General features: G+C 43.9%; 5 protein-coding genes across 8 annotated transcripts; 4 read left to right on the top strand and 1 right to left on the bottom strand.

The window, feature by feature from the left end:
• The first annotated feature begins 17,737 nt into the window (after positions 1–17,737).
• On the top strand, positions 17,738–19,753 carry LOC136466589 (protein TRI1-like). Its single transcript, XM_066465039.1, has 2 exons — positions 17,738–18,222; positions 19,350–19,753. The coding sequence occupies exons 1-2, from the start codon at positions 17,938–17,940 to the stop codon at positions 19,470–19,472; spliced, it is 408 nt and encodes a 135-aa protein (XP_066321136.1). The 5' UTR covers positions 17,738–17,937; the 3' UTR covers positions 19,473–19,753.
• A 373-nt stretch (positions 19,754–20,126) lies between these two features.
• LOC136466588 (uncharacterized) lies at positions 20,127–23,992 on the bottom strand. 2 transcript variants are annotated; one of them, XM_066465036.1, is made up of 7 exons: positions 23,766–23,992; positions 23,495–23,673; positions 23,328–23,383; positions 21,964–22,078; positions 21,385–21,507; positions 20,688–20,859; positions 20,127–20,574 (listed from the first exon to the last, which is right to left on the bottom strand). In XM_066465036.1, exons 1-7 carry the CDS (start codon positions 23,871–23,873, stop codon positions 20,389–20,391), a joined length of 939 nt encoding a protein of 312 aa, XP_066321133.1. In that variant the 5' UTR covers positions 23,874–23,992; the 3' UTR covers positions 20,127–20,388. The 2 variants fall into 2 exon arrangements, with proteins under 2 accessions (XP_066321133.1, XP_066321135.1); XM_066465038.1 differs by having other exon boundaries at positions 23,495–23,681; positions 23,766–23,894.
• A 1,884-nt stretch (positions 23,993–25,876) lies between these two features.
• Positions 25,877–26,569, top strand: LOC136462660 (protein RESPONSE TO LOW SULFUR 3-like). The gene has a single exon (XM_066461728.1). The coding sequence runs from the start codon at positions 26,046–26,048 to the stop codon at positions 26,364–26,366; it is 321 nt and encodes a 106-aa protein (XP_066317825.1). The 5' UTR covers positions 25,877–26,045; the 3' UTR covers positions 26,367–26,569.
• A 477-nt stretch (positions 26,570–27,046) lies between these two features.
• Positions 27,047–31,618, top strand: LOC136466585 (uncharacterized). 3 transcript variants are annotated; one of them, XM_066465033.1, is made up of 8 exons: positions 27,047–27,160; positions 27,356–27,747; positions 28,250–28,372; positions 29,283–29,462; positions 29,552–29,633; positions 30,673–30,737; positions 30,829–31,064; positions 31,485–31,618. In XM_066465033.1, exons 2-8 carry the CDS (start codon positions 27,451–27,453, stop codon positions 31,582–31,584), a joined length of 1,083 nt encoding a protein of 360 aa, XP_066321130.1. In that variant the 5' UTR covers positions 27,047–27,160; positions 27,356–27,450; the 3' UTR covers positions 31,585–31,618. The 3 variants fall into 3 exon arrangements, with proteins under 3 accessions (XP_066321130.1, XP_066321129.1, XP_066321131.1); XM_066465032.1 differs by lacking the exon at positions 27,047–27,160 and having other exon boundaries at positions 27,174–27,747; XM_066465034.1 differs by lacking the exons at positions 27,047–27,160; positions 31,485–31,618 and having other exon boundaries at positions 27,174–27,747; positions 30,829–31,393.
• LOC136466587 (PRA1 family protein H-like) lies at positions 31,616–36,183 on the top strand. The gene is made up of 4 exons (XM_066465035.1): positions 31,616–32,064; positions 32,156–32,295; positions 35,452–35,523; positions 35,608–36,183. Exons 1-4 carry the CDS (start codon positions 31,616–31,618, stop codon positions 35,700–35,702), a joined length of 756 nt encoding a protein of 251 aa, XP_066321132.1. The 3' UTR covers positions 35,703–36,183.
• Positions 36,184–71,249: the final 35,066 nt, after the last annotated feature.

Below are 71,249 nucleotides of genomic sequence, written 5' to 3'. Positions count from 1 at the left end.
GAGATAACAAGCAATGTTTCATATGGTTCCATCAAATGTTTCAATTGTAAATGATGATTTATGAATGCTTGATGCTCATGCTCAGGTTATGCAAGTCAAGTTATGCAAGGCTAACACCCGAGGTGTTACAGCCCCTCCCCCTTATAAAAATCTCGTCCCGAGATTTACAAGACCTACCATTCTTGGAAAAAGGCGGGATAAACTTCTCGTAGATAATCTTCTCTTTCCCACGTAGCATCTTGTTCACTATGATTGTTCCACACCACCTTATAGAACTTAATAATCTTACTCCTTGTTACTCTCTCCATCTCTTCTAATACTCGAATTGGCTTTTCTTCATAGGTCAAATCCGATTGAAGCTGCACGTTGGTGGGTGCAATAGTTTCTTCCGGTACTCGAAGATATTTCTTTAACTAAGAAACATGGAACACATCAAAGATTGCACTCATCTTTGGTGGAAGTTGTAACTTATATGCAACCTTCCCTTTTCGTTCCAAAATTTTGTATGGCCCTACATATCTTGGTGAAAGCTTCTTTTTCATCCCAAATCTTTTCACACCTTTCATGGGTGATACTCTCAAGTATACATAGTCACCCACTTCAAAAGTTAGTGGTCTTCTTCTTCTGTCGGCATAACTCTTTTGTCTTGATTGAGCTGCCTTCATATGTTGTTGGATGATACGTACTTGCTCTTCGGCTTCATTGATAAAATCAATACCAAAGTATCTCCTTTCACCGGGCTCAATCCAATTCAATGGAGTTCTGCACTTTCTATCATACAAGGCTTCAAATGGAGCCATTTTGATACTCGCTTGATAACTGTTGTTATAGGAGAATTCAGCTAAAGGTAACCATTTCTCCCATGAACCTTTTGAAGATATAACACAAGCTTTAAGTAAATCTTCTAGGATTTGGTTCACTCGCTCTGTCTGTCCTGAAGTTTGCGGATGATAAGCTGAACTTCTGATTAGCTTGGTTCCCAAAGCCTGGTGTAAGTGCTCCCAGAAACAAGCTATGAACTGTGGTCCTCGATCTGAGATTATAGTCCTGGGTACTCCATGCAGTCTCACTATCTGGGAAACATATATCTCAGCGTATTTTCCTACTATATACCATGTGTTCATGGGTATAAAGTGTGCTGACTTGGTGAGACGATCAATAATGACCCAAATTGAATCATGACCTTGTGGCGTCGTTGGAAGGCCTGTGATAAAGTCCATGCTGATTTCCTCCCATTTCCATCCTGGAATCGGCAATGGCTGAAGTAATTCAGCGGTTTTCATATGGACAGCTTTCACTCTACTGCAGTTATCACACCTAGCAACATAGGTTGCGATCTCTTTTTTCATCTTAGTCCACCAAAAATGGGTTCTTAAATCTTGATACATTTTACTACTACCCGGATGGATAGACAATTTGGATGAGTGAGCTTCTTCTAAAATTTGATTCCTTAGCTCACGGTCCTTTGGTACCACTAACCGGTCCTCAAACCATAATACACCTCTTTCGTCCAATCTAAAATGTTTGGTTTCCTGCTCTTGCATTTTTCTCTTGATGTGACTTATTCCTACATCTGTTTGCTATAGCTCTATGATTTTGCTCTCTAGTGAACAACTGATTGTGATATTGTGTAGTATAGCAGGATGTAACAAGTTGAATCCATCTTCCAACAATGCTTCCACAGTGTTGCAATGGGACTTCTGACTAAGTGCATCGGCTACTACATTTGCTTTACCCGGATGGTAATGCACTTCTAAATTATAGTCCTTAATCAATTCTAACCATCTTCGTTGTCTCATGTTCAGTTCTGGCTGGGTAAAGATATACTTGAGACTTTTGTGGTCAGTATAGATATGACATACATTGCCCAACAAGTAATGTCTCCATATCTTTAATGCATGAACAACGGCTGCAAGTTCCAAATCATGTGTAGGGTAGTTGACTTCATGTTTTCTCAATTGCCGAGAGGCATATGCAATTACTCTCCCTTCTTGCATAAGCACACATCCTAAACCTATTCCAGATGCATCACAAAATACATCAAAAGGCTTTTTGATGTCTGGTTCTGCTAGCACAGGTGCGGTAGTCAACAAAGTTCTGAGGGTGTGAAAAGATGTTTCACATTCTGGTGTCCATTTGTACTTCTCATCTTTCTGAAGTAGTCTGGTCATAGGCTTAGCTATCTTTGAGAAATCTGGAATAAACTGACGATAGTACCCTGCTAACCCTAGAAAACTCCAAACTTCATAAACCGAATTTGGGGCTTTCTAATCCATGACCTCTTGTACTTTTGATGGGTCTACTGAGATTCCATCTCTTGATAAAATGTGACCTAAGAAAGGTACTTTGCTCATCCAAAATTCACATTTGCTAAACTTGGCATATAGCTTATGCTCCGTCAGTCTGGATAGGACAATCCTCAGATGCTCTTCATAATCTGACTCATTTTCTGAATAAATCAATATGTCATCGATAAACACGACCACGAACTTGTCAAGTTCGGGCATGAATACCGAGTTCATCAGGTACATGAAATAGGCTGGAGCATTTGTTAGTCCGAAAGACATAACCAAATACTCGTATAAGCCGTACCTAGTAGAGAAAGCAGTTTTAGGTATATCCTCTGGTCTGATCTTTATCTGATGGTAGCCGGATCTCAAGTCAATTTTGGAGAATACCTTTGCCTTCGCTAGCTGATCGAACAAGATGTCGATGCGGGGCAACGGATATTTGTTCTTGATGGTCACAGCATTGAGTGGTCTATAATCTACACACATTCTCAGTGACTTATCCTTCTTTTTCACAAACAAGGCTGGACATCCCCATGGAGATGAGCTAGGTTGGATAAGACCCTTGTCCAATAGATCTTGCAATTGAACCTTAAGTTCTGCTAACTCATTGGGTGGCATTCTATAGGGCCTTCTGGATATGGGTGCGGTACCTGGCACTAATTCAATCTTAAATTCCACGTCTCTATCTGGTGGTAGACCTGGTAATTCTTCTAGGAATACATCCGAAAACTCACAAACCACGGGGATATCACATACTGTGGTGGTTTGGATAGCATATGCTAAATGTTGGGGTTCGAAATCGTGGGAGAGTGGTACTAGAAAAGCATTCCCTCCCGTGGGTTCTCTTAACATGATAGTACGGGTGCTAGTGTCAATAAGAGCACCATGATACTTCATCCAATTCATGCCTAAGATTACACTTATCGACAACCCCGGCAATATTATCAAATCTGTTATGTACTCCCTCCCTTGTATCAAGATGAGTACATTTTTGACTATCTTTTTGGTAGTAACAGTTCCCCCTGCTGAACTTATGTTAAAACCCCCTTTGCTTACTTCAATTATTTCTTGATCATGTCTAGATGCAAATGCTTGACTCATAAATGAATGAGAAGCTCCTGAATCGAATAAAACAACAGCGGGATGCTTGTTGACAAGAAACATACCAGCCGTGACAACTTCTCCGGTGGGCACCTCTTCTATAGCGGTATAATGCACTTGTCCCTGGCATGCCCTGGCATTCACCTGCCTCTGATTGTTCTGATTCTGGTTGCTATTCCTCTTAGGGTGGGGGCATTCCTTGGACCAATGACCCAGTTGGTTGTAGTTGAAACATGGTTGATTACTTCTGAATCCAGTGGAGCTGTCCTGATTGCCATTTCCTTTTGGTAAGGCAATAGTAAACGAGTTACAGAATGATTTTTGTGCCCTGTTATTCTGAGCTTTTGGTGGTGGAGGCCTAAACTTGGGTGCAGGTGGACGGAATTGTGGCCTAGATGTGATAGGCACTTTTGATTGGAAGGATCCGGATGCACCGGCCTCATATGCCCTCTTGCGACCTTTAGCAACTACATGCATGTTGTTGTGGTTTTCTTGGGTCAAGGCATCACTAATAAACTCATTGTACGTAGCACATCGAGAATTTGCCATAGTCTTCATCAGTTTAGTACCCAAACCTCGCTTGAAACTCTCTATCTTTTTCTCCTCGGTATCCACAAAACTGGGAGCATATCTTGACAAGTTGTTGAATGCGTGCATATATTCTATGAGTGACTTTGTTCCTTGAGTGAGCCTCATAAATTCGGCTGCTTTCATGCGCATCAGGCTCGGGGGAATATGGTGTCCCCTAAAAGCCAGCTTGAACTGTTCCCAGGTAACTCACGCATTAGCAGGCAAAGACGATAGGAAATGTGTCCACCAGATCCCTGCTGGTCCTTGCAATTGATGAGAAGCATACTCTGCTTTTAGATGCTCCATGACCCTCAGCAGACGGAATTTCTGCTCAATGGTATTCAGCCACTCATCGGCCTATAGTGGTTCCTCAGCCACCTTGAAGATCGGAGGCTTCATGTCTAGAAACTCCTTGAAGGTACTGTGCTGATTTGGCTCGGCCCCTGGTTGATGTGGGTGGCCATGAGTAGTGTTTTGCGCGATGAGGCGCAAAGCTTCCTCCATTGTCCTTTGGCTCCCCAGGAACTGGGTAAAGAATTCATGAGCAGACGGTGGCGGTGGGGGTGGCAAGTCATCATGGTTGCCATCCTGGCTGCCCCCAGCTCCAGCACAGGTGCGCGTCATCTACGAATTTGCAACAATAAGCGATTATTGGTTGATGTCAAGAGATTGCAGATGAATTAGGTACTCATGCCAAACTGAAATTACTGGAGAAAATTCTCAAAAGCACAATAAAAACAGAGGCATAACAATTCATTCTCACAACATGGCATCACCAATTTGTCCACTTATCGCTCTCATAACACATGCAAATTTAAATCATAATTACCGACAAAGAACTGGAATTGCATTGATGTTCATCCAAACGTGCGATTAACATTACATGATAGTCTAGTTACTAATGCCAACTTCGAACTACAGGTCCATTACATGAATAAAGGTGATACATTAGTCTTTCCACTAAGTGCTAAGTGATCTAATCCTCATCATGATCACTATCGAGGTCAGACGTAGGATCATCTCCTTCCTCAGGTTCTACTTCTTCTTTAGGCTCCACTTCTTCTTCTCCTTCCTCGTACCCTTCTAGATCCATTTCTACGGCTCCAGGTGGGACATAAGGGTGGAGCTGATTATTCAGTAGATGAACCTCTTCATGCAGATTATCGTTGTATTCTTCCGCATTGGCCAGCTGCTGTCCCAGCTCAAACTGTTGAGCTCTCAGGACATCTTCCCTAGACCAGGCTGCATTCCGCTGGTGAGTTAACTGAGTCATTTCTTCAGTGAGCCTTTCAATCTCAGCATCGTGCTCCCTCTGAAGCTGATGTTGGTCTTCGCGGGCATGACCAAGAGCACCAGACACACGTCTGAGGCTACCTTCTACTCCATCTAACACTCTCATCACTGCGAACATGGCGCTCATGGCAGGGTTATCACTATTCTGCCCTTCTACTGCACCAATCTCCAAGGGTCTTCCTCTTGCCTGCTGCCATGAGTCAGTGGAGGGGTTGCCCCTTGGAAAAACTCCAACTAAAGCGGCTGCCAGCTCCTGAGGAAAACGATCCATGATATCCCTCAGGATCCCAAAGGCTGCCCTGCCAGCTGCTTCTTTAGCAGTCCTACCAGTTGACTCATAACACCAACCGGTCCACTCAGAATCGTCACCTCGGGGACGAACAACGGCCTCCACAGTAACTAAGAGACCTTCTCCCAACTGCTCATTCGCCCAGAAGTAGCGGGGTTCCATTCCATCAGGATAGCCTACATAGCTGAGCACTCTCCACAAGAGTGTAGGCATCCCAAACTCTCCAAGGAACGTGTGACGTTGACGGGTACGTGGAGCAAGCTGACGGCTAGGAGCTCTACCTCCGGTGGACTTGCGAGCAGTCTGCTTGGTGCGTGCCATCTGCACCATTAACATGTACTCCTTAGTGAGACAATGCCATAATGGATAAGAGTTACATAACCGAGTAAGAATTTTATAAGGGGAGGAACAATGTAATTATGTGAATGGAAATTTAACATGATGCATGCTCGTGCCGTACGTCCTCACAAACTTAGGAAAAAAAATTTGGTTCTAACGGTAGACACGGTGGCATACATACGTTCTCTCATAATTAGCGTAACTAGTCGAGCTACACGTTTCGTTGTTAGTGTACCTGCATAAAATTTCATTTCAGCCCTAAACCCATAATGAATATGCAGAATGTAATTGTAAATACTTCCATATATGTATACCCATACATATACTTCCGTATCAATCTACCCGACCATAATTTAAACCCACAATTAAATACGTACCATATACACATGCAAGCATGCATACATAGCCGTACCAAAGCTAACTCTTCTCGACCGCACGCTCACATCTTGCGGTCATACACTCATCTTACCTTGGCATAGAGGCATTTGATCCATACATTACCACTCAAGTGAATGGCATCCATACTATAGCACGCTGTATGGACGATGAAGTAAAAACCCCCATGTTAGTACTTAAATAGCCACCTAATAGTCCTTAATTTGGGCATAAGGAAAGTGATCATTGGCACACTTTAGATTTCAAATACCTATTATATCAATATTAGTTGCTAGTGAAGGGTTTTTGGAAAACAAAAACTTTTGTTTTAAATACACTTGTGACAAATAACGTTGAATCTTGCTCTGATACCAGCTGTCGCAGAACCGACCAATTTATAAGAATACAAGTACAATGACAATCCGTAAGCGGTCGCACTGTCATACTTGAACCCATATAAACCTGGTAGTCCATCGAGTACCACGACGGGTCTTGATAAACGATTTACAACAACCAAGATCGTACAGGATTCAACATACATGCCACATATTACATAAAGTTCATAGCTACTTTTCATTATCAGAGTACGAATAAAAGTTATTACAAATCGAGTTTGATAAATAAAGCGGAAGCAAATAAGTTCGAAGATAAAGTTTCCAACATAGTTTGATACAGTGCCAAGCCAGATCATGGTCCACAAAAGCAAAGATAGGAATTAATAAAGAAGCCTACCCAAGGCTTACTCCTCATCCACAGCGGGATAGAAGCAACTCTTGCAATACCCATGATACACAGTGCCATCTGCAACAATGGCAAATAAAACCCTGAGTACGAGAAGGTACTCAGCTAGACTTACCCGTCATGAACTAAAAATAAAATGACTCCAAGGATTATGCAAGGCTGTATAAGTGGACGTAACTTGACAACATTTTTGCGTAAAAGCAATTAAATCATGGTACAGTTACAAATTCTTTACCAAGTTAATTATAACTATTCATTTCTAGGTTAGCAACTATCCTGTGCCAAACATGTGGTATATCGTTTAGAAGCATACAATAGTAACCATAGCAGGTATTGTAATTCCCTTTTTATCCGAACCATCATGTTTCATAACACAGTTGCTATGATGTTGGGACTAGCCAAGTTTCTCACTATCCGGGAGAGACGGCGATTCGAATCGATTTCAACCAGCTGGGAATTTATTCCTAACACAAACCTAGGTCTACCAGCCACGATAGCCTTAGGTCACCTTTGGTACAACTCCGGTACATATTTCATGGGTCCATACTGCGCCGCACAATCTGGAACACCAGATGCCAGGATGCTCAGGCCAAGCCTACCCTTGGGCTCAGTCTGATTGTTCCCTGGAAGGAGCGCACAACAGAACGATTCTCGGCCTGAGTTGAATTACTCGGCTTCGCGGTCGGAACGAGTTATCCGGCCAGCTAAGTGAGAGGCATGCGTTCAATCTTGTCAGAAGCGCCAACAACGGTACGGTCCTTAATCGACACAGACGGGGATAAATCCACACCCAAGACCTCCATGTCTTGTCGCTTCTCTATCGACTTCCCGTCTGGTCTCGATTTACTTTTACCCCATGGTTCTTGTTTCACGATAGCAAATATAGCCAATCGTGCTCCGGTATCCACCTACATCTCGTAGATGATAGGACATCACCCGACTTCTACTGGTCTAAGCATGGCTAAGCATATATTCGATCCTAGACCTATACCGGTTAAAGGTGTAATATCTGGATAAGGAATGTACATGCATCAAGTGGTTTCATTCAACTCTTATAACCTAATGCATCAATCATAAATACGTAAGTAAACATTTGTAAATTACTGGGAGACTTATAATGCTTCGGGGCTTGCCTCGCAGAAAGGAAGTAGGGCGATGGTCAGGGCACTCCGGAAGCTCTTCAGGGTTCTGCTCCACGCCTTCAGGAGCTACGGCTTGCGGATCCTCCTGCTGATTCCCTTCCTCTGCTTCTTCGAATTCCAGCAACGTGATCTCTTCCTCCGATCCTAGATACATGAGTATGGCATAAGTATTACGAATGCATATATGTTAACAAGTGCATCATGTTGATTGAGTAGGTGCATATCTCTTCTCGATTATTACTTAACTACTTCTACAATGCATCGACTATGCCACAAACAGTAGCTACTTGTTTCACTCATAACTGGAGTTCTACTAATCCAAAAACAGTGATCCTGGACTTTCTGGAAAGCTTATCAAATTCTCTACAACTTTGTTATTAACCATTTGTACAGTACACATCAGTTTCAACATGCAACTCATCACACTCTAGAATCAGTCTGGAAACTATTTAATATGCAATATAAAGTAATAATACTTCTACTTCATGTAATCATTCAAAATTTGACAACATAGAATCTACCAACAGTTTAAGCATACCAAATACCTTTAAGGTAATATAATGGTGAAGCCCAAACTATTTATTTAATTACCTTTATTATTTTATTTAGATATCTAGGTTAAATAATAAACATATATCAGATATACTTAATAAATTCTTAAAAATTTACAGTGCCCTACTAATGCTATCAAAGGGCTACTATAAAAATTTCATGTCATTTTATTAAGTAGAACATCCTATACAAAAATGACAAGGAAGCAAGGCTTGAAATAGCATAAATGGAAAATCCTATTGAAAAGTGTCAAGCAATAGATTTCCTATTTTTCTTAACATCCATATGGTACTAGGATTACCTCCAACAAATTTCATGAATTTTGGACTCCTAATTAATTTATGAAAATTCATGCAAGGATTGACTATCCATAAAAGAAAAATCTATAACTATAAATCTACCCATGCACTGGTCCTCAAATTTTTACCAGAGCTCATATATGCTAAGACTAGCTTACCACAAAAATTTCATAATTTTTGGAGCACAGGAACTCTAGATATAAAATAAACAAATTTGAATGCATTCAAAAGCACATTTCAAATCCCTATTTAATTCTCCAAAAATTTCTACTGTACAAGTCAAGAACATATTTATCCTAAATACTACACTTCCTAATGAACACTACAAAATTTATTTCACAAATTTAGGAGCTACCAAACTGAAGATACAAAAATAACAAAACACAAGAAATCAGGATTTAAATCTGTAAAATTTGAACTAGCTCTCTCTCTTCTTGTGTCGCTGACAAGCGGGACCCACTGGTCAGCGAGACACAGCAGAGCACGGCGGTGCTGCTCGACTGACGCGGCTAGAACTCGATGGCGGCGAGTTCGCCGGCGGTGACATCTTCACTACGCGATCACCGTGACCTAGCGAATCTACTGAGCCACTTGGCCGGCCCTATTGACGAAGCTAAGTACGGTGGCGACGTTCATGGCGGCACGGCGGGGCTGGACTACGGCGGTACGCCGATGGGGGCTATGGTGGCTCAAACGAACGCTGCGCCGAGCATCACCGAGCTACGGTGGAGCTATCTAGTGCCCTAACGCGGCCTGGGATGGACGGTGGCGACGTGGCCACGGAGACGGGGCTCACGACGGAACTCTGGCGAGCTCGCATGCGTTGCGGTGGCTTACCAAGCGCTGTCAGCGGGCACGAGAGGAGGCAGTGTGCTACTGGGGTGGTGGTGGAGTGCTGCGGTGGTGATGTAGTGGCTAGACGTGAGCTGGCACACGGTTATGGCGACGGCGGAGCTGCGGGAGCTCGGCTACTGCTACGGCAAGGAAGAGAGGCCGGGAAAAGCAAAAGGAGGGCGCGGGAGGGCTCGGGCAGACGCTGGCGGGGTTAAGGCCGCGCCCAGGCGCATCGTGGCCTGCGTGGTCAGGGCGTTGGCGACGCGCGGCCGTCCCCGCGGACATGCGGCGTTCGCGCTCTAGCGCCGGTCGACCACCGATCGGCTTCGATTCAGTTTGTCAGTCGCGACATGCCGAGCCTGACGACGAGTTTTGACATTCATCTAACTGCTAATCCGTTGCTCCTAGGTAGAAATTGTATGAATACGATTTGTAGAACTATGTACCAGCTATAAAACTTGTTCAAGGCACTTGTTCTAATTCGCAACAGAAATAGAGAAAAATCATGCTCAAGGTTGGCCTGTCAGGCTGTCAGTTGAAAAAGACTTGGTGAAATTTGCTAAGTGTTGAAATCAGTGATTTGATGATTTTTGTGAGACCAATTCAAGCATGTTAGAAGCTAAATCAGTCCATGACCCAAAAATAAAAGTTGTTCCTTATATCAAACACTACAACTTTGCTTGAGTGAACTCCTCCATGCAAGGTCTCTAACACCTAGTTCCAAATTGGTCAAACATGTCACATTTAAAAGATGAAACACATCAAAGCATGGCTTAATGACCTATTTACCCCTAACCATGAATATCAAAGTTGTTTATAATGATACTCTAAACATGTTTAAGCAATTTGCAAGGTCATTTAATCATTTCATGTAGTAGTCACTCATAGAGCTATTTAAAGTAATCACATGAAATATGCCTTAAAGGCTTGATTATGAAAAGTGACTTTCATGAACCATGCACTAATTGCTAACCCAAGTGTGGTTACATGTTTTTGTGACTCACATCTACCAAGTACATGTTTTCATTCATGATTATTTGCATAAGTACAAAGAAACATGCAAAAACAAGCAAACGTTGCATATGTTTCAAGAAACACGAGATAACAAGCAATGTTTCATATGGTTCCATCAAATGTTTCAATTGTAAATGATGATTTATGAATGCTTGATGCTCATGCTCAGGTTATGCAAGTCAAGTTATGCAAGGCTAACACCCGAGGTGTTACATGCGTGAGCTCACTGACCTCCTTCTTGAGGGTCTTATTCTCAACCATTAGTGAGGCATCATATGTGAAACCATCACTACTAGATAAGGTGGAAGTGGAAGTGCTACAAGAAGGGTTAGTGGGAGCAACAATGGTAGGATTATAGAGTGATTCATCAATTAAGTCACAAGTTAAGCCTACATTCCATGTCTCAACATGTTTCTTCTTATTTTGCTCATCAAGTAAAGATGAATGAATTTTTTCAAGCTTCTTGTGAGCCTTGCCAAGCTTCTCATGGGCTTCCTCTAGCCTCACATGAGATGCATTGAGCTCATAAAAGGCTTGCTTAAGGATTTTTAGTTTCTTATGCAAGCTTTTGCATTCCCTTCTCTTAATGTCAAAGTGTTCTTTAACATCATCTAGCATGTCAAGTAGTTCATCCTTAGTTGGTTCATCATCATCACTATCACTATCACTATCACTTTCATTTTCATTATCATGTTCCTCATCACTTCCATCATCACAAGTTTGTACCTTAGTAGCCTTAGCCATGAAGCATGATGGAGTGTCGAAGAGAGAAGACTTCTCATTGATAGCAATGCTTGCAAGTGCCTTCTTCTTGGTGGTCTTGTCATCATCACTATCATCATCATCACTTGAGGAAGCATCACTATCCCAAGTGACCACATATGAACCACCCTTCTTCTTCTTTTTGAAGATCATCTTGTCCTTCTTCTCTTTCTTTTCCTTCTTGTCCTTCTTCTTGTTCTTCTTGTTGTCATCATCATTGTCACTATTGTATGGGCATTGGGCAACAAGATGATCCTTGCTTCCACAATTGAAGCACCTTCTTGACTCTTCCTTGTTCTTTGATGAAGATTTCTTTCTTCTAGCACGGTAGCCCTTCTTCACCATGAACTTGCCAAATCTCTTGATAAACAGAGCCATCTTCTCATCATCATCATCCTATGAACCATCATCTTCACTTGATGTATCTTGCTTTGCCTTACCCTTGGATGATGTGGCCTTGAATGCCACACTCTTCTTCTTCTCATCTTTCTTCTTCTTCTTTTCTTCCTTCTTATCATCATCTCTATATGTATTATCGGTCATTATATCTCCCAACACTTGGTTTGGTGTCATGGTGTCCAAACCACTCCTCACTAGAATAGTGACCGATGTGCTAAATCTTGAGGGTAAGCATCTCAAGAACTTATGGGAGAAGTCATTGTCCTCCACCTTCTCACCAAGTGCTTTGAGATCATTGACAAGCACTTGTAACCTATGGAACATCTCCGGCACACTCTCATCCTCCTTCATCTTGAAACTAGCAAACTTCTCCTTGAGGATATATGCCTTGGCACCCTTCATGGCTTGAGTGCCCTCAAATGATTCCTCCAACTTCTTCCATGCTTTATAAGCCATCTTAATGTTCTTGATTTGCTCAAATGTTCTCTCATCAATAGCATCATGAATGGTCCTAAGAGCAATGCCATTGTTTTGGAGAAGCACTTCTTCGGCGACGGTGGGGTTCTCCAGATCCTCTATCTCAATCTTGGTCTCCACCACCTTCCAAACTTTTCTATTTATTGACTTGATATATGTTATCATCTTAGCCTTTAAATAGGGATAATTTGAGCCATCAAATTGGGGTGGCTTCTTGGTATTGTAGATTTAAGCCATTTTTACACCGAATGTTGTTAAGCCTCAAATCATGGTGACCATGGCTCTGATACCACTTGAAAGATTCTAATGGCTAGAGCGGGGGGGGGGGGTGTGAATAGCCTATTAAAAATTTCTACAACAACACTTAGCAAACCGGTTAGATAAATATGAGGCAAAGCGAGTGTTGCGCTAGCCTACTAAAAATGTAAGCCACCACCACAATTCTAGTTTCTATAGTCTCTATCCACACAATGGCTATGTCACTACACTAAGTTAGAGTGCTCTCAAAGGCTAACTAAAGAGCCACACTAACCAAACTAACAAGCTCTCACGACTAGCTACACTAAAGAGCTTGACAACTAGTTTGCGGTAATATAAAGAGAGAGAGCAAGATTGTTATACCACCGAGTCGAGGAATAAACCAATCAATCACAAGAATGAATACCAATAAAGACCAATCACCTCGGAATCAAATGATGACACAATGATTTTTTAATGAGGTTCACTTGCTTGCTGGCAAGCTAGTCCTCATTATGGCGATTCACTCACTTAGAGGTTCATGCGCTAATTGGCATCACACACCAAACACTCAATAGGATGCCGCACAACCAACACAAGATGAGGATCACACAAGCCACGTGCAATTTACTAGAGTACCTTTTGGCTCTCCGTCGGGGAAAGGTCAAGAACCCCTCACAATCACCATGATTGGAGCAGGAGACAATCACCAACCTCCGCTCGACGATCCTCGCTGCTCTAAGCCATCTAGGTGGCGGCAACCACCAAGAGTAACAAGCTAAACTGACAGCAAAAAACGAACACCAAGTGCCTCTAGATGCAAACACTCAAGCAATGCACTTGGATTCTCTCCCAATCTCACAAAGATAATAAATCGGTGATGGAGATTAGTGGGAGGACTTTGTCTAAGCTCACAAGGTTGCTATATCATTGCAAATGGCCAAAGGTATGAGCTAGAGCTGGCCAAATTGTATTTATAGACACCCCAAACAATAGAGCCGTTGGCTCAATTATTAGGCGGACTGCGGGATGACCGAACGCGTAGATCGTGTGCACTGGACGCGTCCGGTGTGGTGACCAGACGTGTCCGATCGCTGTTTCTGGTCACAACCTAACCGGCACGTGTCCCTTTTAAATTGTTTAGCCATTGGCGCCCAACGGCTATCTCTACGCATAGTAATACTATGTGATCGGACGCGCTGTCAGAAAATGATCGAACCTAGGAGACACAGCATCAGGTCAAGTCCAGAGAGCTCCCAGAGTAGTTCTAGGTCGACCGAATGCGTCCGATCACACGGGATTGGATGCTCCCAGCATCCGATGAATTATTGCGCTAAAAACCTGAGACTTGCTGGTTCACACCGGACGCGTCCGGTGTGGCGGCCGGACGTGTTCGGTCGCTCTCTACAATCTTGCTTCAGGCTATATCACTTTGACTTAACGCTGAACAGTAACTCGTCAGCGTCCGGTCACTCCACTGAGCCAGAGTCTGGTCACTTTCACTTAGTCGCTCACCTCTGATCCAAATATCGGACGCATTCGGTCCTGATTCCAGACGTGTTCGGTCACTCTATGACCAGCATGACTAACCCCTTTTCTACTCTATCTTCTTTACCCTTGCTCAAATGTACCAACCACCAAGTGTATCACCTTGTGCACATGTGTTAGCATATTTTCACAAATGTTTTCAAGGGTGTTAGCACTCCACTAGATCCTAAATGCATATGCAATGAGTTAGAGCATCCAGTGGCATTTTGATAACCGCATTTTGATACGAGTTTCACCCCTCTTAATAGTATGGCTATTGATCCTAAATGTGATCACACTCGCTAAGTGTCTCGATCACTAAACCAAAAAGCTCCTATCAATTTCACCTTTGCCTTGAGCTTTTTGTTTTTCTCTTTCTTCTTTTCCAAGTCCAAGCACTTGATCATCACCATGGCATCACCATCATCATGATCTTCACCGTTGCTTCACCACTTGGAATAATGCTACCTATCTCATGATCACTTAGATGAACTAGGTTAGCACTTATGGTTTCACTAATTCACCAAAACCAAACTAGAGCTTTTAGGGGAGTGGTGCTTGGCGAGCATCGAATCTTTCGTGTTTAGCATCGAATCATTGACGACGCTCCATATCTGCTTTGTAGCGTGAGGACCTATTGTTTTGGATGTGGCCACGGGCATCTGCACTGTGTTAAGGTGATCGCAAAGGTCGTGAGGGGCGGGTTGATTGACCTCCTGGTTGCGGTTGCTGCCCTAACCTCCCTAGGGACGTGGTGGGTGGGCGTCATGGCGTGAATAGGCTTCATAGTTGCCCCTAGATCCTCTATGGAGGTAGGGGCCTCCAGCCTGAGGTCGGGGAGCGTCAGCACCATGATGTTGGCCTCCTCCGTCATGGCGGGAGCGGCGGCTATGAGCCGACATGGTGGAGTAAGATGGCGTGTTGTTCCAGAACTCATTGACCTGGACTTGTGCAGCTATGATGTGCGCACGGACCTTCTCGACCTCTAGAGTGTGAGGGAGTTTGTCGAGCTCGTTGAAAGCGACAGCGAGATTGGCGCTTGGAGTCTGATAGACTGGCTGGTCGCCAACCATGTCAAATGCCTTTTCTAGATTACATTGATGGCAGGGCAGGCCATGGCCATCTTCGCCGGCCTCAGGGGCCGCTTCTGCATCTCGACGACGTTGGTGATCGGCGTTCTTCACTAGACGAGTGTCGTGCTCTTCAGCGGTTTCACCCTCCTTGGTAACACTATCATGACTGATGTGGAAAATCATGCCCCTAAACCCTGGAGGGAAAGTAGGGTAGCTTGATAGGGTCCTGGTCGAGCCCTTGGAAGAATCATTGGGGCTTTTGTCCAAGACGTGGTGAAGAAATTCGATCGGAAGAGGGGAATCCTCCAAAAGCTGACGAATGGCCACCATGTTGACCATGGGTGTGAGCTGACCAGAGTTAGTTGGGTCGATCACGTAGAGGTCGGTGACGTGATTGCGTTCGACGTGGTTAGCGAAGAGGTGGTGGACGGCGTTCTAATACGTAGATCCTGCACCCTCCAGCTCGAAGGGGTAGGGCCTCGGCGGGTTCTCCATCAGGGCGTCATAGTCATCCAAGCGAAGGCCGGTGGCGGGAAGTGGCCGGCGCCACACCGTGCGCCCTTCTGGAGTAGCTGTGATCACCAGATTGGAATTTATCCGCCTTGCGCGGTGTGGCCTAGTGGGTCACTTGGTCATATTGGCTTGGTGATCTTGGAGCGTAGGAAAATCGTGGCTCGCTCTAGATCGATCTACGACCGAATCCACGAGGAGCTGGTATTCTGTTAGGCGATCTGTGACCCGATCGATGGATGCGATCAGGTCATCGTTGCTGATGGATCTCCTGATCCAGCGACGTGGCGCCAGGACTAGAGATATCATTGCTGGTGTCAGCATGATCGGCGCAGGGTGGTCCTGCACCGCCTCCACGATCTCCCCGTTGCCGTCGGGGCCGATGACCTAGGTCATGGATCCGACCGTGAAGATCTGGCCCGGCTCGAGGGGGCCATGGAGCTTGGGAAGGTGACCATCTGGTTCACCATGGGTTCAGCACGTGCACCCCCTACCTGGCGGGCCACTGTCGATGAAATCTGGCCAGCAGTCTACCGAGGGGTATGCCCACGGTAGTAGATGAATCGGTGGAGGTGCGCATGAGGGAACTGGATGGTGACACAGAACGCAAGTGACAACGATTTAGACAGGTTCAGGTCGTCAGCTCGACGTAATACCCTACGTTCTTGTCTTCATGGATTGTATTGCGTATGATTAGATGAAAACGAGGGGTCCCTACCCGCCTTATATAGCTTGGGGGTAGGATTATAGATCGGATATTTCCATTCTGATCGGTTTACAAGATAGAAAGTTACAAATCGTATAATATCTATCATATCCGAATAGATTTTGTAGATCACCGAGGATCTTTACGTTGCCCTGTGAAGCACGTCGTCCTGCGGCGTACTTCGCGTGGCGTTGTCTTGCGAGCTGGGTCTCGACCAGTGGCGAGACCCATGCATAGTCTTGTGGACTGGGCCTCCCCTAGCGGCTCGGCCCATGTGAAGCCTTGCGGGTACCGGGGGTCATGCCCCCATAGTTTCAAAGAATTTTGAAATTCCCCTGGAAGTTTAAGAAATTAGTTCATTTTTACGGAAAAATGGAAACAACCAAAAGGGTGCCTAAATTAGTCCATTTTCACAGGAAATTAGTTCATTTGAAATTAAGAAAAAGATTAACTTGACCAATGAGCCTCAATCTGCAAATAGCTGTAGCTTCAAATTTTTGGAGCTCTTCAAAACAGGCCCGAAGTGAGTACCCACATTTTATGTTTGTGTTGGAAAAGTGGGATATTTGTTCAAACTCGCGTGATAATAAATTCCATAAAAACCTCCTAATTTGCCGCTGCTGAGTGCTTTGCCGTTGCTCGTACCACCACACCAATGACCAATCCACCATTTGGAGTGGAGGGACCCACCTGCAGAAAGAAATTGGTGCTAAATCCAAACAAGCACAAGGTCCTAGATGTAAAAACCTTGGGCCTGTTTGGAACGCAGGAATAAAAAACATAGGAATGAAAAAAAACACAGGAATAGAAAGTGAGTAGAGGTTGAAAACAGAGGATTGAAAAACGTAGGAATTTTATGGGAATGAGTGTTTGGAATGGAGGAACCAAAAGTTTCAGTTAGACCATTAATACCACTTTAACAATATTTTTTTATTATAATAATCAGCACCGTAGGCGTTAGACAAATGATCCATGCATTTGGACAACAGCAGTATCAAGAAATGAGCTAGTGCTCTTTTGTTTATCTCCTCTACGTTATTTTGCCTCGGTCTTATGTGAAACCAGAGCTCAGACTAGATGTATTTTTTCCTACGTTTTGTGAAGGGAACTGAACCTTTCCTTTGGAACTGAAACGAGCGTTCCTGCGTTCCAAACGCCGCCTGACGTCATCCAAAGGAACTGGTTTCCTTAAAAGTTCCTGTGAAAATACTCCAATCCAAACGGGCCCTTAGTTTTCCTTCGTTCCTCTTCCTTGTTCTCCACTCTCCCCAAATACAAAAAGGGTTGGTTAGCCGGGGGAGGCCGCTCTAATCCGTAACCCTAAACCTCCCCAAAACCTTCCTCGCCTCGCTCCCCTCCATCCAATCCTCGAAACGAGCGCGCGTGCGAGGAGAACCCCCACGGAGATGGCGGCGGTAGCTAGGGTTTTCCGCGGGTCTCTCTTCCTGATGTCCCCAGCGGCGGGCGCGGCGGGCACGGCGGCGGGGGCCAAGAAGGCAGGCGCGGCAGCGGCGGCGGCGACCAAGAAGCGGACCAAGGCGGCGTCCACGAAGCCGAGGACGCTGACCGGGATCACGAAGCCGCTGCCCGTCTCCGAAGAGTTCCGCAGGTTCGCCGGCGGCGCGCCCGAGGTTGCACGCTCCGAGGCCGTCAAGCTCGTCTGGGCCCACATCAAGGCCCACGGCCTCCAGGTAGCGCGTCGCTCTCACCATCCTCTCGCCCCTCCTGTCCCTGTCGGTCGGTTCTAGAGCCTCTCGCTTTTGACTGTGTCGTTTAATCTGTCGTTTCGTGATGTGCTAGAAACTAATGTAGTTTCTTTGTATTATATAGTAGGATGGATTGTGATTTTTTTTGGGGGGGGGGGGGGGGGGGGGGGTGAGGAAATCCATTTCGGTGGGGTTAGGTTAGGGTTTCGCCCCAGCTACCGAATCTATTGTCAAGGTTGGGATTTTGAGTTTTGGAAAGGGAAGTCCAGTGCGCCTAGTGATGACGTATTTGACAAAGGTGGTCGCCATCCTGTTCCTGTACCCCGTTTTTGCTTTTTTTATCCTAGTGTGTTGGGGCAACCCTAAAAAGTTCAGGACATCCTTTCTAGTAGTAGGTCAGAAGCGTTGGTGATTTCAGCGAGTCAGTTCTCTGGTTTGTGTTTTTGGTGACTGGTGAATAGTTAATTACAGTTCATGATTCATATGGTGTCCTTTGGTACAATCAGTTCAAACTTCGTTACTATGTCTCATGATTTGTTGAGGCGTAGTATTTGTGTGCGCTTTGACAAATAACAAACCGTGGTGTGCTGCTGTTGATTTTTTGGTGCTGTTCTCTTCCAACTCTTCAGTGGATCTATTACCTGAAAAGTTTTAAGAAACAGAGTCACATTTTTATTAATATCCTGACACTCAAGTTTGAGTGCATTGTGGAGGTGTGTTCTGAGATCAGAATTATCTAATTGCAGCATATCATTACTTGACAGGTATAATGTATTTTGTATGTTCAGATGCGCCTTCTAAAGTAAGCTGTAGATACTTATTTGACTTAATATTGTACTTTGTTGTTGTGATATATGATCTTGAAGGCAAGATTGGACTAATGACCTGTGTTTGTGTATTGATGAAGCACTTTTATAGCAATTCCTCTGTGTTACTTCTACTTGCCACAGAAAAATAAATTAGTATGGCCTGTTAGCCTCCTTGCTTCTTTGTTAGTTTGTGCACTCTGTAACTTGCTTACACTAGCTGCCTTGTTATACCAAGGTACTATAGTTGTCTGCATCAAACACTTTTGTGTCCTGAACTAATGAAAAACTCTTCATGGTTTGCAGGACCCAGCCAAGAAAAGTGAGATCAACTGTGATGCGACACTCAAAAGCTTGTTTGGTGGGAGGGACAGGATCGGGATGATGGAGATCTCGAAGCTACTGGTCCCTCATTTCCTGAAGAACTAGCAAGCAGTCCATGGAGCCAGCGATAGCGCTTTAGTCTACGACTTTATTTGGATGGCCTCTTTTGTGATCCATGTTAAGTCCAGGTCCCACTAGTTAAGCCGAAATCGTGTGATGGCATTAAGACTTCAGACTTTGTTCAGCAGTTGGGTTTGGGGTGCGATGCATGTAAAAAGGATTCCCAGTGTTTCCGTTGCTCTTGCTATTCTGCGAGGGCACCAGCGTGCACATTGATGTGGGAAATGTTTAGTCTGCTAATGGCAAGTCTTCTTAGTCCACGTTCATCCCTATCTTTGATTCGTGATCTAGCGTTATGTTCCCATGCGTGGCATTGCGTTCTTTAGAGTTCTACTCAGTTTGCAGCCTGTTATGTGCTTGTTTACGCCGGTGTGCTCTGTTGTTTCGCTGGCACTTTGTTGTCATCGCTGGATGCCTGGATAAACAAACCAGCTGCAGATGGCTATATTGACTCTGCGAGTTATAGTTCTGTTGCTTACAAAATATTCTTTGATCTTTTGAGAGCTTTTGGTTAACAGAGGAATTGAAGTATCCTCAATACATAGACCGATGCAATACGCACGCTATACATACAATAGGAATGCAATACGCTATACATACAGTAAGAAATTCTAGTTGTCTGATGCGTTGACAAAGGAGTGAAATATACCATGTCCAATTATTCTGGACAAAATGACCTCAGGTTAAAATATCTACAGAAGCTGACAACACAATTGCCCCCAGGTTAAATTGTCTACAGAAGCTGACAACACACAATTGCCCCCTTCAGGATTTACTATGCTATATATCATGCCCCTCAATTTTAGGCCGAGAAAAAGTTCCCCTTTGGTGGGCCTGGTGGCATGCCAGATGTAGGACACATTCCAGTTTCTGTTCTGGCAGCTAGCTCTTGTATGCCATCTCAGGTGAGAAGGTGATGCACCCACTGCTTGAGGATTGCCGGAGAGCCATACCAGGGCCTTTGTTCATCATCAGAGCCTACAGGAGAATGGTACACGCCGTCAAAGCTTACGTTCAGTGCTCCCTCCAGATGCGCTGCCATTTCAGGAACAACGCCGTCACCCCACACATCCGCTCGGCCGCAAACCTAGTTGTGAATTTGATGTCAAATGGTTTTGTTTCGCAATTGATTCGCAAATTATCTTAGCTGAACCATAAAATCCTCCCTCCCCACAGAAATGAAGTGTTTTACAGTTTTACCTGTTTGTACCCTTGCCCGACGAACCGGGCTCTCCACGTGACACTTGACGGAGTAGATTTGTCATTGCTACTCATAATAACAGCCTCACCTCCTTCTGAAGGGGTGTCAACTGCAAGGATCTCATCGGAAGCAGCTGCAGAGTTCCCCAGAAGAGGAGCACCTTGAATGTACCTGCGATACAATAAAGAGATGGTATGACACATGAACGTATGTGGTCATAAGACAAGGACATGCTGGAATATGCACCTATCTCATTTGTTAAAACATCAAAATCAGAAAAATGTATGTTCTATGGGGACTAAACTTAAGGACGAATTGACAAGTTTAGCCAACCAAAAAAATCTGCCAGCTTGACTTTTTAAATCCTCTTTCTTTGATGAAGTTAACACAGATAACACCACTGCACCTATCTCATTTATTCAAACATCAAAATCAGAAAAATGTATATTCTATGGGGACTAAACTTCAGGACGAATTGACAAGTTTAGCCAACCTAAAAATCAGCCAGCTTGACTTAAATTATCTTTCTTTGATGAAGTTAACACTGATAACACCAGCATTCCCGAACATAATACTAGGTTTGCTTCAGCAGTTATGCATCCTCAGGGTAACAATGTAATCCAAACCAAAAAAAGTTTAATAGTGAATCAATGTGGAAGCAGCAAGACCCTGAAATCCTAGCCTGAAGAAAGGTACCTTCCAGCAATGCACACATATCTTAATTCTGGCGTATAAACTGCTGGAGCACAATTCTTCTCGACGTAGTTCAGTAGTCCTCTAGTCTGATCAATTACCCCAGGTACACCTTTTGGAGGAGGCCTAATGATTAGAGAAAATTAAGGCGAAAGAGGTCAAACTCAAATAAAACAAAGGTACGTTCTGCATTTGATTTCGAAACTATGCTTTTCAATATTTCTAACATGATATCGAGTGGCAATTCTAGCCTTGCAGGAGTTACTAACATTCAATAGTTTCATTTACAGCTAGATTGTGTATAGCTGCAGAGGTATAAATGGGAGAAAGATGGTTGGGCGATCTTTAACCTAGCATACTGTCTACCAATGGTACAAACAGGGAGTAGTAAAGTCAACTTTCTTCAGTTTCCTATGCACAAGATAAGAACCACACCCATTGTTTTAGAAGAAACACCAGCATAAACATTAAGCCATTAATCATAGACTAGTTCACTTCAAACATGATTGAGGAAAAGGAAAGGATGACCACCATCAGACTCTAAGTACAAGCACACAACAAGCGTGTGAAAAGAAACCATACAAGTGAGGAGTGCCAAGGGTGAGCAGTAAACTTATGTCGGAAGCATCAAACTCCGCCATGTACACGCGCGCGAGCCAGCCCCCAGCTGAATGCCCTATCAATGATATCTTCCTACCTGCAAGTAGCAAAGGGTATAATCTTCTTAATTTCATGTTGTTCAACAGCTTATCACTTGCATTGTTAGCAAGTAAATTTGAGTAGGTAATGTATGGCCTTCGACTGTTCAACGGCATCTATAACTCTTATAAAGTTAAAACCCATTAGATGATTTCTCTCTTCATGCAAGGTGTCCACATCATTCCCCACTAAGTGACATCACTAAATGTTCTATCTCATCATGCAAGGTGTCCACATCATTCTCCACTTATTAATTAAAAAAAATATCCATGTCATCTCTATCATGTGAAATACTTTAAATCTTTAATCTATTAACATACAAGTCATCTACATACGCTATTTGTTTCATCACCCATTCCTCTATAATGCAATCAAATATTTTATTGGTTTTTCTTCAATTAGCTTGCCGATTTTTTACTAGATCTACAACAACAACAACAACAACAAAGCCTTTAAGTCCCAAACAAGTTAGGATAGGCTAGAGTTGAAACCCAACAGAAGCAATCAAGGTTCAGGCACGTGAATAGCTGTCTTCCAAGCACTCCTATCTAAGGCTAAGTCTTTGGGTATATTCCATCCTTTCAAGTCTCCTTTTATTGCCTCTACCCAAGTCAACTTCGGTCTTCCTCTGCCTCTCTTCACGTTACTATCCTGACTTAGGATTCCACTACGCACCGGTGCATCTGGAGGTCTCCGTTGCACATGTCCAAACCATCTCAACCGGTGTTGGACAAGCTTTTCTTCAATTGGCGCTACCCCTAATCTCTCACGTATATCATCGTTCCGAACTCGATCCCTTCTTATATGACCGCAAATCCAACGCAACATACGCATTTCCGCGACACTTAGCTGTTGAATATGTCGTCTTTTCGTAGGCCAACATTCTGCACCATACAACATAGCAGGTCTAATCGCCGTCCTATAAAACTTGTCTTTTAGCTTCTGTGGTACCCTTTTGTCATACAATAAAATAACATGCAAGTCAAATTCATATAGATGTATACACATTATACAGAATACCTATAGTAATGTTATGTATATAACAGATTTATTTTTAAGAAGATCCCGTGGCAACACGCGGGGTATACTTAGTATCCTATATACCAAAACCTTCATCCAGATAGACATGAACACATCACAAACTAATTTGCTTTGTTGCAATCGCAAGTAATTAATTGCTCATTAACCACCAATGGAACGTTAGCATTTCTAGATTTGTTCTAGGACTGGGGGAGTGCAAGACAAACCTGGTGCGCATAGCTCCCTCGCCTCAGACACCGCGTCATCCACCCTCTTCAGATACCTGCAGCGCAATGCAGGCAAGGTGTTTGGTGAAACGCCGGTCACGACGCTGACTGACCCTGGCGGAGCACCACGGCGCCGGCGAGGAAGGGGGGGAGGGGTCAGCACTCACCAGTCGAGCACGGGGCGCGGGCGGAGGGTGCCCCGCCAGTAGCTGGCGTCGGCGAGGCCCGCGGCGTTGCGGAGCCAGTCGGGGCGGGTGACCCGCGCCACGACTGCCGCGGGGAGGCCATGGTCGTCGCGCAGCGCCGCGGCGAGCCGCGCGTAGTCGCCCGTGTTGTTTCCGAGCCCCTGCGCCACTACGACGACACACGCCGCGCGTCACGCACACGGGCGAGCAAGCAAGAGGAAGAATGGGGGTAAGGGGAGGGAGGGGGCTCAACTGGGAGGATGACGGCCGGCCTGGCGGTGGCGGAGGCAGTGGCGCCTGCGTTGGCGATGGCGCGGAGCCGCGCGGCACCAGGGCGCTGAGGAGAGATGAGCGGGAGCATGTCGCCGCCGTGCCGGTGCCGGTGCGTAGTGGGAGTGGAGTGGCTCGCCGTGGCGCGGCGTGCGCCTCTAGAAGAGGAGCGGACCAGAGCAGCACGGCGATAACGGGGCGGTGCGACGTGCACGTCTCGCTTCCCCGCGCCATTCACCATGGGTCGACCGCGCGCGTTCCTGGCCGTTGGATTTTTAGATCGATGGCTCGGGTAGAACTGGAGTCGAAAAGGAGAATGTGCTCCTGCTGATTTCTTCCTTCTCCCTTTGGAAAAGTTAAATGTAATGGAGTGTGTTAAGCTCATACGTTCGATTTTTGTGGATCCTGTATCAAGTCCGCAATTGGCAATTGTGGATCCCTTCGCGAATACAATTCTCGGAAGTCAAACGATTTAAAGTTTTACTAAGATAAGTATTGGTATTTATGATATAAAATAAGTATAATTAAATCAATCAAAAAATATATTTTCATAGTAAATCTAGTTGAAGATACAAATATTAATACTACTCATCATAAACTTAGTCAAAATTAAACTAGTTCGACTTGTACGAATCTTATAGTTGCATTTTTTTCGGTGGAGCGCGAGAGTACAAAGCCAAAATCTCTAAGAGACATACCAGCACATGACATTACATTTAAGTATGTCTATAGAACACTCCGTTGTTTTGGCTGCTCACGATACTCGATTTTTTCTTCACGTCTTCTTCCTCCTCTCAACGCGCTGCCACCACCCCCCGCCCATCGTCCCGCCGCGTCATGCTAGGATCTCGTCGGAGCTCCACTTCTTATTCACCTCCCCTGCTGCGCGTCATGGCCATGGTCGTCTCCGCCCCAACCTGGCCTGGCTGCCTCCTCCTCTGCCCGCTCTGGCGGCGTCACCGCCACCTCCGCCTCGCCGCCATCTCTCTCGTCCCCACCACCTAGCCTGCCTGGCTCCCCAAAAAAATTCTACTAAGACCGTTGAATTTGGAGAAGATGAGAGGGAGAGGAAGAGAAGAGAGAAGAATTGAGTGTTGGAACACTTGAGTGAGATGTAGAAATTCTATTATGTTTTTATCAACCACAAATGGATGCACAGAAAGAGAAGTATGCATTGACTATTCTCTCTCATCCATGTTTCTAGATATATCGTAAAAATTATAATTACTCACTCTATTCCAAAATAAGTGTCGATTAAATTATAATTACTCACTCTATTTCAAAATAAGTGTCAATTTTAGGTTATGTGCAGGTCAAACTTTTTTAAATTTGACTAGATTTGCAGAAAATAGCAAGAACATTTATATCTTCAAATAAGTTAATTATAAAAAATATTCAACCATTAATGTAATAAATATTTATTTAGTTGTCCTCTAAACTTTAGAGCTAAAGTCTCCGGACAGGTGGTCCAAAGTTAGCTCTTTAGCCCACTCATATTATAGCTTTAGATCTCAAAACTAAACTAAAGTTAGAAAATGTTTGGTTTGCTGACCATAATCTGCCACGTCTAATTTTAGGCACCCGTGGCAAAGCCTAACTGGCCACTCACTATACCACAACGAAGTATGCCACAACTTGCGTAGATACCAGCTTCAATGCTTCATACTTACTATACCTCCATTGCATGTCGCGGCCAAAATTGGAAACCGACAGGGTTGGCGCGAGGTGTCGACCAGCTTGTGGCGTGGGGCCGTGGGCAGAGCATCTTCGAAACCGTTTGCGCGCCGAAGGGGCCGAAGCGGCGACGGAACGCCGGCCTGCTGCCGAATCCACTGCTCAAGCTCAACCACAGGTGGTGCTCGGCTGCTCGCCCGTCGCCACAGCCACCGCTGAGCGGCGACGAGCCATCCTTGGCGGCTGGCTGGCGGTTCGGCCTCGCGAAGCTTCTCACCTCACAGGTCAGCGTCCGCCGATTGGGTCACTGCTGATGCCTCCCGCGTCAGCGCTCCCGTCCTCACACACTCACATCCCCCGGTGCACTGCACCTGGACGCCTTCCCGGCCCTCACCCCACCGATAAATAACCCGTCCCCCTTCGCAGCAAGATACACCAGCACGAGGCCACATCAGCAGAGCAACCAAAAAACCAACCAACGCGCGGGCGCGGCGGCTGCGACCTCCTGTCCCGTCCTCCCGCAAGCCAAGCTCTCTCTCGCTCCTTCAGCCCGATCGGACTCCATCCCATCAAAATCCAATCGTTCTCAATGGCGCCGTCCATCTCCATCGGCACCGCGGCGCCGTCCTCGTCGGCGGGCGTTAACAAGAAGAGCGCCGCCGGCGTGGACGAGGCGGAGCTCCTGCGGCGGAGGAACGCGGAGCTGGAGCGGGAGGTGGCAGCGCTGCGACTGGAGCTGGGCGCGGCGCGGCGGCGCGCCGAGACGGCGGAGGAGGCCGAGGAGCGGCTGTGTGAGCAGCTCGGCGACGCCGAGGTGGAGGCGCTCGAGCTCGCGCGCGCCTACCAGGCCCAGGTCCAGGCGCTCGCCGCGGAGCTCGCCGCCGCGCGCGGGGCCCGCGCGGACAGATAGATCCTTATAGTAGGCTAGTAGCTAGAGCGTGCAGTGCGGCGGGATGGCTCCATTTGGTCGTCGTCGACGGCACGGCATCCCGCGGTGCCATTGCTGCAGGCGTCGTCTTTGCAGTGCAGAGGCATGTAAACTTAGAGTTGACTTTGACTGTTGTGAGGCAAATCAAATCTACAACTGAATGAATCAAGCAGGATTGGATTACTGCATTTGGTCTGATGTTCTTGGTTCTTCTGTAAAAATTGAATTGATCTCTATAAAATTTCCGTGCCATTACTGTGAAAATTCCTTCGTTATTGCTGCCTTCTTGTTCTTGCAGAAGCCAGCAGGAGTTGAGTTGACGCCCCGACTTCTGTGCTGTGATTCGAGCAGTAGCTCAAAAGTCAGAACTTCAGATCCGTTGATTGCACTTCATTTTCTCTCGAAATGCCACATTTTTTGCGGACTGACTGCGACGTGGATCTAGTGCTGTGGATGTTGCATTAAAATTCTCGAGCGGGGTGAGAGAAGAAGAAATGATTGGAGGGAATCACAATCGCCCGAATCATGGATGGAATATCCCTGGCAGGAATGGGCCTGGCGCACTTTCCTTAGGCCTTGTCCAAAGACTGGATACGGCCCAGCCCAATATGCCGACGCATTCCTCACGATCGCTCGCTCGCTTCCTGGCCTAGCTAGGAGCCCGGTAGCCCACTAGCCGCCGGCTGCATCGGTCGCTGCACGCGCCGGCGGCCCGGCAGCGCCACGCCCTCCACGCTGACGCCGGTAGTTGCTGCCGGCGACGGCGAGCCTGTGAGGTGACTTCCTCTCCTCCCTATTATTCTCCCTGCCGATCTCTCCCCCTCTCTTTACGAATTGTTCGCTTACGTTCCAAACATTCGGTCCCCTTTCTAAAATCCCTAGTCTCTGATCTCTCGAGGGGGGAAAACTAGAGCCATCAACCACCATTGCATACGCCCTCATCACATTCACATCTTAGTTGCAATCTGCAGCAACCTTCCTCGGCGGCGCTAGCCGAATCCGCGTTCGCTTGCTCGTCGAAATCCCGAGCTGCTCTCTCCCGCCTGAGGGAGGACCGGTCGTCCCCATGGCGGGGATCCTGGCGTGGGCGGCCGACGTGGTCGGCGGGGCCGGCGGCAGCGACGACGAGGCCGACGACGACGCGCGCGCCGCGGCGTCGGCCGCCATGACCCCGGCCCAGCGGCTCCGCGCCGCCGACCTGGACGCGCGGGCGGCCTCGCTGCGCCGCGCCATCCAGGACCTACGCCTCCGGGTGCCCCCGCCGCACGTCGCGCAGCGCCTGCCCCACCTCCACGCCCACTCCCTCGCGTCCTCCGCCGCGCTCGCGCTCCAGCTCAACGCGCACTCCTCCACCAAGGAGCAGGTGCACAACCCTTTGCTTAAGCTCCTTTTCTTTGTGTTCCTCCTCTTGGACGTTTTGATGCCCTCTAGCACGACAAGTCATCCTGATAATAATCGTTAATGGGAGAATAGCAGTATTGAAACTAAGTTGTAGCAGCCCCATTTGATCTGGCTAAGCTTAGTTTATGGATTTGGATCTAGTTAGGTATGATGTTTGTATATGTCCATCCTTTTGAATGGGAGATGGCAATATTTATTAGGGTGTGAATTCTCTAGGGACACTAGTCGCATATGGACATTGTACTTCTCAACAATCTGCAAAATTGGTAAATTTTCTAAATCAATCAGCTGATATAACAAGTAAACTATTGGTGCATTTACCACAAGGATTGTTGCAGTTCAACTATATTGCGCATTTGATTACTTGAAACTTACAGTTGGTTTCTTTTCGCACTTGGATACTTGGGAGTTGGGTGTTTGTTCCTCTGCAGATTTCTATAACAGATCCTGTAAACTTTCTGTAGACCCAGCAAAGAGAAGTAACTCTCCAAGAAGAAAATGCAGCCTATGAGAAAGCTATATCAGAGTGTAAACAGAAAATTCAGGAAAAGCAGATGGAGGCCAGTCAGCTTCAGAGTAATCTGGAGGTACACCACCATTACCTTTTAACAACCCCGTTTTAACCTTATGTCATTATCCACTATCTAATACTCTTCTAAAGCAGGTGTTACTAAGCACATGATGCATATTACATTTTTTTTCATGTTACTTACTCCCTCCGTCTCAAAATAGATGTCATTCTCACTTCTCGAGAAGTCAAACACTTTTAACTTTGACCAAATATATATATAAAATATTAATATTTGTAATACATAATTAGTATCATTAGGTAGATCGTTGAATATACTTTCATAATAAACTTATTTGAAGATATAAATGTTGCACGCATTTTCTATAACGACTTCTATATTGGGATAGAGGGAGTAACTGTCATCAGTTTTTCCTATTGTGAGGTTAGTACTCTCTAAGCATATGTAAGATACCGTGGACAAGAAGTACACTAAAATATGAAAGAACTAGGTTACTAGATATCTCCTCAATCATGTGGTTTGTTAATGGTGAAAAAGATTTACGTTGAAGGTTGTTGACCGATTCTGATAGGTAAACCATGGTGATATTGTTATTGTTTCTGTTTGCAAAACTGCATCATAATGTTGAAAGAATGATAAATTTGTCTGAACATTGAGGCAGAGGCCATGAATACCCTAAAACAAAATTGTGAGTTTGACTCTGCATCAGTAAGGAATTACTTTAAACTCATTTACGAGGAATCCATGTTGTCCTGTTCTATAATGAGTATCAGGAAGTCACAATCAGCTTGTGTGGAGCTTTCTAATGCTTGAGCCATGTATGTATGATGTTCATTAACTCGTACTCTTCACTTGAATGGTATCCTTTGAAATGCTATTTATGTTTGCCTTTCTGCATATAGTTTTTTCCATGCAAAGCATAGGGCCGCCCCACACATCACTTTAATAGAATATGTTAAATTTTCAGGAAATGGAAGTAACAGAGCATAATTTAAAGACACAGCTTGAAAATGCTCTGAAGGAGCAAGAGGCTGCTCAACATAAAGCATCAACAGCAGCCTCTGGAACAACTGAAGATGCTCTACTGGAAGCTAAATCAGCAATCAATCTTAAATCTAAAGATTTGGAGGACAAGAAAAGGGAGCTGGTATGTTATTCTTTGGACTCTTCTTATGTTCTGTGTTTTGAATGCAACGTTGGAGTCTTTTTTTTTTTATAATTATTCTCACCTCACAGGAACTAGTGGATAACAAGGTGCAAACATTAGAGAAAGAGTGGTCTGTGGTTGAAGAAGAATCTTTAAAGAAACCCACTCCTGGTACTTTATACTTTTCCGCATGTCAATATTTTCATTGATTACATGTTGGATTCCCCTTGCTTATTCTTTTTTTTTTTTGGCAACATGTGATTGTGAAGGGGCCAAAAGTGCCTATGCGAGTAATGCCAGTTATATTTGTGTTTCGTGTGAACGAGAAAAGACGCCAAACCATGAGTAATATAACATAAATAATTCCAATGTTTTGCATCATATGAAATGCTTTTCTAATCACAGATTTAACTTTTTTATGAGTCGGTTTAGCAAATTTTTTTATTGGTCATCTCTTTAATTGCTAAAGCCTTATTTAAAAAAGCCAACTGCTAAGAGATATAGTATATTCTGAATCTTGGAAGAACACAGAATGGTTATATTTGTTTGAGCCTTGCTGCTATGTATACTAGAAGATCATTGCTTACTTACAGCACCCAGCACTCAATTTCTATTGGTTAACTTGGTAGGGAGAAGTTTTCTTTTTAAATTCTCAGTCTTGAAGGCATAGAAGAACTAGGCATTTCTCTTGAAATTACCCTGTTAGAAATCATATTGGTTCAACGTAAACCATATGGGCACATTAATTGGGCATCCAGGATGTTCATGTCCTACATGGCTACACCTCATGTTTCTAAGAGTAATATTACTCCGATTGTTGAATTTGGGTTTTCATGTTTGGAGGGAGTAAGATCTCTCCACCCTAGAATTACGGAATTTTGCCTTCTATGACACTATTTTGCGGTGGCCAACTGTCCTATCTGAATGAGTGGTGGTGGTGGTACCATAAGTGACCAGTTCCTAGTTAAGTGGCAATGAATAGATGGTGTTGTGAATTTGTGATAGCAAATTGTTTCTCATTTTGGAACTTTAACAAAGTTAGTTCTCTCTAATTCATAAAGCTCCTCTAAGAAATTTTGTGATGCTCTGCCAAGGTATAAATAGGGAAAGCAATTATCCTACACCTTAGCACAATTATGCCTGCTGCATATTTGTTTCTTCTGTTATGTGAATCTATGAATTTTAGCGGTCCTTTCTGTTACATATGCAGCACAAAGAGAGAAGGTCCTGGAGAGACAACTACATAGCCTCATCGAGCAGTTGACAGCTAAGCAAGTCCGTTCTATATCCTTGGCCTTTGCGTCTTGTGTGAAGGGTAGCAGCTCCTACCTTCTCAAACTTAATTCTGTCTCTTGCTCTCATGTAGGCTCAAGCTGAAATCCTGGCCACTGAGGTGCATTCCAAAGAAAAGGAGCTGGAACGGCTGAACCATCTGCATAGAAACCTCTACAGCAGTACCAATGAAACTGGCGCACCTCGGAGCCGCCTCAACAGAGGCCTCTTGAGCGGCCCAGAAGATTATTATTATGACCCTAAAGGGGGTCGAAGACCGTACCAGACTGGCGTTAGAACAGAAGGCCAGAACCGGCTGATGATCCTTAGGTCTGCAATTGTACTGTATGTTTTGCTGCTCCATGTCGTCGTTTTCATAAAGATATCAGTTTGAGATTATATAAACAAAAAGATATCAGTTTGAAAGCAGTTGTACTAGCACTTCATAAGTTCATAGGAAAACAGAAACTTGGTTTTGTGTACCAATTATGCAAACGTTTCTGTGTAAATAACTTGTATGTGAGTATGTGACCCCATTGATGGATTTGTAGGAGAATATATGAAATACCCGCTGCCATATTTTTGTACTATTTCTCCTATGTTTTTTTAGAAATTTCATTTGAATAAACTTAAGAAGCCATGGGTATTTTAAACACCCCCTTCGGAATTGTAACTGATTGTTGTGAAATTTCTGTGCAATTCACGTAAAATTTCTGTTTTCTAAAAGGTGCTCTAACTGTGTTTGGCCAGCAACTGCTCACACTCAGCTGGTTTGGCTGCGAACTGGGCCACTGGGGAGTGGGGACTCTCCTGGGCCCACACGCAGAGGGACATGCTAATCCTCTGGTGAGGTATCGTGGCGGCAAATCCATTCCATTCCAATGGCGGCCTCGTCGTCGTTCAAGCCGAACCCGCTGTCGCTGAGCGTGCCGGACCCCGCGCTCGACCGCTGGCTCCGGGACAGCGGCTACCTCGATCTACTCGACTCCACCACCGGAGGGCCCTCGTCATCCTCGGCCCCCTCCACATCTGCCTCCGCCGCCGCCAGTCCCGTCGCTGGCCCGGCCTCCTCCGGCGTCGCGGCCGACGTCCTCGCCTTCGCGCGCACCCTCGCCTCGCTCCTCGCGCTCAACCCCTTCGCGCGCCTCTCCACCGCTGACCTGGCCGCGCCCACCCCGTCCTGGTCGCTCGCCTTCGTCGGGCCCCCCGGCGCCGCGTCCTACTCCTGGCCGCCCACGCCGACCCAGGCCAGGCTCCGCGTCCAGGAGAACGTCCGCCGGTACGCGCGCAACTACGCCGCGCTCACCATCCTCGTCTTCGCGTGCTGCCTGTATGTATTTAGTATTGTATCCCATCTCATTTCTTCACTTTCTTTGATTCTCGAAGCAGCTACCTTGATGAATGATGATTTGTGTGGGCAGTTACCGGATGCCGATGGCGCTGCTGGGGATGCTGGCCAGCCTCGCCGTCTGGGAGGGCGTGCGCTACTGCCGGGACCATTGGGGCCTCACCACCAGAGCTCCGGGGGTTGCCCAGGCTCTGCTGCACTGTGCGCAGATTGGTGAGTATGATGTTCCTGCCTGCCCAACACTTAGCTTGATATTTTTTTCTCTCGTCTGAACTCTGAAGTGACAATTGGGATTCTGGCGCTAGCAACATCAAAATAGATGATTACACGCACTGCATGAGATTGCAATTGGAATGAGTAGAAAGAACACCTTGCAAATTCCAATACCTGAAATATTGCAAATATGGACAAAATTATTAGTAGCTCACTGACACAATGTACGCTGCTACAAAATTTGTTAAGACGGCTAGAAGTGGAGCGAAGGACATGATTGATGCAATTTTAAGATCAGAAGACCTGTAATCTATCATACAAAATGTTGTCCGCTTAGAAAAATGTGCTTAGACCATTTGCTCTCCATTCAGTACAACCAATTCGTTCAACGTAAAGCTCTGAACATAACAAAATTCTGATGAATTTGTGTATTACCTTATGTTCTTCAAGACATTCTTGTTATTCATGAATATTCCAAAGGACATTAACCTTTTCAACTCCCTTGCAGTATATCCTGCTCTAAATTTTTTTTCTTCCTTCCATGGGTCATATCCAGGTCTAAAGCTCCATTTTGATGATCTCTATATAGTAGAATGGTGTAAATGAATAACGGTATATTATGTTTTCTGTACCAACTAGAAAATGTATTTACTAAACTGCAGAGTCTCTTAGTTATGGACTATTATGTGTTGCTTAAAATGTGGAAGTTATCTGCTGAGCTCTCTTAATACATCAGAAGAAAATAATCAATATAAATAAGATGGGAAATACGACAAGGTTTACTTTCACTTATAGTTCTGTTTTGTTTGATTAGGGGAAATCTTCTATTTGCCATCGTGAGGTAGCCTATATTGTATATGCTATAGTGAAAATGACAAAACATGTTCTTTCCATACCATTATTATGAATATAAAGAGGGCAAACAGCCTCACTGCTTGATGAGAAATTATATGAATGCTCCCATCTAAAACTATAACTTTGGCATGTGGGAAACGAGGGTCCACCAAGGTGTTGCAGTATATTGCATTGTAGTCTAATGTTATATCATATATTTAATCAAGAAAAAGGGGCTGATGGTAGAAACTAGAAGCAATGGATAGTGTTCAAATGGGGGCAGCGACCAGAGTGAGGCCTGACATATCTGTGGTCAACTTCTAGGCCTTGGTACTTCTTGTTTTACTTTCTCCCTGCATTTAGTTCCACTGCAATGTAACAGTTTGTCATGAGTTATTTAAAGATCTTAAATATCACCCTATTTAGAAATCTTAGCAGATTGAAGTGGCACCCGATTCTTCTCGCTTCCTTAATAAGCATTAAATGGACTGGTAAACACCTGACTGTCGTGGCAATTTCTTGTAGATGGAATATATTTATATTTATGTGCATGTAACACACCCATTTATGTCTCACCAATATGCCCATGATATCCTCCCTCGGTGTTTTTAAATACAAGCATGGTGTTTAGGACAAGCTAATTAAATAAGCCTATAGGCTTTACTTCTCCTTTTGCTTTCTCCGTGCCTTTAGTTTCACTATACTATCTAGTAGTTCATCATGAGTTATTTAAAGATCTCAAAATATCACACTATTTTTTTTAGAATTATGAATATTGCCATATTTCGAAAATTTAGCATATTGAACTGTACCCGATTCATATCCCTTATTGTGGGGTGGGTGAAAGGGGGCGTTAGTCTGCTAACTCTGCTGGACCTGGGGCAGCTACTCGGCATGATGGCTGCAACCCCTTCAGAGACACACTAGACAGGTGAGACCTGAAACAGGAATCATCCCGCTCACAAATAATCCGGATCATGTGCTCTTAGGAGGAAAAGTACAGTGTGTTAAAAAATTATATCTATACTTTGGTTCCCTTTTATTTTTTGTATTTGTGTTTTAAATTTGTGCACTATTAAGAAAAATTCAAGATTCTCACATGCCCCCTACTAATCTGTTATTCTGTTTCATATAATCCACCCCTTCTTAAATCTTTTTAAACAAAGGACAAAGAGATTGATTCTTGTAAAGTATATCATACATCTAATGAGTTAAGTCCATAAGGGCACTTCAGGAAGATGAAGCTATGCTACTTATTGAAACCCCATGACATCAAACCAAAAAGAAAAAGAAAAAACACCTTTCTATTTTAGAACATCAAATAAAGTTGCCCTTTAGGCCAACCAAGATTCCACTAGAACTGAGCTGGAACGCAACCCAGCTGGTTATCGGTTACGTGTCTTAGTGTTCCTTCCAGCCAATTATATTAATCTTTATAGTCTTCTTTCACAACTTTGCAATTTTGTATTTTCTTAAATAACTTTAACTGTAGCATAAGTAACTTTGTTTGTGCAATGTTACAGAAACTGTTATGGTATGAATATTCTAGTGTTTTTGAATTGAATTGGGTGGAAATCTATAATAGCTTGGCAGGTAGACCTTTTTTCCCACTGCTTTGGGATAGCAACGAACTCACAAGCGCTCTTTTTTTCTCTGAGTGTACCAAGAGTCCACTCACTAGCATCCTGCAGACATCTTCTGGCTGGGTCTTGCCAGTAACCTGTTCCATACCACCAGAAATAACTGGTGGAACCAGGGATAACCTGCTAGTTACTCTGGCTAACCATGCCTTTAGGGGGAAATGATAGGAAATATTGGCCTGACAGGCTTTAGATTCTCATTGCAATATTTCTGTAAGGGAAAATGGTAGCCACTGGTAACCTGGCTGTTACTGGTGTCAGTTTTTTTTGTATATCCTTTTTTTCCTGTATATGTTTTTTTTTACTGCTAGGAAATAGAGCGGAGTATACAAGTTTCTGTACTATATGCTTGTGACCACACATTCCGCTCATGACTTGTAATTGTTCTATGTTAAGGCATGATTTGGGATACTTCAAACTTTTGTTCGACACGGTGCTAGGTCTTCTGTTGGTTTTTCACCCTAATATTGCACTTTTCAGCTTTTAAGGTTTTGTCCCTTTTGAATCAGCTTTATGCCCCATTTGGGACGCTGGAATTTTTCACGTTTCCTACGTTTTTCATGTGAAAATGAACTAATTCCTGTGAAATTCCTGTATGAATCTTATGAAATTCCTGCGTTTCATGAATCACGCCTGTCATATTGTAATGACTAATGACTAGTTGTTTTGTTTCTTATAACAGCTACTGCTATACTACTGTACGTCTGCAACCTACAGTTTGCTCTCGTGTATGCCATCGGATTGAGCTATGCATGTAAGTGACCTCCAGGCTCTGTCCCATTCCTTGTCATTTCCCCTGGTTCTCGGAGCAACACGGTGTGCTATGACTGTACTGCAGTGATGATGTTGCACGCCTCGCTTCGGAAGTTGACTCCTTCAAGTCTACCAGATCCCAGTAATAAGAACAGGAGGGCGCAGCCGAGACGGAGCTAGGTTAACATGCCGGACAGTACAGGGCTACAGGCGATGTTCATGGCTGTCTACAACATGGGATCGAGATGATGCATGGTTGATGGTTCCAAAAACGTCTTCTGGTTATTGGAACAGCTGTACATGTTGAGGAGGCGAACATGGACGAGTGTAGAATACGGCCATCAGGATATATATACTATCATACTGTCATGAAAACTCGAAGAGGCATACACTTATATTTTTTTTTTCAGAAAGATAACCAGATGGTATTTCATTTTATTCTTGCGTGGATGCGTGCAATCCATTCGCTGGTAGACATCTTTGTTCAGTCCTGTCTTTGTTGTATGAACTGGTTCATGGGGGCCATGGCCAGACGACCCACAAATGGCAGAGAGCATCGCATTCATTTCACACTCACCTTTATTCTTGGCCGACCCAAACACTTCACATTTTTTTATTACAAGATGAGAAAGAGAAATCTATGCACCGGAAGTTCCGGGTGATCGGCATTTGTAGCACTCGTATTTTATCTGATTGTTATTATCATGAGCTTGAGCCTACCAAGGTTTTGTTTTGGCCCGGCCAAGAAGTGCACCTACGATTCTCACTTGCCATTTCATCATTTGCATTATTGCATAGCACAAGTAGGGATGAAAACGGATCGGATACGGACGGATATCACTGATATTACATTTGTTTTTATATTTTTGTCCGGATTTGGATTCGAATACGGATAGTGTCAACTATGTCGGATAGGATACAATTGGATATCGACATCATAAATATGCGATTTGAGTATTCGGATACGGATGCGGTATCGGATGTTGGATATCCGGACTCGGATACAGACAGATCTCAACCCTTCTAAACGGATTCGGTTTCGAATACGGTCGGAAAATATCCGTACCGTTTTCATCCCTAAGCACAAGCACATCATCACACGACACGACAATATAGCTGATGAACCTCTGTCAACAAAACACGCTACAAAAAACTTACCAAAGTACCAAGTGAAAGAACAACTCAATACTACTTCCTCTCTCCAGAAATGACAAGCATATTTGATCATATTAAGTAGGTTTGGTCCTTAATTTCTCTTACAGTATAGTAATAGTTTAACTAATTGTTGATCAAAAATTATATTTTCCCTAGTCAAATACGATTATTATTCTGGACGGTGGGAGTAAATCTCCGAGTAAATAAATCTGATTATTTACACGCTTGCTTGATGCACCATAACCGTCATTATTCCGTCAACCAGATTCTACTAGAAACCAGAAACCAGAAACCACTCGTCCGATGAATTTCCAGCTGGATACTGATACGTGTTGACACAGAAGGCACTCGTGCCTACACAACCCTTTCTTTTTCACGTGTCCCTCGAGAGCACGCGAACAAGCATCAACGACCCCGTACCTGTCTTTCCAACGCATTCTTTTCTTTTTTAAAATCCCAAAAAGCCCAAATATACGATGCCATCATTTTCTGATCACACTTTAGGTTCAGGCTTTTGCGTAAAATCATGGATGCAAATTTGGCCCTGCCGGAACATGTACGAGTGAGTGTACACGTCCATCAGGATGCTGTCACGAGTAGGGATGAAAACGGTACGGATATTTTCCGACCGTATTCGAAACCGAATCCGTTTAAAGGGGTTGAGATCTATCCGTATCCGAGTCCGGATATCCAACATCCGATACCGTATCCGAATACTCAAATCGCATATTTATGATGTCGATATCCAATCGTATCCTATCCGACATAGTTGACACTATCCGTATTCGAATCCGAATCCGGACAGAAATATAAAAACAAATGTAATATCGGTGATATCCGTCCGTATCCGATCCGTTTTCATCCCTAGTTACGAGTCAGCAAAGGCATACTTCCTCCGTCTCAAAATAAATACCATTCTCGCTTATCAAGGAATCAAACGTTTTTAACTTTGATAAGTATATGTAATAAATAATAATGTTATATTACATAATTAGTATCATTAGATAGATCATTGAATCTATTTTTATAATAAACTTATTTGGAGATACAAATGTTGCTAATATTTTCTATAAATCCGACTGGCACGAGAACAAAATATCATAGTGACACTTATTTTAGAACGGAGAGAGTACACGTTATATTCTTCTTTATATATGGAATAAATAAATAATAAATAATCTTATTTTATTTTATTTGTTTGTTGCGTCCGGCAACCAATTCAATCGAAATCGTGTCTTTTAGTCACAAGTGACATTGGGTGTAGTGGTTAGGAGAGGACGCACGAGTTCTCAAGTCGTGGGTTCAACCTCATATTAGGGGCAGTGCTTATTTCTAACAACCGACGCATAGAGGCGGATGGATGATAAACACCTCACTGTCACAACACCCGTAAATACCCCGTGCACAAAGGGCGGAGAGCATCACATTCATTTCACACTTATTCCTTGGCCCATGGAGCAATCGTGTTGCGTGTGTCGTGCCCACACAAGGAATTCCTGTGCGTCACTGTCTCCCCATGTGACCAAGATTCTCCCCAAACGCATCACAATTTTTGGGCTCCAGAGGAAACAAATCCATGCAACTTTTGTTGAAAGATATGAGCATCTTGTTGACTATTCTCTGTCGATGATGTATTGTGCTGTGCAATTGTCTTGGGAATTTTAGGTTCTTGTCACTAATGGCATGTCACATGTAATGGTTAAGGGATGTAAAATTTGTCTTGTGATAGTTGGGGGATGGAAGAATGAAAGGATGGTGGAGAAAATGATGCGGAGCTTCTAGAAAGCCGAAGTCTTTTTTTTCTCGTGCTTTTAGTACAAGAACTCCTTTTCAAGTTAGCCAAGTAGATCTTTTCAAGACAAAGAAGGTTAGGCAAGCAAGATGGTATAAGACTTGCACGCTCCTTTTTTTTGTGAATCATACATATAGGAAAATCTATGGACAAAGCACATCGAATAAATTTTAGCAATATATTTGTAAATCCATTTGTAGATATTTCATGATTGATCAAGAAAAAACAAGTAAATTAGTTTTAATGTTTCTTGTTACCTTCATAAGCTAGGTATATCATGGTGAGTTAAAAATGCATGGTTATAATTAGATTTTGTGCTCTTATCACTCCTACCTCACATATTAAAATTTTTTCCTAAAACCTACACAAGAGGACAAACACAGACCATTGGATCCCGTCTATGATTCACATCATCCCCTACTTCGTATAACTTTCATGTAGTAGAATATATAGGCCTATTCCGATCATTAGCTACCTACTCCCTACCAACAAAACATTGCCTTAAATTTTTGCTATGGATGTCCTAAATCTTATTCACTAGCTTTCCCAATGCCACAATCAACCTTGACGGAGCTACATTTGCTATTAATTGTTGATAATGACCCAGTTATCTAGGTCAAGCGCCAAGTAATTAAACTGGCAAAGAAAATACAAATATATACCATGCCATTGCCCTTTTGTCTTGGTCTTGATGTTCCTTTTCATTTAGTACTCCCTTCGATATTCTTTGTTTGAAGCCGATTAGATGTAAATAGAACTAACCATCTTCATACATATAAGAATGGAGGTATTATATAAGAAGGTGAGGATCTTCATACTTTAACTAAAAGATATGAGCACCTTGTTAACTCGTACTCTCCCGTGATGATGTACTACTATGCAAAATCCTTTGAGGATTTTAGGTTTCTGTCACTAATGGCATGTCTCATGTGATATTTAAGGGAGGTTAAAAGCTTTTAATGTGGTAGTTAAGGGGGTGAGACATTGAAAGGATAGTGGAGAAAATGATGTAGAGATTTTAGAAAGCCCTGGGCCATTTTATTTCCCATTCTTCTTCGTACAAGAACTCATCTTCAAGTTAGGCCAAGCAAGTACTCTCAAGAAATAAATAAGTTAGGCAAAGGGGGATGCCATAAGACTTTCACATTCTTTTTAAGCAAAAACCTTTGACGAAGCACAACAAATAATTAAATTGGCAACATATTATTTGTAATAATTGTTGTGTATGATATTTGGGAGAATGTTCTAAAGAAAACTAGTAATTCAGCTTTAATGTTCCTTGTCATCATCTTATGCTAGTTTATAATTAAATTTTGCATTCTTATCACTCCTACCTTAAACTCGTATATATACAAAAAATTCTAAAACCTACACAAGAGGACATCACATCTATGATTCTTATAATCTGACACCTACTTTTTATAATTTTCATGTAGAAGTAGAATAGGTCCATTAGATCATGTGAAAGGTGCTTGTTTGGTTTTAATAATTGAGTGACAACTTTAGGTGGACTAATATGTGTTTGAGTGAGATACACAGGCGATTAGTCCATAAGTACATGTGTGTGAGCAACATATGACACGACGGTGAAGATGGCTTGAAGATGTTGCAAAGCTCACACATGTGATGATGAAGGAGCTCATTGCACATTAGACATGACATTGAGTCATGTGATCAAGGTGAAGATCGAGACATGACTTGGCTCGATAGACCGGTTGTAAGTGTGAAGGGTAAGTTGAGTGATGACTTGGCACCGATGGACCGAAGCAACGGTGAAGAGCATGTGAAGTCAAGATCGATGAACCAATATGGTCACGTGATGATATGGAGTGTGTAAGGAAAATGGACCCTTGGCCCATTTACTTTGGATTTTGGTGTTTGATGATCAACACAACCAAATTGGACTAATGAATTTGCAAGTAATTGTTTTGTAGTTCAATAGGATGCAAGACGTGACTTGGACAAAGGCGACGTGATGATCCGATGATCAACACCTTAAGCAAGACCTTAGAAGCACAAGAGAAGACCCAAGATATCAAGCAAAGTCCAAGCATAAAGATAGAAACCAAGCCGCATGTAAGATCGCGAAGAAACGAGCTCACAGAAGTGACCGAACGCTAGACCGGACGCTGGACGAAAAGCGACCGGACGCTCCAATCAGAGGCTCGGCAACAGCAGCAGCGACCGGACGCTGGACCAGATGCTGGTGGCAAACTGATCGGACACAGGACATCAGCGTCCGATCGAGTACAGAGAGGTTCCAGAGTGGTGAAATGCGACCGGACGCGTCCGGTGGCAAGTGACCGAACGCTGCCAGCGTTCGATCAGTTGTTCGCGGCTCTAACGGTCGGGACGACTGGACACGTCCGATCAGGATGACTCCAGCGTCCGGTCAATAGCAGAAAAGTGGGATTTCGTCCCCAACGGCTACTTTCTCAGTGGGGCTTATAAATACAACCCCCAACCGGCCAAATTAGTGGAGTGGAGCTGAGGAAACATACCAATGGTGTTGATATACCATTTTAGTGATCTCCACTTGCATAGTGCTTAGTGTTTCATTACATGATTAGCATAGGTGCTTGTGAAGTGCTTAGGTTGATTAGACCACCGCTTATATGCTTGCTCTAGGTTTAGGCCTAGTGTTTAGTGAGGTTTGCATACCTCTTACCACTCGGTGCTTATGCGCACCATTGTTGTACATCGGAGGGGCTTGTAGTTTTGCGAGATCACACCAACCGCGTTTGTGGTGTGGCCGCCATCGTGTACCAGAGGGAACAAGGCCTGCGGCGTTTTGGTCGGAAGCTTGATAGTGAAGATGGCGGGGAGCATCCGGGAGAGGCTTGCCGGAAGGCACGTCAGAGACCCACGTACTCGTGGGAAAGGCCCGAGGCTATCCACGGAGTTACCCGACTGGGAGCTTGGCCCTTGCGAGGGATTCCTTGCGAGGGGCTCCAACAAGGACTAGGGGGAAGCTTGCGCGCTTCTCGATACCTCGGTAAAAATACCAAAGTTATCGATGGGAGTTTGCATATATCTACATTGCTCTTTAGCTTCCGCATTTACATTGATTGTATTACTCTTTTTGCGGTAGAGATAGCAACACACTAGCAAAACCGTAGTTGCACACTTAGATAGCTTATCTTTTACATAGGTTTTGCTAGGGTTAGAAAAAGTGGTCATAGTTTAGAGTTAGAATTTTAAGTTGCCTAATTCACCCCCCCTCTTAGGCGTCACGGTCCCCCTTCAATTAGTATCAGAGCCGGTTGGCTCAATTTGGACCTTTGGCTTAACCACCGTTGAGCCGACGCTATTTAGACTGATTGAGATGGATATCTCTAGGCTTCCGCACTTTGATGACACTAACTTTCCCTATTATAGAGCTAGAATGGCTTGCTACCTTGAAGTGGTTGATTTGGGAGTTTGGAGAATCACTCGTGATGGGATGAAACCCATTAAGAATCCCGATAAACCCATGAAGAGTGATGAAAAAGAAATTCATTATAATGCTAGAGCTAAAAATTGCTTGTTTGAATCTTTTAGCTTGGATGTGTTTAACCAAGTATTCACTTTAAATATGGCATATGAAATATGGTTAAAATTCCAAGAGCTCAATGATGGCACAAGTAATGTCTGTGAGCAAAAACATTGTCTAGCTAAACAAAAATATGATTCCTTCAAAATGAATGATGATGAGCTTGTTCGTGATATGTACTCTCGTTTGAATCTAATTATCAATGAGCTCCATTCTATAGGATTAATAAAGCTAGATGATGCGGACATCGTGAGGAAGATCATCTCCGTGCTACCATAAAAGAAATATGCAAGCATCATCACCATCCTTCACAACATGGAGGACTTAAGCACCATGACCCCGACCATAGTCATTGGCAAGATAGTGGCATTTGAAATGTCACGCAAGATGGGTCAAGAAGAAGCCTCTTCATCAAGCAAAGACAAAGCTCTCGCATGTGGTGAGAAAAAGAAGATGAAGGGCAAGCAAGTTGAGACAAGCTCAAGCTCAAGCTCCTCAAGTGAATATGAAGAAGAAGATGAGGATGATGATGAAGATGAAGATTCAAGTGATGATGATCAATCTTCCTCCTTGACCTCCAACCTTGATGAAGAATCAATCAAACTAATCAACAAGGTGGAGAAGATGATCTAAAAGCTCAATGTCAAGGGTGTGCCCATCCAAATTCAAGATCTCATTTTTACCAATCAAAGAAATGAGCAAAAAAGAGAGGATGCTATGGATGCGGTGAGTTAGGGCACTTTGTTGAGGTTTGTCCAAATAAGCCCACACCCAAGACAAAGAAGAAGGCGTGCAAGAACCAAGCCCTCACATCAATAAGATCATGAGATGATTCTTCAAGTGAAGAAGAACATCATCACAAGAGGCAAGGGCGTAAGCACTCATCATCAAGCTCTTCTCGTGTGTGCCTTATGGCACGAGGTAATGAAAGCTCATCCTCTAGTGAGAGTGATAGTGATGATGAAATGCCTTCTTATGAAGAAATTGTGCAATAAAACCTTAATTATGCTAAAGTTTGCACTAGTCAACAAAAGAAGCTTAGAAAAATAAAAGAAAAGCTAGATAGTTCATAAGAAGCATACAAAACTTTGCTTGAACAATATTAGAATTTTGCTAATCTTAATGTTCAACTATCTACTAAAATTGAGCAACTTGAGGCTAGTGCAACAACAAATGCATGCACAATCAATGATGAGCAACTTGTAAAGAAAAATGAAAAATTAAAAGAAAAATTAGCTAGCTCACAAGATGTTTATAAAAGTTTGCTTGCTAAAATAGAAACCATGTGCAAACATTGTGATGAGCTAACTAAAAAGGTTGCTAATCTTGAAGCCGTTAGTACAACTCCCACTAAGACATCTAAAAGGAAAAGTTCTAACGTGTTTAAAAAGGATGCCTCTACTTCTTGTAATGATTTATGTTTACACTCACCTTTGTGCAATCAAGTTTGTGTTGAGAAAGTTGTTGTAGATACATGCACACAAGAGGTTGCAAAGGAAAATGAGCAACTCAAGCAAGAAGTAGCTTGCCTCACCAAGGACTTGACTCAAGTGAAAGGCAAGGCGAAGCAAGTCCAACTTCATCAAGATAACACCGTCAAGGGAGTGAAGAAGCTTGATGAAGGACAAACCATGGTTTGCTACATGTACCACAAGGAAGGTCACAAGTCCTATGAGTGTAAGGTAAAGAATGGGGGAGGAGCAAAGAAGAAAGAGAAGAAGCAAACAAGCAAGCTCTCCAACACCTACACCAACAAGGTGTACAAAAAAGCCTCCACACCATATTTGTTAAAGAATAAGAAAAATGACAAGGTGGTGGCCACCAAGGTGAACAAGCAAGCCAATAATGGGGTCAAACGCTTTTGGGTGCCGAAGGAAATCATTTCCAACATGAAGAGCACCAAGAAGGTTTGGATCCCGAAAGGAAAGTGAAGTCCGATGGACTTCGGGGAATTTGGAGACTTGGCAAAGTTTGGATGCATTTCATGGGGTGCATTATGATGGATAAAATCATTGCCAAGTGGGTTAGTGAATACTATGGACCCAAATTCCCCTTCCCATGTTAGGTAACTAGATTCTATTTGCTTCAATTGTATTAGATTTAAATTTTCCTACAATTGGTATCTTTTAGCATCTAGTTACTAATCATGCCTAGGTTTGTATTTGCATGCTTATATCTTTTGTCATGCATACACTAGGTTTTTCATATGGTAGGCTTGCTCAGTTTCATTCTTATTCCTTGGAGCAATCCTACATGGTTTAAAATTGTTTAGGAGCACGGCACATAGCTTGTCCTTCAATTGTTCATCTAATATGTGCCAAAGTCCAAATTGTAGATAATTTCTCCCAAATATCGCCTTCAAAAATGACTCTCACATTCATGTGATGTCATCTTTCAAGTGGTATTTTTTATTTTAAAATCAATGTGCATGTTTCCAACAAGTATTCCATACTTGTGTGCACAAATTTAGAGGGAGGTTACTCTACAAGTTGACTGCTTTGAGACTAACACCTTTTTCAAGCTTATCATGTGTGTAGTAGTCTCATTGCAAGGAAAATAGAGTCCTCGGAGTTAAGCATCATACTTTAAAGATCCACCACCAGTTGCAAGTGGTAGAAATCAAATTGGTTTCCGCATGTGGTATTTCTAAACCAATATCATCATGTTGATTTTATTTTGATATTTATATGCTTTCTCCATGCATTATATAGATTAAATTCCCATGAGCAAAAATTTGCCAATTATGCATATGCTTTGCACTCTATCATATGTATGCATATATTTAGGGAGAGCTTTGTCTATATAATGTGAGAGTCAAATTTTATGATCTATTTCACTCTACACACAAAGGATCACAAAGTTTGACTCTCCCTTGTGCTACTAATTTCTTCCTTTTTGGTGTTTGATTCCAAAGGGGGAGAATTTAGAGGACCAAAAGCAAGCATTGATTTGTAGTAATGGTTCGAGAAAAGGAGGATAGTGGATTATGGATTAGCCTAAGTAATGGGAAAACTTGTAGGAAGCAAGGCTTAAATCCATAATACCACATGGGGACATTTGCAAGAGCAAGATAAGTTTCTATATAGTCTTACAAGTAGTATCTTTTAGCATCATATAATCTTGCCCCTTGCATTGCATCCTAGCAAGTAGGTAGTTTTTAAATTTCAAAATTCTATTATTTGCTTGCTTTGGTCGTGTTGTCATCAATCACCAAAAAGGGGAAGATTGTACGAAAAATGGACCCTTGGCCCATTTACTTTGGATTTTGGTGTTTGATGATCAACACAACCAAATTGGACTAATGAATTTGCAAGTAATTGTTTTGTAGTTCAATAGGATGCAGGACGTGACTTGGACAAAGGCGACGTGATGATCCAATGATCAACACCTTAAGCAAGACCTTAGAAGCACAAGAGAAGACCCAAGATATCAAGCAAAGTCCAAGCATGAAGATAGGAACCAAGCCGCACGCAAGATCGCGAAGAAACGAACTCACAGAAGTGACCGGACGCTGGACCAGACGCTGGACGAAAAGCGACCGGACGCTCCGATCAGAGGCTCGGCAACAGCAGCAGCAACCAGACGCTGGACTAGACACTGGTGGCAAACCGACCGAACGTAGAACAGTAGTATCCGATCGAGTACAGAGAGGTTTCAGAGCGGCAAAAATGCGACTAGACGCACATAGCTTGTCCTTCAATTGTTCATCTAATATGTGCTAAAGTCCAAATTGTAGATAATTTCTCCCAAATATCGCCTTCGAAAATGACTCTCACATTCATGTGATGTCATCTTTCAAGTGGTATTTTTTATTTTAAAATCAATGTGCATGTTTCCAACAAGTATTCCATACTTGTGTGCACAAATTTAGGGGGAGGTTACTCTACAAGTTGACTGCTTTGAGACTAACACCTTTTTCAAGCTTATCATGTGTGTAGTAGTCTCATTGCAAGGAAAATAGAGTCCCCGGAGTTAAGCATCATACTTTAAAGATCCACCACCAGTTGCAAGTGGTAGAAATCAAATTGGTTTCCGCATGTGGTATTTCTAAACCAATATCATTATGTTGATTTTATTTTGATATTTATATGCTTTCTCCATGCATTATATAGATTAAATTCCTGTGAGCAAAAATTTGCCAATTATGCATATGCTTTGCACTCTATCATATGTATGCATATATTTAGGGAGAGCTTTGTCTATATAATGTGAGAGTCAAATTTTATGATCTATTTCACTCTACACACAAAGGATCACAAAGTTTGACTCTCCCTTGTGCTACTAATTTCTTCCTTTTTGGTGTTTGATTCCAAAGGGGGAGAATTTAGAGGACCAAAAGCAAGCATTGATTTGTAGTATGGTCCGAGAAAAGAAGGATAGTGGATTATGGATTAGCCTAAGTAATGGGAAAACTTGTAGGAAGCAAGGCTTAAATCCATAATACCACATGGGGACATTTGCAAGAGCAAGATAAGTTTCTATATAGTCTTACAAGTAGTATCTTTTAGCATCATATAATCTTGCCCCTTGCATTGCATCCTAGCAAGTAGGTAGTTTTTAAATTTCAAAATTCTATTATTTGCTTGCTTTGGTCATGTTGTCATCAATCACCAAAAAGGGGAAGATTGTACGAAAAATGGACCCTTGGCCCATTTACTTTGGATTTTGGTGTTTGATGATCAACACAACCAAATTGGACTAATGAATTTGCAAGTAATTATTTTGTAGTTCAATAGGATGCAGGACGTGACTTGGACAAAGGCGACGTGATGATCCGATGATCAACACCTTAAGCAAGACCTTAGAAGCACAAGAGAAGACCCAAGATATCAAGCAAAGTCCAAGCATGAAGATAGGAACCAAGCCGCACGCAAGATCGCAAAGAAATGAACTCACAGAAGTGACCGGACGCTAGACCAGACGCTGGACGAAAAGCGACCAGATGCTCCGATCAGAGGCTCGGCAACAGCAGCAGCAACCGAACGCTGGATCGGACACTAGCGGCAAACCAACTGAATGTATGAAAGCTCTAGTTTGGTTTTGGTGAATTGATGAAACCCTAAGTGCTAACCTAGTTCATCAAGTGATCATGAGATAGGTAGCACACTTCAAGTAGAGAAGCAAATGAAGATCATAACGTGACAATGGTGATAGCATGGAGATGATCAAGGGCTTAAACTTGAAGAGAAGAAAGAGAAAAACAAAAAGCTCAAGGCAAAGGTATAACTTATAGGAGCTATTTTGTTTTAGTGATCAAGACACTTAGAGAGTGTGATCACATTTAGGTTTGATAGCTGTACTATTAAGAGGGGTGAAACTCATATCGGAATGCGGTTATCAAAGTGCCACTAGATGCTCTAACTCATTGCATATGCATTTAGGATCTAGTGGAGTGCTAACACCCTTGATAATATTTGTGAAAATATGCTAACACATATGCACAAGGTGGTTGTAGGGTTGAGATGGGTTTGGGTCCCTCGGCGGGATTCGGCGCTTTCGGGAAAATGAAATGCCTATTTTCTATTGCGCCGAATGCAAATTCTTGGTGGTTGGCACATTGGAGCAAGGGTGGAGAAGATAGAAGTGAGAACAGAGCTGATGCCAGCGTCGGTCCAGTGACCGGACGCTGAATCCAGCAGCATCGGACGCTGACTGCCTGTGTCCGATCACGTTGACTGTCGGTACAGTGGCTAGGGTTTACCACCGGATGCTGGTTGTGTCCGGTCGAGGTGGACCGGACGCGTCCGGTCGAGGAAAACCAGGTTTCAACCCTTACTGTACTCGACCGGACGCTGAGGTTCCAGCGTCCGGTCAGTTTTAACCGGACGCGTTCGGTCGAGGTCGGTACCTTACTGACAACGACCGGACGCTGGGGGTTCAGCGTCCGATCAGTTCAAGCTGCTGCGTCCGGTCAGCGTCATAACCGTTGGAATCTGACAAACAGTGTTTGAAGGCGATGACACGTGGCGTCCATCGGGCGACCGGACGCTGAGGGCCAGCGTCCGGTCAGAGCGCGTTTTGCCCAGTGAAGGGGTATAACGGCTCTATTTGATTGGGGCTCTATTTATAGTCCCATGGCCGGCTCAAGGGATTACTCTTGCATATTTTCATTGACATAGCAACCTTGTGAGCCTAGCCAAAGAACTCCCACTCATCTACATCATTGATTCATCATCATAGTGAGATTGGGAGTGATCCAAGTGCATTGCTTGAGTGATTGCATCTAGAGGCACTTAGTGATTGTGTTTCGCTGCGGATTTCACTTGTTACTCTTGGTGGTTGCCGCCACCTAGACGGCTTGGAGCAGCGAGGATCGTCGAGCGGAGGTGGTGATTATCTCCGGCTCCGATCGTGGTGATTGTGAGGGGTTCTTGACCTTTCCCCAGTGGAGCGCCAAAAGGTACTCTAGTGGATTGCTCGTGGCTTGTGTGATCCTCATCTTGTGTTGGTTGTGCGGCACCCTATTGAGGGTTTGGCGTGTGAAGCCAATTAGCGCGTGAACCTCCAAGTGAGTGAATCACCACAACGAGGACTAGCTTGCCGGCAAGCAAGTGAACCTCGGTAAAAAATCATTGTGTTCATCATTGATTTCGAGGTGATTGGTCATCATTGTTATTCATCTTCGTGATTGATTGGTTCATTCATCTACACGGCGGTATAACCCTCTTGATCACTCTCTTTACTTTACCGCAAACTAGTTGACAAGCTCTTTAGTGTAGCTAGTTGTGAGAGCTTGCATGCTTGGTTGGTGTGGCTCTTTAGTTAGCCTTTGAGAGCACACTAACATAGGGTAGTGTCATTGCTCTTGTGTGAATTGACACTATCTAAACTAGAATTGTGGTAGGTGGCTTGCATTTTGAGTAGGCTAGCACAACACTCGCTTCGCCTCATAATTGTCTAACCATTTGGTTAAGTGTTGTTGTAGAAATTTTTATTAGGCTATTCACCCCCCCTCTAGCCATTAGGACCTTTCAACGTAGAACAACAGTATCCGATCGAGTACAGAGAGGTTCCAGAGCGACGAAAATGCGACCAGACGCGTCCGGTGGCAAGTGACCGGACGCTGCCAGCGTCCGATCAGTTGTTCACGGCTCCAACGGTCAGGACGACCGGACGCGTCCGATCAGGACGACTCTAGCATCCGGTCAGTAGCAGAAAAGCAGGATTTCATCCCCAACGGTTACTTTCTCGGTGGGGCTTATAAATACAACCCCCAACCGGCCAAACGAGTGGAGTGGAGCTGAGGAAACATACCAAGGGTGTTGATACACCATTTTAGTGATCTCCACTTGCATAGTGCTTAGTGTTTCATTAGGTGATTAGCATAGATGCTTTGCGAAGTGCTTAGGTTGATTAGACCAGTGTTTATGCGCTTGCTCTAGGTTTAGGCCTACTGTTTAGTGAGGTTTGCATACCTCTTACCACTAGGTGCTTGCACGCACCATTGTTGTACATCGGAGGGGCTTGTAGTCTTGCGAGATCACACCAACCGCATTTATGGTGTGGCCACCACCGTATACCGGAGGGAACAAGGCCCGCGGTGTTTTGGCCAGAAACTTGATAGTGAAGACGGTGGGGAGCATCCGAGAGAGGCTTGCCGAAAGGCACGTCGGAGACCCACTTGCGCGTGGAGATGGCCTGAGGCTATCCATAGAGTTACCCAACTAGGAGCTTGGCCTTTGCGAGGGATTCCTTGCGAGGGGCTCTAACGAGAACTAGGGGGAAGCTTGCATGCTTCTCGATACCTCGGTAAAAATACCAAAGTCATCGATGGGAGTTTGCATATCTCTACCTTGCTCTTTAGCTTCCGCATTTACATTGATTGTATTACTCTTTTTGCGGTAGAGATAGCAACACACTAGCACAACCGTAGTTGCACACTTAGATAGTTTATCTTTTACATAGGTTTTGCTAGGGTTAGAAAAAGATGCCATAGTTTAGAGTTAGAATTTTAAGTTGCCTAATTCACCCCCCCTCTTAGGTGTCACGGTCCCCCTTCAGAGTGGATCATATCATTGTTGATCATGTTGGTGCATGTGTTGCATCAACATCAGAGGAGTTAGAATGCAATGCACAAGGCAAAGGTATAACCTAGGGTATTTCATTTCATCGGTCATTGGTGTGTAGAGAAGTTGATGACCGGGTTTAGGATAGATGGCCCTACTATCAAGAGGGGCAAACTTATTTGCATATCGGTCATCTAGTGCCACTCGAGTGATCTAACTTTGCATCGTTGCTAGGATCGAGTGGCATGGCAAGTTGAGTGCTTAACTCCTTAAAAATGATTGTGAAAATGCTAATACACATACACATGGTGTTGTACACTTGGTGGTGTTGGCACATTTACAAAGAAGAAGTGTTTGGAGTTGAAACGAATCAACTCGGTGAAGAAACAGAGGCAAAATAGGTCACTCGAGGTGACCGGACACAGGCCTCACTTGGACCTGCGCCTCTGGTCATGTGTTCAGTGAGTGGTGCTAAAAGTGATCGGACTTGCAGGAGGCAAGTCCAGTCGCTACTGACGTATGGTGACATCGTGGCGTGAGGAGCAACAGTGACGCATGGCAGGCGGAGAAGGACCGGACATTGGTGCTGAGTCTAGTCGGGTTGGACCTGATGCGTCCGGTCATCATTTGGTCCTCTCTGGACCTCTCTGGAAATGATCGGACGCTGGCCAACGGTGCGTCCGGTCATTGATTCGGTGGCGAGCGCGTGTATGGGACCTGACGTAGTGGCGGTGCATCCGGTCAATGTCTGGTGAGTTTGGTCTATAAAGAAAATGGACCCTAGGCCCATTTACTTTGGATTTTGGTGTTTGATGACCAACATAACCAAATTGGACTAATGAATTTGCAACTAATTATTTTGTAGTTCAATAGGGTGCAAAACATGACTTGGACGAAGGTGACTTGATGATCCCACGATCAACACCATAAGCAAGACCCTAGAAGCACAAGAGAAGACCCAAGATATCAAGTAAAGTCCAAGCACGAAGATGGGAACCAAGCTGGACGTAGGATCGTGAAGAAATGAGCTCGACAGAGGTGACCGGACGTGACCCTATGAGGACTAGACGCGTCTGATCAGTTGCTCGGCAATAGTAGGCGTCAGCAGCTATAACTAGACACTGAGCGAGGCAGTGACAGGACGCATGGACTTCACTGTTCATCGTCGTGGCAACAACTCACAAAGTGCAGCGTCACTGGATGACCGGACGTAGCGGCACTGGATGACCGGACGCACAAAGTGTAGCGTCCGATCATATCAAGAGAGGTTCTAGAGCGGCGCAAATGCGACTGGACGCGTTCGATCGATGATGATCGGACTTGGTAGTGCATCCGATCCCTACGCGCGTGCTCAATGGTTGGGACAACCAAACATGTTCGGTCAGGACGACAACAGCGTCCGGTCAATAGCAGAAAGCTAGGTTTCGCCCCCAACGGCTACTTTCTCTATGTGGCTTATAAATAGACCCCCCAACCGGCCATTTGAGATATGGAGAGCTGAGAAAACATACCAAGGGTGTTGATACACCATTTTAGTGATCTCTACTTGCATAGTGCTTAGTGATTCAATAGGTGATTAGCATAGGTGCTTTGCGAAGTGCTTAGGTTGATTAGACCACCGCTTATACGCTTGCTCTAGGTTTAGGCTTAGTGTTTAGTGAGGTTTGCACACCTCTTATCACTCGGTGTTTGCATGCACCATTGTTGTACATCGAAGGGGCTTGTAGTCTTGCGAGATCACACCAACCGTGTTTATGGTGTGGCCCGCGGCGTTTTGGCCGAAAGCTTGATTGTGAAGACAGCGGAGAGCGGTCTGGGAGAGGCTTGCCGAAAGGCACACCAGAGACCTACTTACGCATGGGGAAGGCCCGGGGCTATCCATGGAGTTACCCTACCGGGAGCTTGACCCTTGCGAGGGATTCCTTGCGAGGGGCTCCAACGAGGACTAGGGGGAAGCTTGTGCGTTTCTCGATACCTCGGTAAAAATATCGGAGTCGTCGACGGAAGTTTGCATATCTCTACCTTACTCATTAACTTCCGCATTTACATTACAATCTTGATTTGTGCTTTATTTTTCTAGCTTAGTGATAGGCTAGTTGATAGGTTTGGAACCTAGGTTGCATAACTCCTTTTTGCGGTAGAGATATCAACACACCTAGCAAAACCATAGTTGCACATCTAGATAGATTACTTTCTTGCATAGGTTTTAACTAGGTGGAATTAGAGGCCATAGTTTAGAGTAGAATTTTAAGTTGCCTAATTCACCCCCCTCTTAGGCATCATGGTCCCCTATAAGTGGTATCGGAGCCGGTTGTCTCAATTTAGACCTTTGGCTTCACCGTCGTTGAACCAATGCTATTTAGAGTGGTTGGGATGGATACCTCTAGGCCTTCACACTTTGACGGCACTAACTTCTCCTACTATAAAGCTAGAATGGCTTGTCACCTTGAGGCGGTAGATTTGAGTGTTTGGAGAGTCACTCGTGATGGGATAAAATCCATTAAGAATCCTGATAAGCCCACAAAGAGTGAAGAAAAAGAAATTTATTTCAATGCTAGAGCTAAAAATTGCTTGTTTGAATCTTTTAGCATGGATGTGTTTAACCAAGTGTTCACTTTAAATACGGCACATGAAATTTGGTTAAAATTCCAAGACCTCCATGACGGCACAACTAATGTCCGTGAGCAAAAACATTGCCTAGCTAAACAAAATTATGATTCCTTTAAAATGAATGATGATGAGCTTGTTCGTGATATATATTCTCATTTGAATCTAATTATCAATGAGCTCCATTCAATAGGATTAACGATGCTAGATGATGCGGACATCGTGAGGAAGATCATCTCCGTGCTACCACAAAAGAAATATGCAAGCATCATCACCATCCTTCATAACATGGAGGGCTTGAGCACCATGACCCCGGCCATAGTCATTCGCAAGATAGTGGCATTTGAAATGTCACGCAAGATGGGTCAAGAAAAGCCTCTTCATCAAGAAAAGGCAAAGCTCTTGCATGTAGTGAGAAAAAGAAGATGAAGGGCAAGCAAGTTGAGACAAGCTCAAGCTCAAGCTCCTCAAGTGAAGATGAAGAAGAAGATGAGGATGATGAGGATGAAGAATCAAGTGATGATGATCAATCTTCTTCCTCCACCTTCGACCTTGATGAAGAATCTATCAAACTTATCAACAAGGTGGAGAAGATGATCCAAAAACTCAATGTCAAGGGTGTGCCCATCCAAGTTCAAGATTTCATCTTCACCAATCAAAGAAATGAGCAAAGAAAGAAGGGATGCTATGGATGCGGCGAGTTAGGGCACTTTGTGGAAGTTTGTCCAAATAAAGACCACACCCAAGACAAAGAAAAAGGCATGCAAGGACAAAGTCCTCACATCAATAAGGTCATGGGATGATTCTTCAAGTAAAAAAGAAGACCACCACAAGAGGCACGGGCACAAACACTCATCATCAAGCACCTCACGTGTGTGCCTTATGGCACGAGGTAACAAAAAGCCTATCTCTAGTGATAGTGATGATGAGCTACTTTCTTATGATGAAATTGTGCAAGAAAATCTTAACTTTGCTAAAGTTTGTACTAGTTAACAAAAGAAGCTTGAAAAATTAAAAGAAAAACTAGATAGCTCACAACAAGCTTATGCTACTTTGCTTGAGCAATATGAAACTTTTACCAATCTTAATATGGAGCTATCTACTAAAATTGAGCAACTTGAGACTAGTGCAAACACAAATAATTGCACAATCAATAATGAGCAACTTGTAAAGAAAAATGAAAAATTAAAGGAAAAGTTAGCTAGCTCACAAGATGTTTATAAAAGTTTGCTTGCTAAAATGGAAACCATGTGCAAACATTGTGATGAGCTAACTAATAAAGTTGCTAATCTTGAAGCCATCGATAGAACCCTCACCAAGGCACCTAAAAAGAAAAGTTCTATCTTTGATATGCCTAAAAAGGATGCTTCTACTTCTTGCAATGATTTATGTTTAGACTCACTCTTGTGCAACCAAGTTTGTGTTAAAAAAGTTGTTGTAGATATATGCACACAAGAGGTCGCAATGGAGAATGAGCAACTCAAGCAAGAAGTGGCTCACCTCACCAAAGACTTGACTCAAGTGAAAGGCAAGACGGAGCAAGCCCAACTTCATCAAGATAACACCATCAAAGGAGTGAAGAAGCTTGATGAAGGACAAACCATGGTTTGCTACGTGGGCCACAAGGAAGGCCACAAGTCCTATGAGTGCAAGGTGAAGAATGGGGGAGGAGAAAAGAAGAAAGAGAAAAACAAAAAGCAAACAAGCAAGCTCTCCAATACCTACACCAACAAGGTGGACAAGAAGACCTCCACACCTTATCTCTTGAAGAAGAAGAAGAATGACAAGGTGGTGGCCATCAAGGTGAACAAGCAAGCCAACAATAGGGTCAAACATATTTAGGTGCCAAAGGAGATCATTTCCAACATGAAGAGCATCAAGAAGGTTTAGATCCCGAAAGGAAAGTGAGAAGTCTGATGGACGTCGGGGAATTTAGAGACTTGGCAAAGTATGGATGCATTTCATGGGGTGCATCATTATAGACAAGGTAATTGCCAAGTGGGTTAGTAAATACTAGATTTAATTTCTTGCAATTTCAATTAGCATCTAGTTCCTTTTCATACCTAGGTTTGCATTTACATGCTTAAATCTTTTATCATGCATACACTAGGTAAATCATATGGTAGGCTTGCTCGGTATCACTTTTACTCTTGGAGCAAACCTACATGGTTTAAATTGTTTAGGAGCATGACACATAGCTTGTTTTACAATTGTTCATCTAATATGTGCCAAAGTCCAAATTGTAGATAATTTCTTCCGAATATCACTTTCGAAAATGATTCTCACATTCATGTGATGTCATCTTTTAAGTGGTATTTTTTATTCTAAAATCAATGTGCATGTCTCCTACAAGTATTCCATACTTGTGTGCACAAATTTAGGGGGAGGTTACTCTACAAGTTGGATGCTTTGAGAAAAACACATTTTAAGCTTATCATGTGTTAGTCTCATTACAAGAAAAATGGAGTCCCTGGAGTTAAGCATCATACTTGAAATATTCACCACCTATTGCAAGTGGTATAGATCAAATTGGTTTCCATATGTAGTATTTTAAAACCAATATCATCATATTGATTTCACTTTGGTATTAATATGCTTTCTCCATGCATTATATAGATTAAACTCCCTTGAGCATTAATTTGCCAATTATGCATAAACTATATTCTCCATCATATGTATGCATATATTTAGGGAGAGCTTAGTCTATGTAATGTGAGAGTCAAATTTTGTGACCTATTTCACTCCACATACAAAGGATCACAAAGTTTGACCCTTCCTTGTGCTACTAATATCTTTCTTTTCGGTGTTTGATTCCAAAGGGGGAGAATTTATAGGACCAAAAGCAAGTCCGATCATAATAATTTACAAGTGGTAATGGTCCGAGAAAGGGAGGATAGTGGATTATGGAGTTAGGGGGAGGCTTAAATCCATAATGCCACATGAGGACATTTGCAAGGGCAAGATAAGTTTCCAAAGATGTTTACATATGGTATCTTTTATCATCATATAACCTTGCCCTTTGCATTGCATCCTAGCAAGTAAATAGTTTTTAAATTCCAAAATTTTTATTATTTGCTTGCTTTGGTCGTGTTCTCATCAATGACCAAAAAGGGGAAGACTGTAAGGAAAATGGACCCTAGGCCCATTTACTTTGAATTTTGGTGTTTGATGACCAACACAACCAAATTGGACTAATGAATTTGCAAGTAATTGTTTTGTAGTTCAATAGGGTGCAAGACGTGACTTAGACGAAGGCGACATGATAATCCCATGATCAACACCATAAGCAAGACCCTAGAAGCAGAAGAGAAGACCCAAGATATTAAGCAAAGTCCAAGCACAAAGATGGAAACCAAGCCGGACACAGGATCGCGAAGAAACGAGCTCGGCAGAGGTGATCGGACGTGGCCCTATGAGGACTAGACGCGTCCGATCAGTTGCTTGGCAACAGCAGGCATCAACAGCTATGACCGGACGCTGAGCGAGGCAGTGACCAGACGCACGGACTTCACTATTCATCATTGTGGCAACAACTCAGTGAGGACCGGATGCAACGGCACTAGATGACCGGACGCACAAAGTGCAGCGTTCGATCATGTCCAGAGAGGTTCTAGAGCGGCACAAATACGACTAGACGCGTCCGATCGATGATGACCGGACTTGGTAGTGCGTCCAATCCCTACGCGTGCGCTCAATAGTTAGGACAACCAAACATGTCTGGTTAGGACGATAGCAACGTCCGGTCAGTAGCAGAAAGCTGGGTTTCGCCCCCAACGGCTACTTTATCTATGGGGCTTATAAATAGACAACCCCAATCGGCCATTTGAGATGTGGAGAGCTGAGGAAACGTACCAAGGGTGTTGATACACTATTTTAGTGATCTCCACTTGCATAGTGCTTAGTGATCCATTAGGTAATTAGCGTAGGTGCTTTGCGAAGTGCTTAGATTGATTAGACCACCGCTTATGTGCTTGCTCTAGGTTTAGGCCTAGTGTTTAGTGAGGTTTGCACACCTCTTATCACTCGGTGCTTGCATGCACCATTGTTGTACATCAAAGGGGCTTGTAGTCTCATGAGATCACACCAACCATGTTTGTGGTGTGGCCGCCACCGTGTATCGAAGGGAACAAGGCCCACGACATTTTGGCCGAAAGCTTGATAGTGAAGACGGTGGGGAGTAGTCCGGGAGAGGCTTGCCAGAAGGCACACCAGAGACCCACTTACGCGTGGGGAAGGCCCGGAGCTATCCATAGAGTTACCCAACCAGGAGCTTGGCCCTTGCAAGGGATTTCTTGCGAGGGGCTCCAACGAGGACTAGAGGGAAGCTTGTGCGCTTTTCGATACCTCAGTAAAAATACCAGAGTCGTCGACGGGAGTTTGTATATCTCTACCTTACTCTTTAGCTTCTGCATTTACATTACAATCTTGGTTTGTGATTTACTTTCCTAGCTTAGTGATAGGCTAGTGAAGGGTCGAGATGGCGGACTAGAGGGGGGGGTGAATAGTCTTTTCTAAAATTAATCGCGTCGACTAACTGAAACAAGTGCGGAATTAAGACGATCGGTCTAGCCAAGACTACACCCCTGTATCTATGTTCTCTAGCACCTTCCAAAGATACTAATCAAGTAACAAAGGTGCTGGGCTAGCTAGAGCTCACCTAACCAATTCTAGGAGCAAGGTCACACAAACCTATGCCACTAGTACTTTAAGCAACAAGGGAGCTCCTACACATGCTAGTAAGCAAAAGCACAAAGCCAACTAAGCTCACTAGCAATGCTCAATAACAAGGCAACCAATGCCGAATTAGAGAGCGCAAATACTTAGCTACACAAACTAAGCAATGTGACTAACAAGGTTACATAAACTAAATTAGCCACGCAAGGGAGCTACTTCTATGCTACACAAGCAAGAAGGTAACTAGTAAGCTACACAAGCTAACTAATTACAAAAGCAACAACACAAGCTCAATGTATATGAAAGTAATCACAAGCTTGTGTAACAGGGATGCAAACCAACAGGAAGAACAAGGTTGACACGATGATTTTTCTCCCGAGGTTCACGTGTTTGCCAACACGCTAGTCCCTGTTGTGTCGACCGCTTACTTGGTGGTTCGGCGACTAATTGGCATCATCCGCCAAGCCCGCACGTCGGGCGCCACAAGAACCTACCACAGAAGTGAGGGTAGCTCAATGACATGCTTTACTAAAGTTGCTCTTCGTGGCTCCCATGGGGCGAGCACAATGCCCCTCACAAGCTCTTCTCCGGAGTGCCGCACAAGCTTCTTGCGGGCTTCGACGGAGACCACCACCAAGCCGTCTAGGAGGTGGCAACCTCCAAGAGTAACAAGCACCACCTGCTTGCAACTCGATCACCTAGTGCCACTCGATGCAACCTCACGATGCAATCGCACTAGAATCGCTCACTCACACAATCGGATGATCACTATCAAGTATGTGTGAGATGGAGGGCTCCCAAGCACTACTACACAAGCCACCAAGGCTCTAGTGTGCTCAGCTATCGGCCCAAAGTCGACCATGGCTTCTATTTATAATCCCGCGAACAAATAGAGCCGTTACCCCTTTACTGGGTGTTTTTCGGGTCGATCGGACGTAGCACCGGATGTTGCACCGGACGCGACGACTGCGAATACCGAACACGTCCGGTCGCTATACCGAACGTGTCCGGTAGCTGTCTGACCGCCACGTGTCCAACCATTGCCTTTAATGGCTCTCTGACATGACGACCGGACGCACAGTTCGAAACGACCGGACGCTCAACCGCTGCGTCCGGTCGAGTCCAGTAAGCCTCTAGGGCCGACCAGACGTGATAGTTAGAAACCGACCGGACGCTGAGCCTCAGCATCCGGTCGAGTACAGTAAGCATCCTCCGACGTCTGGACGCGTCCGGTCACACCGGACCAGACGCAGCTAGCGTCCGATCGACTATACTACCAAACACTGCTTTCTCTGACTCACACCGGACGCGTCCGGTGTGGCGACCGGACGCGTCTGATCGCTGAGTACGCCGCCAAATACTGAACGTGTCCGGTCATCATACCGGACATGTCCAGTCACTCTGTAACCAGCGCGACTCACTCGTTTTCATCGCCAACTTCTTCTCCTTTGCAAATGTGCCAACACCACTAAGTGTACACCATCATGTGTATGTGTGTTAGCATTTTCACAATCATTTTTCAAAGGATTAGCCACTCAACTTGCCACGCCACTCGATCCTAGCGACGATGCAAAGTTAGATCACTCGAGTGGCACTAGATGACCGATATGCAAACAAGTTTGCCCCTCTTGATAGTACGGCCATCTATCCTAAATCCGATCATAAACTTCTCTACACACCTATGACCGGTGAAATGAAATGCCCTAGGTTATACCTTTGCCTTGCGCATTCCATTCCATCTCCTCCAATGTTGATGCAACACATGCACCAACACGATCAACAATGATATGATCCACTTCATATCATCACGTGATCATATTGGTTCATCGATCTTGACTTTACTTGCTCTTCACCGTTGCCATCGTCCATCAGCGCCAAGTCTTGCTCAAGCTTCACCGCCACACGGTCCATCACTCCAAAGCCTTCGACTTGCTCTTCACGCTTGCAACCGGTCCATCAAGCCAAGTCTTGTCTTGATCTTCTCCACCTTGATCACATGACTCAATGTCATGTCTCATATGCATTTAAGCTCCTTCATCATCACATGTGTGAGCTTTGCAACATCTCCAAGCCATTTTCACCTTTATGGCATATGTTGCTCACACACATATATCTGTGGACTAATCACCCGTGTATCTCACATAAACACAATTAGTCCACCTAGATTGTCACTCAATTACCAAAACCACACAAGGACCTTTCAGCTAGTTGATAGGTTTGGAACCTAGGTTGCATAACTCCTTTTTACGGTAGAGATGGTAACACACCTAGCAAAACCATAGTTGCACATCTAGATAGATTACTTTCGTGCATAGGTTTTAACTAAGTGGAATTAGAGGCCATAGTTTAGAGTAGAATTTTAAGTTGCCTAATTCACCCCCTTCTAGGCGTCATGGTCCCCTACACGGTTGTTACTTAACCATTGAGGAGGTGTCAGTGACTGTTGAGATCGGGCGGCTCCGGTCTGTAACACCCTCGGTGTTACGCCTTAATCAAAATATTAAACCATGTCATGAGCATCATGTTTATGTATTATTGCATGTGGTAAATGAGAAATTAAATTTTATTGCACTAATTCTTAAATTGAGCTCTAATTTATTCCTTATCCAAGTTGTCCTTCCAGCACGTCATCTCTCTCCACGTGAGAGCTCCTTAGCCATAAAGTCAAATGATAAATTATTGTCATTCACTAATTATTAGCATACCACTTGGCAAGATTTATATCTCCATCAATCTCGCGACGCGCCACTGTCATCTCTCGTTGTTCTAATTATCCCGCCTTTACTTCGCTTGCTAATCGCCTTGCAAAATCATCAGTGCACGACGCGCTACCACTGCCATAGTGTGTCGCACACGCTACGCATTAATCTCACTTACAAGTTCGACCGGCGAGCATGCCGCTCGCTCACTACTCTACAAACACGGTGCATGCACCCAACATGTCAGAACGGTACCAGTGCAGATTTTTCCTCACGTCAGAACTAGAGCAGCGAAGATTTTCCATACGTCGGCACTGCAGCAGTGCAGGAAACACTGTCCACGCATGGAAATCACTGTTCACGCGCAGAAGTTACTGTTCACCCATGGAAAAAAAATCACCGTAGACAGCACCGTGGAAAATGTTGTTTATCCATTGACAGCACGTCGAGGCCACGTCAAGTCCACCCGCGGCACTTATTACCATTAAGCAAGCTAGTTTACTCCACTATCTTATGACGCGTACGCTGTCCACACCTGCTGTCTTTGCTTCTACCATTCCTCCTCCGCCTGCGTCTCCTTGTGCGTTTAAAAGGATAACGCCGAGCTGATATTTCGCTGCCCGCCTGCTCACTATTGCTCTTCTCTCGAATCAAGTTTCTCTGTTCTGCAGCCACCGTGAAAGCTGCGTCTATTGCATTTTCTCCTGAGCTGCAATAATCAGCTGATGTATCTAGTCTATAATTGATCTTTTCATTCTCTAATTTTTCCGTGACCTGTGATCTCCTCCTCAATTAATTCCTTGACCTGCATAAATGAACCAGCACCCCACCGCCAAGCACGTTCAGCCCCAAAGCCCACTCCAATCCTGACATGCTCGTAAGGTCCAAGACCACTCAAAGTTCAATCCTTGAATTAATTCTCTCATGACCAAAGACCACACCACCGCACACGGCACGGAGCCAGAGGACAACCCTGCCAACTCGTTCATGCTTCCTGACTACTTAGCTTGTCATGACCACCCACAACCAGTGCTATATATGGTTTCTGCTCCGCTCCACGCAGGGCAAGCAATTGCTAAGCTCCCTGGTGTCTCTCATCTTGCATTGCCTCCACACATCGATCACTGTAGGTGGCACTTCATTCAATTCTGAGGTAGCTAGCCTGTAAGAATTCCTTCATTCTTCTTCTTATTTTCTTGACTCGTGGTCTCATCTAGTAATTCTAGACCCACAGTCATGTGCAAGTCAGCAAGTTCAATTGCGTGATTAGCCTCCTCCAATAATATCATTTTCTTCACCTCTAGAGCTCATTTGAATTTATTTATTGATTGTGAAATAAATTTTGTTAGATTCCTAAATTCATGATCTATTTGTTAGTGTAATTAGTTCGTATAGTTCAGTGATACCTTTAGGGCTACTTTATTATTTTGAAATGCTTATTATGGTTATTTAGAGAATGAATTTTTATGATGCATGGTAGCTAGTGCACCTTGTTTTATTATATATATAGTAAATTGATTTTAACAATAAGGATGCCTTTAGTTGCTAAGATAATACATGAAATGTTTCATACTTGTTTAGTGGGAATAATAGGTAACTTTGCGTATTAGTTATTAGAGTTAGCTTAGTAGCTTGGTAGATGTATTCTTATTTTAAGAGTTGCGGTTGCCTATATATTAATTATTGCATCATCATCACTGCATGCATATAGAGGACGAGCCGCTGGAGATCGTGACATTCGGCGAGCAGGAGTACGACGAAGTCATCGAAGAGTACGAGGAGATCCTCGTGCAGGAGGACGTTCCGGAGCCACCCGTCACTGACTTTGCTGACACCGCGCCTGCCCAAGGCAAGCCCCGGTGCATAACCCCTATTTTTAAATGATCACTAAATATATTTATATGATATGCATTTACATTACAGGCATTTTATGGAAGCTACATGCATAAATATATCCACCATGAGTCCTACTAGTATAGGTCGAGTAGCTGCTATGCTCAGGATGTCGGTAGCGTGAGTAACCTATCGTTACTCGCAAATAGGTGTTTAAACTGTGATATCATGATGAAATAATGGAAAGGAAAATGGTGACTGGACAGGGATGTGGATTTGGTACTGGTGGGTGTGAGGGGTTGTGTCCTGCGGCCAACAGGGCATAGCCCGGTTACACTTTTTCCCTGTCTGTGTCGATTAAGGACCGGTCGTTGCATATGACTCTAGGCAAGTCACAGATTATTGTCCTGAGCACATACTTGGGTATGGGCGTAGGGAAGGCTTGCTGCTCTCTTGTCGTGGATCCGGCTCTTTCCGGACCAACTGATGGGAAGAGGAGGTGGTGGAGGTCCTTGCACCGCACTGAGTCCAGGACTCAGGATGTGGGGGCTTGGAGTCCAAGTTTGGATGGGGACCTAGACACCCGGGATAGGAGAGTGGTGGTTAGTCCTGCTTGTGCCTGGGGTACAAGCAGGGCGTGTGTCTTCGGGGCACCCAGCTGGGCACATTGATTCGCGAATCGCCGGGTTATCCGGTACGGCTTGTCTGCGGTTTAGCACAGTAGTAAGAACTGAAAGTTGAAAGGAGAAGAAATGGAACTGATTGCTCAACTCTTGCTTGAAAGTAGAACAGGCTTATATAGATTGACTAGATGAAAACTTAATACGGCTGATGATAATAATGTATCAATAAGGACTCACTATTAGTATTGCTTTTTGCTAAAAGAGAACCAGCAAACCATAAAGCCTAGCATATTCCTTGGAGTCGGGAAAGTATTCCCACTATCGGATAAGTCCTGCGAGTACATTGTGTACTCAGGGTTTATTTACCCCTGTTGCAGGTGACGCTTGAGGAGTTCCTTGTGTGGAGGATCCATCTGGTGGGCTCAGACGGAATCCTCGTTATCTTATCGCTAGATGTTATCTTTTAATATTCCGCTGTTTATCATTCCGCACTCTATATTTGGTATTGTAATAATGTATTTTTCAAGAAACTCTAATGTATGAGATAGACTTGTGTTGTAACTCATTTTCATTATTGGATCCTTGGGAAAAATGTGGATCTTTCGGGTTCTCCCTTGGGGTGTGCTCGACGGACACCGCTCGCTGTAGTTACTTTCGAGGTGCTTAGTGTCTGATGGAAGACGAGCGCCTTCGTAAGTATGCTATTTCAGGTGGTTCTGCCACACAGTCGAATGTGAGCGCCACGTGGATGATGATCTATGACCGGATGCAGGGCTTGGCGTGTTCGGTCATCATGACCGGCGCATCAGGTCACAGTGAATTTTGCCCAGTGAAAGGGTAACGACTAGTTTAGCCTGTGAGGCTATAAATAAAAGTGTTGGTCGGGCCTTTGGCCGGCAGCTAAGCACACTAGAGCCTTAGTGGCTTATGTGGTGGTGTTTGGGAGCCCTCTAACTCACTCTTGCTTGATAGTGTTCATCTAATTGAGTGAGTGAGCGATTTTAGTGCGATTGCATCATGAGGTTGCATCATGTGGTACTAGGTGATCGTGTTGCAAGTCGGTGGGGCTTGTTACTCTTGGAGGTTGCTACCTCCTGGATGGCTTGGTGGCTTGTGACTCTGTTGAAGCACGTGAGAATATTATGCGGTGCTCCAAAGGAGAATTTGTGAGGGGGATTGTTCTCACCCCGTGGGGATCGCGAAGAGCAACTCTAGTTGAGCGTGTCATTGAGCTACCTTCACTTTTAGGGTAGGTTCTTGCAGTGCCCGACGTGCGGGTTTGGCGGGTGATGCCAATTAGCCGCTGAACCACCAAGTGAGCGATCGACACATTGGGGACGTGGCTTGGTGGCAACCAAGTGAACCTTGGGAGAAAATCACTGCGTCAACATTGTCTTTATCATCTTCTCGGTGGTTTGCATTCTGTGTAAAACAAGCTTGTATTTACATTTCATATATTATGCTTGTGCAGTTGCTCTTGTGACTAGTTTAGCTTTAGTAGCTTTCTAGTTGCCTTCTTGCTTGTGTAGCATAAGAATTAGCTCCCTTGAGTGGCTAATTTGGTTTTAGTAACCTTGTTAGTTATATTGCTTAGTTGTGTATCTAAGTAATTTACGCTCTCTAATTTGGCTTTTGTGTAGCCTTGTTATTGAGCATTGCTAGTAAGCTTAGGTGGCTTTGTGCTTTTGCTTACTAGATTGTGTAGGAGCTCCCTCGGCTTAGGTGGCTTTATGCTTTTGCTTACTAGATTGTATAGTAAGCTTAGGTGGCTTTGTGCTTTTTCTTACTAGATTGTGCTTTTCAAGGTGCCTGATAACTTAGATAGAGGGGTATAGTCTTGGCTAGACCAATAGTTTTAATTTCACAGTTGTATCGGTTAGTCGACGCGATTAAGTTTTAGAAAGGACTATTCACCCCCTCTAGTCCGCTACCCTCGGCCCTACATCATGGGCTACCTGATCCCTACCAACAATAACCCTGCCTTATAACTGCTGATATGGATATCCTAAATCTTGTCCAATATGATAGCTTTGCCAATACCACAAGCAACCTTAACAAAGCCACATTTTCCATTAATTATTGATGATCCTATTATTTGGATCAAGTGCTAGCCGAGTAAATTGACAAAGAAAATACATATATCATGACAACAAACCCTTCTGCTTTGGCCTTGGTCTTTCTTTTCATTTAGTACTCCCTCTGATTTTCTATGTTTGACGCTGGTTAGTTGAAAAATGAACTAGCTATCTTTGTGGATATGAGAATGAATATGGTATATATGAAGGTGAGGATTTTTAATTCATACAATGGTGGGCCTAGGAATTGAATGGAGCCTGGGTAAAGCTCAAGATATAGAGCATGCTCCATGTCTAACAGGGGTCTAACTCTGTGCTACGACGGAGGCTAGCTAGTCACCAGGCGTCGAACTCTACGTTTGTCGTTGAATTCATGAAAATATACTGGCATATCCTTAATTTGGGCTAGTACCACAATATTCCTCTACTGCTCATTGTTAATACTATTTTCTGTTGCATCTATACTAGAAGGGTTACTCTCCCTATTTTCTGACAAAAATACATTGGCATATCTTGTTACCAATAGCATGAACATAGATGTCCACAATTAGACAAATGAACCTTGCTATCCTACAATGCCCTATTTAGAAATGGATTGTCTGCCTGCTATCATTTGATCCTTCCTCAAACTACAAAGCCCTAAAGTTGCATAATAAGAGAAAAAAATGCAAACATCAGATCTAGTCTAGCATCATCACCGTAGCCCCTACCATTATGTTTCATGTTGTATGGTGTGGATAAACCCCCGATGCTCTCTACCAACAAAACCATGGGCTAAACAAATTTGCTACAAAAAATACCGAGAGGGGCTTGACCTATCTCCTCCCAATTTATTAAGTAAACATCTTTTGCACTCCCTGTGCATAGCACTTCAAGCTCCTCCAAAGGCTACGGATGTTCTAAATCTGATCCACTACTCCTACGACCCTTGCAAACACCACCGTTTACCTTCACAAGGCTACCTTTACCATCCCATTCACAACTAGTTGTGGATGATAACGATGTTACTTGGACCCAAAACCTAAGTTGATGAAAAAATAGATACATCTCATCATTGGATATGATACTACACCAATCTTGGTCTTCTTTCCCTTCTATAGAACATGTGTCTTGTACGGAAGACACCAAGGGTTTACAATAATCCATGCGGATGAGGTGATGAATGTACCAAACAACCACTGTACTAGATAAACCCCTTACACACTAGATTTACTCCAGTAGCAGTCACTCAAGCTAATGATAACTCAATATATCTAGCGATGTTGACCATTTCTCTGTTCTACTATACAAGTTCACTTCACTATGAACACACTAGGTCTACCATCACAATAAACTTTGTTATTACCATCATGCTACAAAATATATATTTGGGCCTATTGTTTTAAGCTTTCTGGGAGCTTTAATTTGGGCATGCTTTTGGATTTTTCAAAAGCAAAAGAAAGTCTCGGAAGGCTAAGCTTTTGGGCTTTTGGTTTTTGAAAAGTCCAAAAGCTAGTAGTCTAAAAGTGATCAAAACAACAACAACAACAAAGCCTTTAAGTCCCAAATAAGTTGGGGTAGGCTAGAGTTAAAACCCAGCAGAAGCAATCAAGGTTCAGGCATGTGAATAGCTATTTTCCAAGCACTCCTATCTAAGGCTAAGTCTTTGGGTATATTCCATCCTTTTAAGTCTCTTTTTATTGCCTCTACCCAAGTCAACTTCGGTCTTCCTCTGCCTCTCTTCACGTTACTATCCTGGCTTAGGATTCCACTACGCATCGGTGCCTCTGGAGGTCTCCGTTGGACATGTCCAAACCATCTCAACCGGTGTTGGACAAGTTTTTTTTAATTGGTGCTACCCCTAATCTATCACGTATATCATCGTTCTGAACTCGATTTCTTGTATGACCGTAAATCCAACGCAACATACGCATTTTCGCGACACTTATCTGTTGAACATGTCGTCTTTTCGTAGGCCAACATTCTACACCATACAACATAGCAGGTCTAATCGTCGTCCTATAAAACTTTCCTTTTAGCTTCTGTGGTACCCTTTTGTCACATAGGACACCATATGTTTGGCGCCACTTTATCCACCCTGCTTTGATTCTATGGCTAACATCTTCATTAATATCCCCGTCTCTCTATAGCATTGATCCTAAATATCGAAAGGTATCCTTCCTAGGCACTACTTGACCTTCCAAACTAATATCTTTCTCCTCCTGAGTAGTAGTGCCGAAGTCATATCTCACATACTCAGTTTTAGTTCTATCGAGTCTAAAACCTTTGGACTCCAAAGTCTCCCGCCATAACTCCAGTTTCTAATTCACTCCTGTCCGGCTTTCATCAACTAGCATTATATCATCCGTGAAAAGCATACACCAAGGGATGTCCTCTTGTATGTCCCTTGTGATCTCATCCATCACTAAGGCAAATAGAAAAGGGCTTAAAGCTGACTCTTGATGTAGTCCTATCCTAATCGGAAAGTCATCCGTGTCTCCATCACTTGTTCGAACACTAGTCACAACATTGTTGTGCATGTCCTTAATAAGCCCGACATACTTTGTTGGGACTTTATGTTTATCCAAAGTCCACCATATAAAATTCCTTGGTATTTTATCATAAGCCTTCTCCAAGTCAATAAAAACCATGTGTAGGTCCTTCTTCTTCTCCCTATACCGCTCCATAACTTGTCTTATTAAGAAAATGGCTTCCATGGCTGACCTTCTGAGCATGAAACCATATTGGTTCATAGAGACCCGTATTATTGCTCTCAAGCGATGCTCGATAACTCTCTCCCATAGCTTCATAGTATGGCTCATCAACTTAATTCTCCAGTAATTAGTACAACTTTGAATATCCCCCTTATTCTTGTAGATCGGTACCAATATATTTCTCCTCCACTCGTCAGGCATCTTGTTCGATCAGAAAATATGGCTGAACAGATTGGTTAGCCATACTATAGCTATGTCCCCGAGGCATCTCCACATCTTGATTGGGATACCATCCGGTCACATCGTCTTACCTCCTTTCATCCTTTTCAACGCCTCTCTGACCTCAGATTCTTAGATTCTCCACACAAAGCGTCTATTGGTGTCATCAAAAGAGTCACCCAACTGAAAGGTTGTGTCCGTATTCTCACCATTGAATAATTTGTCAAAATACTCTTGCCATCGATGATGGATCTCATCCTCCTTCACCAAGAGATGCTTCCTTTCATCCTTAATACATTTAACTTGGTTGAAGTCCCTTGTCTTTCTCTCATGAACCCTAGCCATCCTATAAAATGTCCTTCTCTCCTTCCTTCGTACTCAAATATTGGTAAAGATCCTCGTACGCTCTACCCTTTGCCACACTTATAGCTCGCTTTGCAGTCTTCTTTGCCACCTTGTACTTCTCTATGTTGTCCACACTCCTGTCATGGTATAAGCGTCTATAGCATTCTTTCTTCTCCTTAATAGTCCTTTGGACTTCCTCGTTCCACCATCAAGTATCTTTAGCCTCGCCTTCAATTTCTTTGGTTACTCCACACTTCTCTAAGGCCACCTTTTGAATGTTGGTTACTATCTTCTCCCACATGTTGTTTATGTCATCTTCTTTCTTTCAAGAGCCCTCTTTGATAACCCTTTTTCTGAATACCTCTGACGTCTTCTCTTTTAGTTTCCACCACTTTGTTCTTTCAATCTTAGCTTGTTTATCCCTACAGACACGCACCTGAAAACGAAAGTTTGCCACCAAAAGCTTATGTTGAGAAACAACACACTCCCCTGGTATCACCTTGCAACCCAAGCATGCTCGTTTGTCATTTTTTATTGTGAGGACAAAGTCAATCTGGCTAGAGTGTTGTCCGCTACTGAAGGTCACTAGATGAGATTCTCTCTTTCTAAAGAAAGTGTTGGCTATCATCAGATCAAAAGCTACCGCGAAGTCTAGAACTTCCCCCTCCTGATTCCTACTACCATACCCAAAATCTCCGTGAACTGCCTCGAAACCTGGGCTTGTAGTATCTACATGTCCATTAAGATCTCCTCCTGTAAAAAGCTTCTCACCAAACAAATATGACTTTAATAAAATTTCATTTTATTTTTTTTATTTTATAAACTTTATATAAGTAACCTGACGAGGGAAGAAAAGTCGCCACTAGATAAGTGAATCGAGGGATGGATGGATCCCCCACCATAAAAAGAAGGGGAATCAGAAAAGCTGGGAAGCAAAACTACCGAAGCCCTAAAAAAGCAAGGGCCTGACCCCTTTTTGCTAAAGCCGGCGAGCAGGAGCGGCACATGCGCTCTCCCTGCGCGCGCAGGCCACTCCCAATATGCTCTGTTTGGGCGCCCGGGCCCACTTGCATCTGTCCCTGGAATCCGGGCCCACTTGCATCCCCCCACCCCAATATGCTCTCACTGGAAGCCGGGCCCACTTCCATCCCCCACCCCAATATGCTCTCACTGGAAGCCGGGCCCATTTCGACGCCCCAACCGCGAATCCCCCGCTCCCCAACTATAAAAGCCCGCCCTCTCCTCTCTCCGGTCTCCACCAGACACCACCACCCACCAGGCAGCGAGCGAGGAGAGCGGGGGCGACGTGCCTGCCACGCCTCCTCCTCCCTGTATCCAACCATTCCACGCGAACGAGCAGGGCGTCCAAACGCCCCCAATTTCCGATTCGACGCCCCAAGCCGCCGCGCCGCCTCGGGCTCGCTTGGTGCAGATCGGGACCCGTCGCGCCCGGCCGACGCGACGGATCCCGCCTTGCACCAAGTGAATCGGAGCCGGCGCAGCCGTACAGCGACCGACCGCCGCCGCCGCCGCTGCGCTGCCGTAGCCTGCTTGTTGCGTGTTTTTATTTTTTCTGATAAGGATCGTGCTGATTGATGTCGTTCTGCGTCGCCGTGCGGATTGCTGTGATTCTGTGTCGCCATGCGGATTTCTGTGATTCTGTGTCGCCGTTGGAATTATTAGGAGCCGTGCGGATCTCTGCTCTAGATTAAGCAATCCGGATCTGGATCTGACGCGTAATTTCGGTAGTTTGATCTGATGCGTTGGGTGATGACGTCCTGATTTAGCAGGATCCATGCTTACAGTAGACTCTGCTACTCTGCTTTAATTTTCAATGGCAAATTTTCTGTTCATAAATGAAGTTTCTGTGGTGACATCTTTTGTGGTGCCAGGGAAGCTTGGCTTTGCCTGTGGGGTGCAAAATTGGCCGGTCATGATGCCCAGTCCTGCCCCTGGATCACGGGGAAACCATGCCTGCTGGATTCAACTTCAGAGAGATTTATTGATTTGACTGCTTTTACTGCCAGGGATGTACTGCGAGCTCTGTAAGCTAGAAATTATGGCACTGCGAGCATGCTCACATGATACTTCTGAATTGTGATCAACTTTGGTGTAGTGTATGGCACCGCAAGCATGCTCACATGATACTTGTGAATTGTGATGTGATCAACTTTGGTGTAGTGTGAAGAATGGTTTCTGTGACAGATATGCTAATCATGAAAAGTTGGGTCGACCTGATTGATTGATTCTCAGACGCATCATTGCTGTTAGTGGCTGTGTGCAGGCGACATCAATTGTAGGTTTGTCTTAACTAAAGTAGTATATGCCAAATTGCCGATTACCAAAATAAGCCTAATCCTGGGTCAAATAGGCTACTGGTTTGGGGTTCGCTTTTTCTGAATACTTATGGACCTACTCCATTAAAGCGAAGCGAATCTGGGCCATGTTTAGATTGCAAAAAATTGCAACCCGATGAATAGTAGCGCTTTCGTCTTATTTGGTAAATATTGTCCAATCGTGGACCAACTAAGCTCAAAAGATTCATCTCGTGATTTCCAACTAAACTGTGCAATTAGTTATTTTTTTTACCTACATTTAATGCTCCATGCAAGCGGCTAAAAATTGATGTGATGGAGAAAGAGTGAAAAAACTTGGAATTTAGAGGTAATCTAAACAAGGCCCTGATTGACATGGTATAATTATTAGGCGGGAAGAGATAGGCATGAAGTTCAAATGCAATCATAAAAAAAAAAAAATCTAAATAAAACATTAGTCCAGCTGTAAAAGGAAAAGGGAGTAACAAGGAGCCGATCCTCCTTCTGAGAGGGGGTTGTAATTTTTAAGTTTCTGAGCTTTGTAATGTTGCTTTGTGGATGGATATCTGACTAGTCTTGTTTACATCTTTTTTTTCCTTAGTGTTTCTGGATTAGTTAACCTTTTAATTTCCAGCGACACCTAGCTATCGATGCTTAATAGGTCATGGCAAACTACTAGTGTTTATAACTTTCTTGTAGCGATTGAAATTTTGGCCCTATGTGACTAAGCTGTCGTATAATGTAATTAATGCAAATGTCGTTTATAATGGCACCTTCTCATTCAATTCAATTGGAAGATTACTATTTTTTTTTTTGGCTAGGTAGTTTCTGAAAGGTACTATTCATGGAATCATGGGTTCATTTGATAATACCAACTCTATTCTAGTGGCTGGTGGCCATTTCAGAACATCCCGTTCTCTCTGAGAAGTTCAGTGTTGTGCTAAAGAATACTTGAAAAGCAATTATGTTGTATGTATTGTACCAGTAACAAAATGGATGTGTATGATGCTTGATCATTTTTAGCACGTTTGATGCTTGATTGATGTCTATGCATAAGTATCGATTTCTGTATATGGGAATTGTACGAGTTTTTTCTGGATGTATATGTTGTGAGCTGCTTTGTTTGAAATGGTGTATCTATACTAAATTACTTGATAAA

Source organism: Miscanthus floridulus, chromosome 7 (genome assembly GCF_019320115.1).
Source record: "Miscanthus floridulus cultivar M001 chromosome 7, ASM1932011v1, whole genome shotgun sequence".
NCBI classification, from domain to species: domain Eukaryota; kingdom Viridiplantae; phylum Streptophyta; class Magnoliopsida; order Poales; family Poaceae; genus Miscanthus; species Miscanthus floridulus.
This window is presented reverse-complemented; position numbering and strand designations above follow the sequence as displayed.

Bases quoted from the DNA above. Each gene is read 5' to 3' on its own strand.
- LOC136466589 (XM_066465039.1), top strand. From the start codon at position 17,938: ATGGCGGCGGTAGCTAGGGTTTTCCGCGGGTCTCTCTTCCTGATGTCC. The intron at 18,223-19,349 runs GTAGCGCGTCGC...CATGGTTTGCAG, and splicing joins TCAAGGCCCACGGCCTCCAG to GACCCAGCCAAGAAAAGTGA.
- LOC136466588 (XM_066465036.1), bottom strand. From the start codon at position 23,873: ATGCTCCCGCTCATCTCTCCTCAGCGCCCTGGTGCCGCGCGGCTCCGC. The intron at 23,674-23,765 runs GTTGAGCCCCCT...GTAGTGGCGCAG, and splicing joins GGCCGGCCGTCATCCTCCCA to GGGCTCGGAAACAACACGGG. The intron at 23,384-23,494 runs GTGAGTGCTGAC...ATTGCGCTGCAG, and splicing joins CCGCGCCCCGTGCTCGACTG to GTATCTGAAGAGGGTGGATG.
- LOC136466587 (XM_066465035.1), top strand. From the start codon at position 31,616: ATGGCGGCCTCGTCGTCGTTCAAGCCGAACCCGCTGTCGCTGAGCGTG. The intron at 32,296-35,451 runs GTGAGTATGATG...TTCTTATAACAG, and splicing joins GCTGCACTGTGCGCAGATTG to CTACTGCTATACTACTGTAC. The intron at 35,524-35,607 runs GTAAGTGACCTC...ACTGTACTGCAG, and splicing joins CATCGGATTGAGCTATGCAT to TGATGATGTTGCACGCCTCG.
- LOC136466585 (XM_066465033.1), top strand. From the start codon at position 27,451: ATGGCGGGGATCCTGGCGTGGGCGGCCGACGTGGTCGGCGGGGCCGGC. The intron at 27,748-28,249 runs GTGCACAACCCT...AACTTTCTGTAG, and splicing joins ACTCCTCCACCAAGGAGCAG to ACCCAGCAAAGAGAAGTAAC. The intron at 29,634-30,672 runs GTACTTTATACT...TTACATATGCAG, and splicing joins TTTAAAGAAACCCACTCCTG to CACAAAGAGAGAAGGTCCTG.
- LOC136462660 (XM_066461728.1), top strand. From the start codon at position 26,046: ATGGCGCCGTCCATCTCCATCGGCACCGCGGCGCCGTCCTCGTCGGCG.